Here is a 72089-nt window from a genome sequence, read left to right as displayed (position 1 = left end):
TTCTCCAACGACTGTCCTTATGAGAAGAGAGAAGACAAACCAAGGTTTCCAAAGACCTTCGTAAAGAAGAAGTTACCAAACCCCATGAACTCCAAGTCCAAAAGGACAGATGGAAGAGCAATGGTTGCTCAAGAAGAATCAGATCCAGAAGATGTTGGTGGAGTTGCCGGAGTAGCTCAAGATACACAGAGTACTTTGAGGCTAGTCAACAAAAGTGGTGATGTTGTTCACTACAACTATATGAAGGACTACAAGGGCAACGCTCACAAGTGTGTGATGGCAAAGACTGCCATGGGAGATGGGGAATACCAAAGCTCCCATGATAAGGTTAAGGTAACCCCACGGCTAAACTCCTTCAGTCTAGCTTCTACCCCTTCTGATGAGTATCTTGATGCGGAAGATCATTATGAGGATAACGATTTAGATCATCCCATGTTTGCTAAAATGAACAAATTTATGGGCCCTCTCAAAGGAAAGAAGCTCACTATGTTTCGTATACTTATGGAAATGGTGAGTAAGCACACCAATACCATCAAGGAACTCGAAACCCTCGTCACTGAGGAGAAGGAGAGAAATGAACTCCTTAAGCAGAAAGTCCTTTATGAGGAAGCACAAAATGATGCATTATGTTCAAAAGTAGGTGAAAACCTTGATAAACATGCTAATGATCTTGCCTCCTTGAAAAAGTCTGAAAATGTGTGCAGAGAATTACTAAATGATAAAGACCGACTTGTGAACTCTCATGCTTCTCTTTCTAAGGATTGTGAGCGTCTATCCTTGTCTCTCAAAGACAAGGAAGAAAAACTCACTGCTCTTACAAAGAGCTTTGAGGCACTTAAGGTCACTTATCTTGACACTCTAGCTAAGGCCTACTCCTCACCTATTATCAATGTTGATACCTGCACTACTAACCCTAGTAGTGAACTGACATCTATCCGTGAGGAAAACTGTTCATTAAGGGCACAACTAGACAGAGGTCTCATGACATGTGCACAAGGACAAAAGACTCTCAATGAGATCTTAAGTCGACACAATGGAGGTGTCGCAAAGGAAGGGCTTGGGTTCAACCCAAGTACTGCCAAGAAAAGTGCATCTCCTCTGAAGTGTACCACTCCTCTTAAGGAAATATTTGTACCAGAGGGACACACGAAGAAAGGTAAGGTTGTGAGTGGATCGGCCACTAGGGGTCCGTCTGCTCACAGCAAGACAACCGAATTCATGCCGCCATCCTATGTACTACGCAAATCAAAGGAAGGAGAGGTCTATGCTAAATTCGTTGGTCCCCGTAATGCATTTCGATTCTATGCTATTTGGGTCCCTAAGACTCTTGTAACTAATGTGAAAGGCCCCATGACAAAATGGGTACCTCAAACCAAGTCTTAATTCTTTACAGGCTATTTTCTCCGGTGGAGCAAAATGGGTGATCGACAGTGGATGCACCAATCATATGACCGGAGATAGTAACTTGCTCTATGACTTCATGCAAGCCATTCGACCATACATGAGCATTGTATTTGGTGGAGGGTCGAAAGGGCAGGTAATTGGGTTGGGCAAGGTGGCAATCACTAATGACATGTCTATTGCAAATGTCATGCTTGTTCAATCTCTTCAATATCATTTACTTTCAGTTTGCCAATTGGCTTCCGTCGGTTATGACACACTATTTGGACTAACGGATGTGAAAGTCTTTTAAGAGAGACACTCTTGAAGTGGATTTTGTTGGAGAGTTGGATGGCAACCTTTACACGGTTGATTTCTCGAAAGAGAGCACTTTCCATACAACTTGTCTAATGGCCAAGGCCGACATGGGATGGCTGTGGCATCGCCGGCTCGCCCATGTTGGCATGAAAAATCTTCAAAATCTCTTAAACGGTAATCACATCCTTGGACTAACAAATGTATCTTTTAAGAAAGATCGTGTGTGCAGTGCATGCATAGCTCGGAAGCAACATCAATCAAGACATCCACCCAAGAACGTTGTATCCACTTCGAGGCCGTTAGAGCTCCTTCATGTGGATCTATTCGGGCCTCCTTCATGGGCAAGTCTTGGAGGGAAAAAGTATGGCCTAGTCATTGTTGATGATTACTCAAGATATACATGGGTCTTCTTTCTCAAGTCCAAGGACAAGACAAAGGCCACTTTCATTGATTTTGCCAAACAAGCCCAGCGGAAGTTTGACAAGCACATTAAGGCAGTAAGAAGTGATAATGGCTCTGAGTTCAAGAACTACACCCTAGAAGAATTTCTGAGTGATGAGGGGATTGAACATCAGTACTCCACACCCTACACTCCCCAACAAAATGGTGTGGCAGAAAGGAAGAACCGGACACTTGTGGAAATGGCAAGGTCCATGTTAGATGAATACAAGTCACCACATAGCTTTTGGGCTGAGGCCGTCAACACAGCATGTCATGCATCAAACCGGCTCTTCCTCCAATCAATATTGGAGAAAACTCCGTATGAGCTCCTAACTGGGAACAAGCCCAATGTTAAGTACTTTCGTGTGTTTGAATGCAAATGCTTCATCCTCAACAAACGGGAACGGTTAGGAAAATTTCAATCCAAAACAACAGAGGGGATTTTTGTTGGCTATGGATCAAACTCTCACGCCTACAGAGTCTACAACAAATCCACTGGATGTGTTATAGAAACCTGTGACGTGACGTTTGATGAATTTAACCGCTCCCATGGGGAGCAAGTTGATCTAAATGATGCAGGTGAAGAAGACTCCCCACAAGATATCTTAAACATGGGTGTAGGTGCACTTTTGCCTATGGAACAAAGACCCCATGATGATGATGAAGATGATGAGAACATCTCGCATCCTCAAGACGGTTCACTACCCGTACCTCCACAAGATACTAGCACACCCATCATGCCAGTTGTTGAGGATCAAGTAGGAGATGACACTCAAGAACAAGTTGATCCTCAAGAGATAGACCAAAGTATGGGCATGCTTGATGATGAACCTCAACAGGTGCAACGCGAAGAGGAATATCTTCCTCCGCACATAAATGATCCATATGTTGAGGACATTGATGATGGAAACAAAGTAGAACCTCGTGAAACCTTGACCTCCATCATGCCATGTGTGGCCGGTCGTGTTGATATTGATCAAATCCTCACAGGCGTATCGGAAGGTAGAGTGACTCGTAAACAATTAACAAACTTTTGTGCTCACTTTTCGTTTGTCTCTAGTACCGTGCCACACAGGGTTCAGGATGCACTATGTGACAACGACTGGCTACTTGCTATGCAAGAAGAGCTAAACAGTTTCACACGCAATGAAGTATGGTGATTGGTAGAACGACCAACTGAAGAACATAATGTTATTGGAACTAAATGGATCTTCAAGAACAAGGAAGATGAGAACGGGACTGTTCTACGCAACAAGGCAAGGTTAGTAGCACAGGGGTACTCCCAAGTTGAAGGTTTGGACTTTGGTGAAACTTTCGCCCCTGTTGCTCGTCTTGAGTCCATTCGCATTTTATTGGCCTATGCTGCTTTCAATGGTTTTACCTTGCATCAAATGGATGTGAAAAGTGCTTTTTTAACGGTCCTCTACAAGAAGAGGTATATGTATCACAACCACCTGGGTTTGTTGACCCTCATCACAAAGACCATGTATATAAACTTCACAAGGCACTTTATGGTCTTAAACAAGCACCCCGTGCTTGGTACGATCATCTTAAGAAGTTCCTACTAGATGATGGCTTTGTGGTGGGGGTGATTGATCCCACTCTTTTTACTAAGAGGGAAAATGGTGATTTGATCTTATGCCAAATCTATGTATATGACATCATTTTTGGTTCTCCTAACATCCATTTGTGCAAGAAGTTTGCGGCCTCCATGACCAAGACCTTTGAGATGTCACTCAACACGGACTTGAAGTTCTTTCTTGGTTTTCAAATACAACAATTTCAAGAAGGGATTTTCGTGTCTCAAACTAAGTACCTCAAGGACATTCTTGAGAAATTTGATATGACAAATGCTAAACCAATGAAGACACCCACGGCCACTGATGTAGTTCTAAATGAAGACTCAAACGGTATTCCTTTTGACCCATCTACTTATCGCTCCATGATTGGTTCGCTGCTTTACCTTTGCGCATCTAGACCGGACATCATGTTAAGTGTAGGAATATGTGCTAGATTTCAAGCTTCCCCTATGGAAAGCCATCACACGGCGGTTAAGCACATTTTTAGATACCTTGTTCACACCCCAAAGTTAGGCTTATGGTACCTAAGGATGCAAAGTTTGATCTTATTGGGTATTCTGATGCGGATTGGGCCGGTGATAAAGTGGGACGGAAATCCACTTCCGGTGCATGTCAGTTTCTTGGACGCTCGTTGGTAAGTTGGTCCTCGAAGAAGCAGAACTGTGTTTTTCTCTCCACGCCCGAGGCCGAATATATTGCAGCCGCAAGCTGTGCTACTCAATTGCTATGGATGAGGCAAACACTGAAGGATTATGGTATCATGTATCGACACGTTCCTCTTCTCTGTGATAATGAAAGTGCCATAAAGATCTCCGTAAACCCCATTGATCACCCTCGCACAAAACATATTGATATTAGGTATCATTTCTTGAGAGACCATGTGCAAAAGGGTGACATTGATATTACCCATGTGGGTACCGACATGCAGTTAGCCGACATTTTCACCAAGCCACTTAGCGTAGCTAGGTTCTGTCAACTTAGGCGTGAACTTGGTATCTTGGAGCTTGACAACATATGTTGAAATCTTGCACACATACATACACTCACATTATGGTTGTGTCTTGATGTGCGCATATATTTAGGGGGAGTGCGTCGTAATTCTATGTGTTTTTAAGCTTACAACGTACGCACAGATCATTTCATGCATGTAATGCTTCTAGAAAACCAGTGCTCATAGTTTGTTATATATATATATATACCATGAAAGTCATCATCATCACAACAAAATTACCAGAACTGCCCCCCCTCTCTATCTCGGACGTCCGGCTCACTCCGGACGTCCGGCGCCAGAAAACCTTCCGGACGTCCGACGCCTCTCGGACGTCCGGCGCCAGAACATCCTCCGGCCGTCCGACACCTCTCGGACGTCCGAGGCCTCTCGGACGTCCGACGCCTCGGGGACCCTATATAAAGCTGGGCGTGGGGCTGGGTTTTTTACCCTAATCCCCTGCGCCCCACTTTCCCCAGCCGCCGCCGCCAGCCCTGGGAGCAGCTCGAGGAGCTCCTCCCCAACGCCGCCCTCCTCGCGATCGACCGATCTCCTCCGCGGATCCCCTTCTCCTCCGTCCGTACCCTTCACGGGATCCCTCTCAGGTTGCTCCTCCGTCCTTTCTCGCGTGGATTTGATTTATCCCTTGTCTTTCCTTGTTCGTTCCTCATTTGGGGATTCTTCATCCGCGTAGGGCTCCATGGGCAAGACCAAGCACACCGCTCGGAAGAACGTGGCCGGCTCATCCTCTCGCATCCCTATGAACACGGGGTCGGAATCGGATGAGCCACACCGTCCCTTCAAACGGGCTGCCCGGCGTTCTCCGCCCCGGCGGTCGCCGTCTCCATCACCGTCTGATGATGCTGACCTCGACTTCGAGGAGGAGCTTGCAGCCGAGGGACTTCCTCAACCCGTCGCTCGCAGGTCCAAGCTCGGGTCTCGCTGGGCCTCCTACATGCCACAACCGCCTCCTGCCCAGCGTGAAGGTGAAGCTCGCCGCATCTCTTTAGAGCCCCCTGCCACGTTAGGTCGTGATATCACCAACTTTACCACTCTTGGGGCTGCTTCCTATTTTACTTTCCGCCGCGACGTAAATCAATACGAGGTCATCAGTGATTCTACGGATTCACGTTTTCGCACACACGTCCAAGCTGACGTCTTTTCCATGGTCATAGTTCCTAAGGGCTTATCCAATCATCTTTACATTGACATTGAGCATATTCGCAAGCATCCGACGAAATATCCGGGTGCCTTTGAGCTTATTGAGTCTTCGGGGCTTGCCGCCCCGTTTGCTTTTCATTGCGATTATAATGCTACTGCCATTCACCAGTTCTATGCCACGTGTCATTTTGGCACCGACAACACTGTCACTTGGATGACCTCTGATGTTCGCCTCAAAGCCACTTATGCTACTTTTGTTGCCGCTCTGGGTTTTCCCCATTCCGGTCATAAAATACATAAGGATGATCCTAATCATGCACCTAAGAACATTGAAGTGTGTGGGCACCTCCTCAAACCACTAAGTGAGCTTGATGAGGATGAGCACCAGAAGGACCTTAACCAGGTATCCATCTGGCGCTCACCTTTCTTCATTATATTTCACTGTGTCATCCGCACCATCTATCCCAAGATGGGTGATAAGGGTTCTTGCAGTGGCTATTGCATCGATATCATGTACCACTTGTTCGAGAACCCCAAGACCAAAATCAATGTGCCCCATTTCCTATGGCATGAGATTCGGCTTGCTAGCTTTCAGTACAAGCGAGCCTTTCCTCATGCTCCTTTTACCCAGGCACTTATTAACCACGTTGCTGATTTCTCTGTGGCTACCACTCACATCGCAAGTGGACCATTCCCGCTCACATGGCGAATGATTTTGCTCCCAAGCACGCCCCTTCTTCCTCTACTACCACTCGCCGCACTGCTGCACGTGCCGCCACCCCTTCATCTAGCTCCGCGTCTCTCGGTCGCATTGCCAAATTCCTTGGCAAAGCTCACTCTGCTTTGATGAAGGTTGTCTCCTTTCAGTGTGGTCAAACCCATGATGTGGTTTCCCGCTTAGTTTCCTCTCAGAATGCCCTCAAGGCTCGTCTGAGAGCCTCGGGCGATCTTACTGTGAGTGATGATGAGGCCCCTCCTGCTGCTCCTTCCATTGATTTTGGCTTCCCTTCTGGTCCTGAGTGGTCTGAGTTCTTTAACGAGGTTGGGGGCAGTGGTTTGGCTGATGATGCTGATGATGATGATGAGCTCTAAGCTTGGTTGGTGTTATTGATGGCTCCCTTTTTGGTCCTTGGTGAAAAAGGGGGAGTAACGTATCATAGTTAAAATTTTATTCTCGTCATTTTTAGTCTTTGGAGATTTAATGTAATGGATACAATTCATGTATGGCTACTTATGAATGGTTGTGATTTGCTATGATATCATCATAGACTATTATGTCTTGCTCTTTTACTTCTATGATGATCTATTATTCTTCCATGATTGATCCATTTGGAGCTTCGATTTCCCTATCATGCATATCCTAAGGGGGAGCTCCGTACTAAAATATCTCCTAGACTATAATGTATGGTTCATATTTTTGAGACCTATGTATATGTTGTCATCAACTACCAAAAAGGGGGAGATTGAAAGTGCATGCTATGCCCCTAATTGTCTTTTGGTGTTAATGACATCACATACATAGGAAACTAATCCTATTTGTTGAGTGTATCTCAGGACGGCAAGTACTTTAGTAGATTAAGATTTCTGTGCCAAAGGCTGCCTGAAAAGATTGGTGAGTTATATTTCGAGAAGACTCGGGATTAAGAAGAGATGTTGTAGAATAGTCTTTTGAGTTTACTGATATTGAGTATAGGGATCCCGCACTATTAAGAGGGGATCACAGGCTTTGCGAGAAACTTTCTCATACCACATCTTTACAATCATATCAAACATCACATAATATCCACTCTCTACAATTCAACATATGTCCAATCTCCTCGGACATCCGGCTCCCTCCGGACGTCCGAGGGCCGGACGTCCGGCTGGCTTCGGAAATCCGCAACCAGACACCAGTAGTTTGTACACACTATAACTCGGAAATCCGGCTCCCTCCGGACGTCCGAGGGCCGGACATCCGGACAAGCTCCGGAAATCCGTAGCCAGACACCAGTAGTTTGTACACACTATAACTCAGAAATCCGGCTCCCTCCGGACGTCCGAGGGCCGGACATCCGGCCGAGCTCCGTAAATCCGGAGGCCAACACCAGTAGTTTGTGTGCACTATATCTCGGACATCCGGCCTCCTCCGGACGTTGTATAATACAGACTTCCGGGCCACTTCCGGACGTCCGGCTGCTGATGTATTCGAATAGGTTCAGGCTCACCTACAGGCCTCGGACGTCCGACCCCTGTCGGACGTCCGGCCGTTGATAAATTCAGTTGAGCTCTAGTCATGCCTACAGGTCTCGGACGTCCGGTCCCTCACGGACGCCCGGACTTCCGACAAGTGTCGGACGTCCGGACCCTGTGTGACTTATTGCACCTCGAACGGCTGGATTTCACTCCACACTATATATACTCTTCTCCCACCTCGTGAAAGGGTGTTCAACACAGCCAAGATACATCCAAGAACACCTTTCCTCTCACTCACTCTTGTCTACACTAAATCCTAGATCCCAAGAGCATTTGTGAGTCCTTTAGAGTGTTGTTCCAATCAAAAGAAAGATCGTCTCCCTCTCCTCCTTCCCACCAAAGTGATTTGTGATTTGAGCAAGTTTTGAGCAATCCCCGTGATCTTGTTACTCTTGGAGGTTGGAGACTCCTAGGCGGTAGGAGTCTTCGGAGAGGAATCAAATCATTGCGATATCCCCCGGAAAGTTTGTGAAGGTTTGGAAGCCACCTCAAGGCTTACCACTAGTGGTTGAGAAACGCCTTCGTGGAGTTATCTCAAAGGGAGAATAGGGTGAGCCTTCGTGGCGTTGGTGTGCCTTCGTGGTAACATCCGCCCCTCTAACGGTGACGTAGCTTCCCTCCAAGGAAGTGAACATCAGGATACATCCTTGTCTCTCTCGGTGTTTCGGTTATTCCTAACCCTAACTCTCTACTTGTGTTAATCCTTATTACATACTTGTATTTGCTTATTGTTTACCGCTTGCCTTGCTTCACTCCTAATAGCTTACTCTTTGTCATAGAAATTATTAGGCTTACACTTATATTCCGCACTTTAGCCTAAAATTGCTAAGTAATTGTTAAAATTTGGATTTGTACCTATTCACCCCCCTCTAGGTCCATCTCGATCCTTTTCACCTAGATTTGTCACGGTTTGACCTTGGCCGACAGGTGGCGTGAGGAGGATCGGTGAGGGGCGTCTCGAGGCCCCTTGTCGGCGTGTCGACAATCGCCCTCATCTACACGGTGAACCCCCTTCGGTTCCACCTAGTTGCGAGATTGGAGGGACGTGACTTCTCGTGAAACCGCGCCGACTTCGGTCATGGCGGACGATGGAGGCATCTAGGACGCCGTTACCTTCTCGAGGCATTGTTGTTGCGGGTCGTGGCACCTCACTCGTGATGTTTCGGGGGAAATCCTAGATCTGGATCTACCGGATCGGACGACGATGGCACCTTCGATGTCGCGTCCCTCCTGAGGGCATCGTTTTGGAGCAAGTGTTGGTTGGACGGGACAAGAGGAGGAGCGGTGTTACATCTACCGCAAGCCTGACGATGGATCCCGGTAGCATGGCGCTGCATTGGTTCAGCGACTGTCGCGTGTGGATGCAGGGCCGGCCCCGGGGGGGGGGGGGGGGGGTCTGCGGGGGCGGCCGCACGGGGCCCAAAATTTTTGGGGGCCCCCCTTATATATACGTATACTAAGTATTGTAATTAATATAAAAAAATAAATGGAAACCAGTGCCTATTTCGTGTCAGGTTACTACATGGACATGGGCCAAGAAGCATTTTATCAACCAGGTTACTACATGGGCCAATTAATATAGCAACCATATATGGATCGATCGTGAGTGTCTTTTGGTTAATACTCAATCGCTATTGCCAGGATCCATCTGTATGTTTGCTGCACGGCCGCCGGAAATTGCTGCCTGGTTGTTGCACGCACGCACGAAGCCAAACACGAATCCTTTCTGGCTCTCTCGTCTTCCTGCACGCACGCCGCCGTGACGGACTGACGGCCTGCTGCCGTGCCACGCACACCGACGCTGGCCTCCTGATTCGCGATCTCATCTTTAGAGTCATCCAACTGTCCAAGACCAAGATTCGCCGGGCTGGGCATGCCGTCATACTGGTAGTTTATGCCCTAATTTTGATTACTTTTAGTGATTCATTTTTAATTTATAGGTAGTTTATGCCCTAATTCTGATTCGTATTTATTTATTTTCAGAATTATTATGAAGCCTAAAGCAGGTGCTGCTAAAAGAAAAAAGAGGAAAGCAGATAAAAAATTGGTAGATTCACAAAGAGGATCTCTTCCTAAGTTTTTTAAGAGTAACCCGTCCACTTCAAAAAATCCAAATGAGTTTGCGTTAGTTCTTCTGGGAGAACCAAGTAATGTGAATCTAGAAGATGATATCTATACAGAAGACAATGTTGACATCGACGCAGACGATAACAATGTGAGTGATCATGACCATAATTCATCTCCCACGGAATCTGTTACTGTTGATGAAGAACCAGTTCATGTGGATATTTATGATCGAGCAAATTGGGCTAGTCTTGATAACAAAGCAAGTGATACAATAGTTGAGAAGGGGCCTAGAGAAGATGATATTACTTTTCCTTTAAATGGCAAGAGAAGACATTTTTCATATGCCCATTACTCTAGAACAATGAGCAACAGAGAGGTATGTGATCGAAAATGGTTAGTTTATTCAAAACAGGCTGACAAAGTGTTTTGTTTTTCGTGTAAGTTGTTTAATCCTATCAACTGCAAAAGTAGTTTGGTGCATGATGGGTATAAAGATTGGCAGCATATTAGTGTTAGTCTAAAAGAACATGAAGCAAGTGTGGAGCATATTACAAGCATGATCTCTTGGAACGAACTTAAAAATAGATTGAGCAAACATGAAACAATTGATAAGGAGTTGCAACATTAGATCACAAAAGAGAAGGAGCTCTTAAGGCGAGTAATGCTAAGAATAGTTGCTATTGTGAAATTTCTTGGTAAACGAAATTTAGCTTTTAGAGGATCCAATGAGCAGCTTTGCAATGATCTTAATGGTAATTTCTTAGCTTGTGTTGAGATGGTTGCAGAATTTGACTTGGTAATGCAGGACCATATTAGACGGTTTCAAAATAAAGAGATTCAGTATCATTATCTAAGTCATAAAATTCAGAATGAGTTGATTTCTCTTATGGCTTCTAGCATTACAGGAACTATTTTGAAGGAAGTTAAAGAGGCCAAATATTTCTCGGTTATTCTCGATTGTACCCCTGATGTGAGTCACCAAGAGCAAATGAGTTTGTTGGTTCGATGTGTTCATATAGCTGGTGCTCAAATAAAAATTGAGGAATACTTTCTTGGTTTCTTGGTGGTGAATGACACATCCGGCGAAGGGCTTTTCAATGTATTGGTTGAATCCATCAAATCATATGGTCTTCTTATTGATGACATTCAAGGTCAAGGTTATGATAATGGCTCTAATATGAAAGGAAAGCACAGGGGCGTGCAAAGTAGGTTGCTTAAAATAAATCCAAGGGCTTTGTATATGCCATGTGCTTGTCATAGTCTTAATCGCACCCTTTGTGACATGGCTAAATCATGTGATAAGGTTGTTTCTTTTTTTGGAATAGTGCAACGGATCTATGTTTTATTTGCTGGGTCTACCAAAAGATGGAAAGTTTTGCTAGATCATGTGGAAGGTTTAACTGTGAAGTCCTTGTCCAATACTCGCTGGGAGAGTCGAATTAAAAGTGTCAAAGGAATTAGGTATCAAGCTCCCCAGCTCAGGTCCGCTCTTCTAGATTTAAGTGAAGATGGTGATACCGAACCCAAGGATCGAAGTGATGCAAAAAAATTATATAAAGTGCTTGGTAAATTTGAATTTATATTTGGTATGGTTATTTGGCATTCAATTTTATTTGCAGTTAATGCAACGAGCAAGAAGTTGCAGTGACCATCCATGTGCATTGAGTCGACAATACAACAAGTAGAAGGTATACGCGATTACTTCCGCACCTATAGAAATGAAGGGTTTGCTTCTAGTTTGGATAGTGCCAAGGAAATTGCAACTGAATTGGGTGTAGAGCCATCATTTCCAGTAAAACGCCATGCTTCTAGGAAAAAGCAATTTGATGAAACTGAATGCCAAGAAGAAATCTTGCAAGGCGAGGAGGATTTTAAAGTGAACTACCTTTTGGTTATGGTTGATATGGCAATCACATCATTGACGAGTAGATTTGAGGAGCTCCAATCATTCAAAAAAGTATTTGGATTTTTAATGAGTTCAACATATTTGAAGTCGTTGGATGGTTCTCAATTGAAAGAAAGGTGCACTGAATTTGCAAATACTTTCACATAAGGTAAATGTGATGTCAAGCTAAATGATATGATTTCTGAGTTGAGTGTCATGCAGTTTACTTTACCAGATAGAACAATGTTTGCTATGGAGATTTTTCATTTTGTGAGGGAAGCGGATTGTTATCCTAATACTTCTATTGCTTATCGGATTTTATGTACTATGCCCGTGACTGTTGCATCAGCTAAAAGAAGCTTTTCTAAGTTGAAGCTATTGAAAAACTATTTGAGATCTCTAATATCACAAGAGAGGCTAAATGGTTTGGCAACTCTATGCATCGAGAAGCAGTTATTGGACGAGATTGATATTGATTCCATCATCGACAATTTTGCATGCAGGAATGCAAGAAGGAAAATTTAGGGTGTGTTAGAATTGTAAAACTTATATACCATAATGAAATTACGCCTTTGTGCGCCCTGGTTTTTTCCCATGAGGGTTTTCCACGTAAAAAAAATGTGTCTCATTTTTTTGCTAATCTATACTATTCATTTATACTAAGGGGCCCTAAATTTTAGTTTCGCCCTGGCCCCCCGAAATCTCAGGACCGGCCCTGTGTGGATGGATACGTGCGGGATGATGGCGTTGTCTGGCGCCATGGTGGCGTCGACGGCAGGCCTCGCCAGGTCGATGCGCATGTTCTGGCTTTGGAGATGGACCGGTGGAAGATGATGACGGCAGCCTTTGGGAGTGCCCCTGACCGGTGTGGGACCCAGTCCTGGTGTGTGGCTGGGCTGGGGGATTCGGCTATAGATGTTAGGATTTAGTGCGATGTTTGTTTGGTATTTGATCCGGATATTTGACACGCCTTCATCAAGGGATAGGAGTAGCAACATATGTTGTCTAGATGATGGTTTCAGGCTGATCAATGTATTACTTTCTATGATATTTATGAATAATTAATAAAATGTCTCATGCATCCTTCAGATGCAGAGGCCGGAGGTATATCCTCCTTTTCTAAAAAAAACAGGTTGATATGACTTCAAGAAGTTTGTCTTCAAGATGATTTTAACACCGCTTCATATCTACGGTAAAATTTCATGTTCTGCCCTTGATTGGTTGGCCTCATCAGCAACGAATTTGCATCGTTATCTGGCAACTGCTATTGCCTACTTATTGATGTGCTGGCCCTTGGTGGTTAGTTTCCGAATCAGGATGATAATAATTGTCTTGGCCAACTTTGGATGGACATATCAAGGGTGGTGGGATGGTGCTTATTTCTTGTTGAAGGTGTTGCTGCAGAAAATGTGTTTATTTTGTATTCCCTTCGTTTTTAAATATAACGTGTATAGTTTTTGACATAGAAAATAAAGAACGCATGTGGAGGAAAAAAATTATAAGTTTTGAGTGAGATTGCACCTGACTAATTGACATAAGAAAATAGAGCTTGCCTGATATAAAAAAATGTAATAAAAAATCCCTAAAACAAATATCCAAACGAATGGTGCAACGCAATACACCTTATATTTTATATATTTTTTATCAAAAATCTATACACCTTATATCAAGGAATGAAGGGAGTATCTTTTGTAATTTTTCTACCTTGTGCACATCACAATAATGCAAATCCCTAGGTTTAATGTCCTTTATTTAAAAAAAACACATAACAACGTCGCCGAAACTTCACAATTCTCCTCAAATACCACTCATTTCCCTACGCGTCACTCACCCTCACCCCCATCTGTTACCTGCTTTTTTCCTCGGTCGGTGCAGTTCTTTCCTGTGATCTGAACGGTGCCACAGTGCCACTACTAATAATCAGATGGTTTGTAAGTGTTCCTAATCATAGGCCAAACTATAGAAGTACGTACACTTGGGGTAAAGAAAGGATGGACAGAAATTTTAAGCAACTCAAAGGGGCAGAGTTAATCGATATCATGCATAAACTGCACAGGTAAATGGTTCAAAACATTCATAATCCAAAACATGGAACTGATAGAGCACATCAGATAGGAGTAATAGCTAGGACGACGATTGCAACATGCATGGTCATGTACCGAACAACAAGAGTGATAATATGGCAATATATGATAATCTCTTCTTCGCATCTACTGGCTCCAGACCAGGGTACTCCAGAAATCCTGCCACGGTTCAACTGATGCTGCTACTTAGGCAAGAGGACGCTGCTGAGAGCGCCACGAGTCAGCATTGCAGCTTTCAGTAGCTTCAAAACCTGTTAACCAGCAAACCCACATCAGTGAGCAACAACATAGAAACTGAAATAGTAGAATGGGCTAGTTGTCTCGAGTCAGAATGTTCAACTTCATGTTGGAAATCATTTGATCAAATAATATGATAGGTATTTACCTGTGTTTTGTCAAGAGTGAGCTCTTTCTCCACAAGTTTCTCCTTCGGAATCTTGGCTGCGCGAATGGCTTTGAGACTATTGGCCAAGGAGAAATTGGAGATATGGAGATCATCAGTCACCATAAAGGTTGTCGAACCTTCCTTGATGTATGCCCTGCGAGTACCGCCTCCTCTAACTGGTTCTTTTGGATTCACCTCGTGACGATAGCTTGCGACACTTCTAGGTAGTTCCTCTTCCACTTGGAGTACATTGCTACTGCAGCCAAAGAAAGGGGGCAGCTTTGGGGATAGAAGCAAGCTTCGGCATTCTTGTTTTACACATCCTTCCTCATTCACACTCTTGTAAAGATTATACAAGGACCCATTTGGTGACCATTCACCATAAGCGTTGATTATGGATCCAAGTGGAATGCAAAGCAGGCAAAAGAATATATCAACGAAGTCATGCCCAACTTCAGCATACAACACCGAGGTATCATCTTTTGACTGAATAAGCCTCATCTTTATTGATTTGAACGTGGGCTCAGTCTCATCTTTTTGTTCTGCCAATAAATTCTGAGGAAGCTGGAAAACATTTGTGGCGGCATCAGGCGTGATGGTAACATCAAAATAGAGGCCAGTTAAAGGTTGCTTCGACAGCAGTGCTCTGGCAAGCAAGCTAAACATCTGGAGGAAATGCAGTATGAAAATTATTAATAAGAAGTCAGATTTGTACTCATAATTTTTTATATTAGAGACACATACCTTGCTGGAGTTGAGTTGTAGCACCACTTCCTCGATATTCGCTTGTTCCTGGAGGCCAAGCTTGTCCATAAGGGAAAACATGAGAGCTGTGGAAGAAGGAGCAACTTGGAGGTCATCCGTGATGATGAACTTTGTGCGGCTCTTCGCAAAAATCTCATCCAGAGTGTCTTTCTCTGAATATTCCCTAATTGTTATATCCATGGTACCGCAAAACGGGCAACCAACGTCAGGGACTGAGCTGAAGTATCCCATGTGACGCTTGCAAGCATAAAACCGTGTTTGATCTATGTCGTGAACTTCGACTTTAAGCCGATCCAAGTGAGCTGCTGCAGCATTGCGGGGACTAAGAAGCATGGTCTTGCAAGCCTTCGTTTGGAAGTGATCTTCCCCGAGATTCTCCACGCTCTTGTACAGCTCGTCGAGGCACCCCACCTGAGACTGTTTACCGAGGCGGCGAACGATGGTGCCGAGGGGCAGAGTGAGGAAACTGAAGAGGACGTCGACGAAGTCCTGGTCAGATTCTGCAAAGAGCACCATCTTCTTATCCTTGGCGATGAACAGCTTGACAGCAACAGTTGATTCGCCATCGCTCGACATGGTGGCTGAAGTAGTATGTTCAACCGGTGGTGAGAAAGATGACTTGAGGTGTTGCTGATGCGATCCTTTGAACATGGCATTGGCAACAGAAGAGTTAAATGGTTGGATGGAATCTGAAAGGTGCATAAGGCTTCACACGAAGAGTTTCCCATTGAAAGGCTAATCAATATGCAGATATTTACATTTCCCAACAGGAAGACGTGGTGCTCTTTTTCAATTAATTCTCCTCGGAAGTTGTTATCCACGATGGAAGGCGTATGGCCATGCTAGTTTACCCAGATAATTTGAAGTGGCCCGCTCTATGAACTTGAGATTTTCTTTCGGGATTCTATGAACTTGACGCGCTAGAGTGATATTTTCTTTATGAATCATCTTGGAGAACAGTGGGTCGCTGGTAAATTTTTTTTATGAACCACCTTTAAAATAATAATAATTTTGTTTGCCGATGAAATCATATATATGAGGCAGGTCATAGTGGGAAGTAACTTAGATAAGTAACATGCATATGTTACTCGGAAATTGCTTTTGGAGCTCGGTCTCCATGGTGGCCTTTAAATTTGAAATCCAAAATTCATGAAAATTCATATTTTTACAATTCAAAAAATTCTGAAAAATACAGAGATAAGTGAGGGTGTAACACACATGTGTGTAAATTTTCAGAAAAAATACGTTGAAATGAGATGTGTACAGAAAAGACAAATCTGAGATTTTTTAACCCATGATACTATTCATCGCTCGGGGCCATGAATTTGTCTTTTTTGTGCAGATTGTATTCTAAGGTACTTCATCCTAAAAATTTACACACATATACATAACATCCTTCTTTACTTGCATATTTTTTTAAGATTTTTTGAAACCGAAAAGTTTGAAATTTGAAATTTTCAAAAATTTCGAGCTCCATGGAGCTCGGCCTTCAAACTTCCGTTCTCATATGTTACTAGTCTATGTTACTATCTTCATAGTAAAGACTGTCATATGTGTGATAAGATAGGCATCATCATTTATTACTTTTATATAGTCATTTTGCATTGAAAAATATGTGCTCAGGCTGGTTGTATTGGAGAGCACTCATAGGATACTAGTGTATGATACTATATTCATAGTGCATAGTATCATAAGTTAGTATCATAGGATGATTCATTTATTGTCATGCATGACACATAGTAGCACATCATTTAGAGGGTGCTTGGATCCAAGAGACTAAAACTAGTCTCTTTAAGAGGCTAAACTTCCAAGCACCCCTGACTAAAGAGAGGCTAAAACTAGTCTTGAGGCTAAAATCTTTTAGTCAGGGTACCCCTACTAAAATGTGCATTAGTCCCCTCTCTCTCCCCATTTAACTCCTCATGCAAGTTCTGGATTGGAGTGTTTGAAGGATAATAAATGCTCATTAACTTGATTTTAGTCTCTTTAGTACTTGAATTCAAGCATGGGTGAGGCTAGCAAGTTTTAGTCTCATTACTTTTAGTCATGGGACTAAAACGTATCCAAGCACCCTTAATATGATACGATGTCATAATTTGATACTCAACCATATCTTTCTTTATTTAATTCTATGTCACCTCATCAAAGTTGTTTAGTTGACATGCATGGTACTACTTATGATAACACCATTACGGACAGTCTGATACTCCCTCCAAAGGGCAGATCCAGAGTACAAGCCATGGCGCAGCTGCCCCTAACTCAATTTTCAATGTCTTTCTAATATGCCAAGCTAAATGGTGATGTGCCCCACTTTGCAAATAGTTTCCCATTTAACACATATTTGCCCCCTGCAAAATTCGATCTTGGGTTCGCCCCTGCTCCCTCCTTTCCGGTTTATAGGGCTCGAATTTGAAATCTCATCAACTAAGGCATACGATGAGCGGAGGATTGTATCTCGTACTTTACAAAACTATCCAAATTAAATTGATGCATTAAGTGCATGCATGTTTGGCCACTACATCAGTAGGTACATTACATGCATTTGTGTGTTTCTTTTCAATTCTTGCATGCAAAGATTTAATGCACCTAGCAATATTAAAATGAGATGGAGATGAGCCCTTTAAATTGGGAAAAAACGAAAAAATTGGGATAAGCCCTATAAAGCAAAAAAGGAGGGAGTACAATATCATGTTACTCTATTTGCCTCTCTCTTCATTAATTAGTTGCCACATGACATTTTTTGCCTATGTGACATCTATATTACTCCCACTATGATCATCCTCACAATTCCTTGTTGATGGCATTAACTTGAGAAAGCCCGGACTACTTTGACTACCCCATAATGGGAGTAACATAGGCAGTAACATAGATGCCATCTAAGCAAAAAAAACATGATGTGACAACTAATTATTGAGAAGAGAGAGAAACTGAGTAACATATCAAGTTACTTATACTATGAGTAACATCACACATACCAAGACAAGATGAGTCTATAAGCTAATAAATGAAAGGCTCAATTTAATATGGCAACGGGGACGGGGATGACTCCACCATCCCCACCCTGATCCCCGCCAATCGCCATACCCGCGATCCCCGTGAAGCTTCGCGGGGAAAAAACACCCCATCCCTGTCAATAACGGGTACCCGATACCCGTCGGGTATCCATGGGGATCTCAAAACTTATAGGATAGGTGAGATTGGAGAGTGCATGGTTGTTCGGAGAGGTGGAAAAAATAATTATGTGAAATATCTAGGTATTAATCTATATATTATGCATTTGTAATACATATGACATAGTTTTTTCGGGTATCCATGGAGTCCCCATGGGGGGAGTTTCATCCCCATCCCTGCCCCGCCGGACTAACGGGTACCCGCCAAACAATACCCATGGGGCGAATTTGTCCCCCATCCCCTCTCCATGATGGGTAAATCCCCACGGGTACCCGTTCCCACGGGGATTGCCACCTTGAGGCTCAATGTTATCACCCTTATGTTACTACCCACCGTGGAGGTAGTAACTTAGACTACTCCCTCTGTTTCGGTTTATAAGTCATCTTAGCTTGTGTACCACGACCAAGACGAAGAGGAAAACGAGAGAAATTAATGTTAATTTGCTAATTAATACCATTGCATGCAATGAATTGACCAATGCATGTCGTGCTAGTTAGTCTCAAGTCATTAAAAACATACACGTCCCATGTATCTTATTGGTTGATTCCTTTATTCATGTCAAAAAACAAGAAATGAGGTGGAAGTTAATGCATCGCGCCTAAGTGTTTTGAGATTATTTTGTTTTCTTAAGATGACTTATAAACCGAGACGTATGCATGTTACTACTCTATGTTACTTTCCCTATGTTACTACTCCCTCCGTCTGGGTGAATAAGTCATCTTACGAAAACCAAATAATCCCAAAACACTTAGACATGATGCATTAACTTTCACCTCGTTTCTTGTTTTTTGACATGAATAAAGGAATCAACCAATAAGAGACGTGGGGCATGTATGGCTTTAATGACTTGAGACTAACTATCACAATATGCATTGGTGAATTCATTGCATGCAATGGTATTAATTAGCAAATTAGCATTGATTTCTCTCGTTTTCCTCTCCGTCTTGGTCACGGTGCACAACCTAAGATGACTTATACACCAAGACGGAGGGAGTACCCACTTTGGAGGTACTAACTTAGACTAGTAACATATGCATGCTACTACTCTATGTTACTTTCCATTGTGGGTAGTCTCTAGCAGATGCTGTTAAATATGTCATGCAAAATCATTATATGGCTTGCCCTAATGATTTTGCTTGTAGTTATGCTCCAGCGCAGAACAAATCTTGCAAAAGTATACGTGAAATTTAGAAAACTTAAGATAAGTTGCGTTCCCGCTACGTAGTTCATTCGAAACACACCAGAGATTATGTACATTAAAAGTATGGATATGAAAAACTTGCTTGACGTCGGCGGCGGCGGTTCACGTCTTGTCGTTCAGGTAGTACTCGGTCGCCGACCAGTAGAGAATGTTGGTGAGATCATATTCCTCCTTCACTACCTTGAGCCGTTCGGTGGCGCCATCTTGACCGGCCGCCACCGCATCCTTTGCAACTCTTGAATAAGAAAAGCATGCTCTCATATGGCTTAACCGCCATAGAGCAAAATGTCCAGAGACGGGAAGGAAATTTTACCCAACCACACGGAGCTAAGTGATCCAGTGGTAGATACTACATCGAAAGATGAGAAGATTTATAGCTTTGTGAATATAACTAGAATATTAGGCTAACAATCAATCAACATCCAAGCTATAGTTGATAAAGTGGTGGTAGATAAAATGGCATTAGGAAACCTCGATGGTTCTTCTACAATTAGTTCAATAGTGGCTCCATCATGAGCGGTCATGCCCCATTCCTCGCCATCTATCGTCCTACCTTGAGGAAGCAATCCCGTGAGTTTGGTTGGAATTACCCAAAACCACCACCAGCTAGAGAATCCAAATTCAACTTTCAAGGCACAACATTTTGTATGATGCAAAAGGAAAGTTCTCAACATGGAAAATTGATATGGAGGATCATATGAAGAGTACCTCCAATGATTAGTGGGAGATCATGGAAAGTGGTTTTCAATCCTGCCAAACCCAATGATCTAACTCCACAAGAAGCCTACACCAAACAAGGTTTGTACGTAAGTGAAAGGCAACCATATATCCTTGTCAACTCCGCCAAACAACTATAGGATACTTTTGTGTTGACAAAAACTGGTACCTCCACTCTTGAACTATTATGATATGAAAAGCGGAGAATGATATGCACTACTTTGTGATGGAAAAGGCCGAGACACCTCAAGAGGTTCATGAACGTCTCAAGGCTCTTGCTACAAAAATCGGGATCTTTGAATGTGACAAGGCCTATGATGGATTTACCATGACCAGCCACTTCCTTGTTGACAAGGTGTTAACTTCTCTTGCGCCTCACTATAAAAACATGGTTTGGTCCATAACGTGTGGTCATGGTTTCACAAAGGTGACCTACGATGTGGTTGCTACCTTCTTGCAACATGAAGAATTCATGAAGAAAGGGAAGAGACAAATTTCCATGCAAGGGTTTGGACACAAAACAAACCTTCCATTCAAGGCCAAACACGTCCAAGTTAGTTAATGAAGTGATGTAGAAGGTGAAGATATGGGGAATAAGTTGAATCCAATGAATTCCCCTCACATGATCAAATGACACTCTTTGTGAAAATATTTAGCCTAGGTGCCTACATGATAAAGGGAGATTTCTCATTGAAGAAGAAAGTGAGGTCTTGCTACAATTGTGAGTCTCCACATCAGTTTGTTGATGAGTCCATGCGAGAAGAGGTAAGACAAGCAAAGATTTCCATGGAAGAACTTCGTCAAAAAACAGTTTCCCAATCCCATGAATGTGAGACTCAAAAAGAAGGAATGGAAGGCCATGGTTTCTCAAGAAGAGTCCAACGCCGATGATGTTACTGGAGTTGCCGGTGTATCCCAAGTGAAGCCTTCCAAGCTTGTCAACAAAAATGGTGATTTGTCAAATACGACTACATGGTGACTACAAGAGAAACTCTCACAAGTGCTTAATGGCCAAGGTGGCCAATGACGATGATCAAAATGCCTATCCAAGCAAGTCTAAGGTATCTTCCACTCCTAAGAGCATCTCTAGTAGACCCCGTAAAAAGGCCGAACCTACAAAATAACCGCCAAAATACAGGTCGTGGCGGGAAACGCTGCCAGACCAGACCACGTAACCGCGTCTGATCTGTTTGAAATATGCCCTAGAGGAAATAATAAATAGTTATTATTATATTTCCTTGTTCAAGATAATCGTTTATTATCCATGCTAGAATTGTATTGAATGCAAACTCAGATACATGTGTGGATACATAGACAACGCATTGCCCCTAGTAAGCCTCTAGTTGACTAGCTCGTTGATCAAAGATGGTCAAGGTTTCCTGGCCATAGACAAGTGTTGTCACTTGATAATGAGATCACATCATTAAGATAATGATGTGATGGACAAGAGCCAAACTATGAATGTAGAATGTGATAGTGTCATTTTATTGCTACTATTTTCTGCATGTCAACTATATATTCCTATGACCATGAGATCATGTAACTCACTGACGCCGGAGGAATACCTTGTGTGTATCAAACGTCACAACATAATTGAGGGACTATAAAGGTGCTCTACAGGTATCTCCGAAGGTATCCATTGAGTTTGCATGAATCAAGACTGGGCTTTGTCACTCCGTATGACAGAGAGATGTCTCGGGCCCACTCGGTAATACAACATCACATCAAGCCTTGCAAGCATTTGACTAAAGAATTAGCCATCGGATTTTGTATTACGGAACGAGTAAAGAGACTTGCTGATAACGAGATTCAAATAGGTATAGAGATACCGATGATCGAATTTCGGGCAAGTAATATACTGATACGTCCCAAACATATCTATAATTTATGCTTGCTCCATGCAAGTTTTGGGTGATATTGCTATGTGTTTTGTACACTTTCATACCTTTTTCAACATATTTGGACTAACCTACTAACTCAGTGCACCCAGTGTCAGTTTCTGTCTGCTGATGTCTGTGAATTGTAGGTTTATACCAATATTTACAATGCCCAAAAAATTCCACAAAGAATATATAAAAAATCAACATTCTAGAAGACTCCAGACGGCCGAAGGAGGGCCAGAGGGGGCCCCCAGGCGCCCTGGTGGCGCGGTCTGCCCCCTTGCCGTGCAGGGAGGCCGCTTGGGTGGGGGCCACGCCCTCTGGTGCCCTACCTTGGCTCCTATTTTTACCCCCATGGAGGAAACCCTGATTCCGGAACCCTTTTCTCCAGAAGCAATTCCGATCTCCGCCGCCATCGCCAACAAATTTCGGGGGACCAGAATTCCTGTGCCAGCACCCTGTCGGGACGGGGAAGTGCCCCTGGATTCATCTCCATCGACGTTGCTTCCTCCCTCCATGAAGCGGGAGTAGTTCCTCCTTGGGGCTAAGGTCTTCTACAGTAGTTATGTGGTGAATTCTCTCTCCCATGATGTGATCTTGATTGTGATCATAGGCTATGTTAATCTAGGGTGATCCCATGATGTTTCCCCTTCTTCTATGTATTGGATTGATGTACTCACTTGATCTTATCTAGTATAATCTCCAAGACCATGGTGACAGCGGTCTATTGGACATGGATTAGAAGAATATTTTCATGAATGATTTCCTATTTTGTGAATTGATGGAAGATTGAGAGTCTCCTGGTGCTTGTCTTTGACTATCCTTGAGATATGTTGTGGTGATTGTGGTACTCTCTTTGGATGGCCGCGGTGACATTGGGAAATCCATAGATGAGAAGCACGAACTCTGAGGTGTGCTTTTGTAGCCCTACATAATTCTCGTCCTCTCTTGATCACAAAGGGGTGACCTCCGAGTACGTCTCCATTGCATGTTTTAGTGGAAATTTCATGTGATTAGACTATGTTAATGTTGTTGGGAGTTGCCACTAGTGAAAGTATGAAGCCTAGGCCTTGTTTATCACCATTGTTACACCATTTATGCTCACTTTTATCACTTGCTACCTTGTTGTAATTTTTATTACAGATTTATATTACCTTGCTTCGCCACACCTATCACCCATATTTTACCTTCTCTTCGTTGAACTAGTGCACCTTTACAATTTACCATTGTATTAGGTGTGTTCGGGATACAAGAGACTTCTTGTTTCTTAATTGCAGGGTTGCTTGAGAGAGACCATCTTCAACCTCTACTTCCCTGAGTTCGATAAACCTTAGGTCATTCACTTGAGGGAAATTGCAGCTGTCCTACAAATGTAACGACTAAGATGTTGTCCTTTCGGATTTAGGGAACGAGGCCCCAAAATGGAAAGAAGCACATCTAAGCGTTTCGCAAGCACGATAACATAGCACTTACATAATAATAGAATGAAAAATACGGATTCATCTGCCATCTCATATATAATATCAGAGTTTACATCACGCATTTATTCAAAAAAGGTAGTTCCGCTATGGACTACATAACATGAGAAAAGGCTATCACTACTACAAATACTAGCATTAACGACCGTGCCTAAAAACTCTTGGTCGTTGAACACCCGAGGGGAATCCCGCGTGGTGGAAACCAAGTATACGTACTACTTTCAACAACCACCGCTTTGACCCGTCGCTAGCTGAGCGGTCGTTGTTGTTATTGATGTCTAGCATGCACGTATAGCTCTAACAAACTCTCCTTCTCCTTGTGTTTAAAAAGAAAAAAAAAGTCTCCTCTGTTTATCTCTCCCCCGCAGACCTCCCAACAAATCTTGGCGGGTTCTCCAAATATTGGCGCTAAATCCTCCAATCCCAACAAATCTAATCTCTTCCTAATCCTATAAGTTAGTCCTCCCGATCCTCAGTTTTGCACAACCTCTCGATGGAAGCTTCCATGGCCGTCGTCCAGAGGACTGCTCCACCCAGTGCCTCTGATGAACCACATAATTCCACCGGCCACTGCGACTCCGACCCATTGGCTGTAGATTTTTGTCCGGGTGAGTATTTACTCTTTCCATTGTGATGTTAATTACACTAATTAGTTTCCTTGATGGTTGATTATGTTCCATTATTCTGTAGGCTGCAAAGATGGCATTGGTGTAGGCTCAGTACAGATACACTTGATGGAGCAGGTGGATTCCATGGTTGAGGTTGTTTCCCATACTTTGGATGGAGAGGTACATGATTTATCTTACATTCTCCTTCAGATTCAATATAACCTGAGGTAAAAGTGGACTTGTTGGTTAATTCTGCTACTCATTAGATGCAGAAGAAGGTGGAAGGAGCCGCCATGGTTCAGTTTGTTCCAGATACAATTAATCAGGAGGCAGAAGAATCTTCAGATGAAGAACGGAGCAGCGATGTGTCGATAATTGATGTGGATGAAGACTCTATTGAGTACCTACGACGGCAAGTTGTCGAAGATTCCGAGGAGGAAAACAACCAAGGTGAAATATACCAGAAGATGAGGAAGGAATTTGATGAAAGAAGCACTAGCGATGCTGCATTGAGGAGGGAAACAAGATCCAGGAATGCACCCAGGCATAAGAGGAATCTGAACAAAATACGTAGAGACTTCATACAAATTTATATCCCTGACTATTACAAGATCATGGAAAAATAAATATTGTATGCTAAGGAACAATATTATTGTTTGTTTTCAGTTAGGGTCATTATCAGCACAATTCAAGATTAGTGCCTTTATTTGTTACATTTGTTATTGTTATTCCTATGTCAGCCTATGAACAAGTGATTGACTTTCAGATATTTTCCTTTTATCCGTAACTGGATCTTCATATCCCCCGACTTGTATTATAAGATATACGAATGGGCTTGGAAATAGGCATTGTATTTTGACGATGTCATGAACATGTGCTTCACCGATGAATTTTATCTGCACAAGTACCTTCAGATCACAAGTCATTTTGGATGGCAAAGCATTAGAATGTTAGCTTAAACCTGATTGTGGTGAAATAATTGTTATTGCAATGTCAAGTGATTGTGAAAGATCGTTGCAACTTACTGCAGGTTCAGTGCAGGTGTGTCATCAGTGTACGTGTTGGCTAAGCTAAGTTCAGTCTTTTGTGTGCATTTGTTGCAGCAAAGGCAAGTCGGTTGCTTGCAATGCTAAGAAACTTGTAGAAATAGGAGTTGTACCATTCATTGCTTGGATCAGTCAATGTATTAATATTAATGTCATAAAGTGATTGTTCAATGTAATGTTATACTAAAAGAATATTGGTATTTATATTAATAAAAGATCATATGGTCCTTTTGATTTAGAATCTTTTGTTTCTGTATTAATGTGGATGCTAATACTGGAATGTTGGTTGCTGCATAAAGTGATTGTTCAATGTAATGTTATACTAAATATAACTGGTTTGGAAGGACACCAAAGTGTGAAGAGAGTGGTCGTTAATGATACTTCCGCTAGCATGATAACATTATTAACAATGACAAGAGTGGTCGTTAATACTACAATTGTGGTCGTTATTGCCTTAGGATCAACTACGACACACCACGCCGTCGTTAGAAGAATAACGACCACAAAAGGTATGTGGTCGTTATACTTTTAACGACGGAGCCTGCTACGACCAGCAGATTGTGGTCGTTAATGACCTTTAACGACCACAATCTGACTTTTAACGACCACATACACCGTCGTTAAAACAGTTTTCCTAGTAGTGTATGCTACCCTGCATGCTTGCCCACGATCCCGGCCATGCCTCAGTCTTCTGGATAGTTCACGTACAGGCGGTCGTTTTCCTCATCATACTACCACGCCAGCTGCGTGTCCTCGGGATCACCTGTGTCGGGCATACGTGTACCTGTTGGTGTGTTGAAGTAATCTGTGAGCCACGGGGACTCAGCAATCTATGACCTCGGTGCCAGAACTAGTCAAGTTATTAGGTAAGGAAGGTTCAGTGTATAGGTTGCAGCATCCTATAAGCTTTATGGTGGCTAACTTACGTAGAACAAGATATTGAAGGTGGTCTATACTAGCGGGTGAAATCTAGTTGATCACTAAGTGATCCTGAACACCTACTTACATCAATCATAACCCCGCCGTGTTCCCGACCGAAGAGAGATCTTCGAAGGGGACAATCACGGTTACGCACACGTTCGGCAATTTTATTAGAATATGTTCAAGTTATCTAGAACCGGATGTTAAGAAATATTCCAAGTTGCCACATAACCGCGGGCTCGACTTTCCAAAAGATTAAACCCTGCAGGGGTGCTCCAACTAGTCCATCACAAACCGTCACGTGCCGCAAAGTAATCCTCTATCACGAATCTCGTGATCTCGTCGGATTCCTTAGAGGAAAACCTCAACTCTGGAGAGAACCAAAGCTTCACCGGGATTCCTATACGCAAGATACATCGCTAAGGTAAGACAACTCTAGCAGGACCTCCCGTCGTGTCGACGACCCCGATAAGAGCCACGTGTCTCAGTCTCAGGACACGACAGATGGAAAAGCCTACAGGAACCAAACCTCAAGTTTCCCTGTGGTGGCCCTGCAGTCTGTCCATTTTGGACCAACACTCATGAGGAGCACTGGCCCGGGTTGTTGATTAATTCCTCGGGGTAGCTATTCCCTATGAAGATTATTATTAAGTGATTAGCAAATTAACACCAATGTTGGGTCCTGCCGGACAAGCCTTAACACTACACGATTTATCAAGGGGGTCCCCATAACAACCCCGAACGTGTTAGGAGCGATCAGTTATGGAATCAAACACCGGTAGCCGAAAACTATGGCGGCAATAACGGAACAAAACACGTGGCATGAGGCTAGGCCTTCTGTTATTTACCAAGTATATAGGTGCATTAATTAAATAACAGATTTAACATAATGATATCAAACTCATGTTATCACATGAGACAATTGCACCTACAGCTAGCAACGCTAACATTAGTAGCTGAGCAAGCCTACTTAGCCATTCAATATTTGCTAGGAAGGGATAAGTGTTTGCGTTTCATGGCAATATCAGGAGACAATTATTTCAATGGTAGGCAGCGAGCATATGACGAAGGAAACGTGAATCTAGCATAACAAGTCTAGAGATGGAATCAAGGTCATATCATCTTGCCTGTGATGTCCTCAGCTTGGAACTGCTCTTGTTCGCCCTGCACGTAGTCTCCCAGATCCACGTACCCGTGGCTACCCAACATAAAAATAGCATCCAATGAACAACAACACGACAAGATGCAACAAGCACATGATGCATGAGATGAAAATGAACATGCACCTCTATTCTAGTCACTAGCACAACCATGAGAAGAAAATGCAAGCTTCTAGACAGAACTACACTCTATGCTATCTTGACATGCATGAGGATGACATGAACGGATGCGTAACGCGAAAACGATGCAAAAAACATATAAAGAACGTTACGAACGGAGCTACGGATCAACCGGAAACAATGAAACAAGAATTGGAGTCCTACGGATCAAAACCAACACAACACACTCCAATGGCATACTTCTGGTATTCCTAGGTTGCCAAATCACAAAACAAACAAGTATGGATGGGGTGGTGCGAGGAATATCAAAAGCATCAAAACATCATAACGATGCACTCACAAGCATCAAACATCAAAACATCAAAACTATACAACTATGCACTCACAAGCATCAAAACATCAAAACCATCAACTATGCACTCACAAGCATCAAAACATCAAAACCATACAATCTGCCATAAACAGCATCATAGCAGTTTGAGAGCTACATGCAAAGCACCTACAACCACCCAAATGTGCCAAATAGGATATGTGGCAGAAGCTATTCAAAAGCTCTACAAGCATGAGAGAAAATATAATACAAAGGAGTTTCTCATAGAAAGTTCTACAGCTTCTAACTTGGACAAAAATATCAGTTTTCAGGGACTTAGTGAAAATCTCAGATTCTCACTAGCTGTTTATGCTCTGAAGCATTTTGACAGCTCCCAAAACAATATCTACTGGAATCCAAATGGAATGAAAATTGACAGAGAGCTAGACAAACACAAAAGCTACAACTTTCCAGTTGATTGCAGGGGCTGATTCCCAACACATAAACTTCTACAAGCACAACTACAAGGGAAGAAAATAACAACAGTTTCCTAGACTTAGTGAAAATCACAGATTTTCACTAAGCTGGAATTTTCAGCCACATGCCTACTTTGACTAGGCACAACTTGCACATATAAACTCCTAAGCATGAAACAAAACCAACATGTTGTAGAGGGGTTCACCCTCTACTGCCACAACAAGGAATCAATCTCTTGAGCTCATCACATCACATGGAACGAAGCTCTAAACATTGAACAAAACAGAAATAAGACATTCCCAGAAAGTGTTCCAAAGTGGAATCTGAACCCACCATTGGATTCCTCGGATGATTCTACCACAAATACATATATAATACCTATGCACTTGCATAGAACAAATGGGCACAAAGCTAAGAAGAAGATATACATGGAATCACATAGAGGTGAATAGTGCATCATCACATGTACTTCCACTAGATTATCTCCTACACATCCACTTGCACACTCTCAAGTCCAATGGTGACATGAGGTTTTAGACCTCATGCATGTGTCTTAGCCCATCACCACACCATCACAACAACAAGCACTCTTATAGCAAGTCCTACACATGCTAGTTAGAACACTCCACTAACTACACACACATCATGCATCTCTACACCTACACATATACTTGCACTTGTGCTTATCAAGGCACAACATGTCTTGGGCATGTGTGTGACACACACACACACATACACCCACACACACACATGCACACACAAACATCACATGATCAACTATACACACACATAAGAAAGTGGAGGGAAAACCCACACACACACACAAGCACAGACACACACCCTTGGGTGATGCTCCACACACATGCACATCATGAAACTTGCACATACACAAATGCATCACCACCCTAGTGCATATACACATGCTAACACACTCACATACATGAGCTAGCTCAACATACACTAGAATACAAATACCTACACATGCACCACACAAAGATATATATACACATGCTCTCTAGCATCATAAAAAGGTGTTGCATACTGGTGGTGAGGTAGAAATAAATTTCACACATGCTGTAGAGCATACCATAGCCAATATCATAGCAAACAAATGCCAAACAGCAAAAAGGAATGCAAAAAAATAAAAGGGCTAGCCTAGGATTCGAACCCCAAACCAGCAGGTATAACCTACTGAACCAACACCAGTGCGCTACTGATCGGTACTAGACAGGTCAGTGGGAGTCATACAAGGTAAGCCATCCCCCTGCGCTACTATGCCGAAACAAATTACAAAAAAGGGGGTGGCGTCGCGGGGTTTCGATCCCTCGACCGCCTGATCAACACACACACATCCTACCACTACACTGCGCTACGAAACTTGACACACAGGAGGAATCCTACTAGGTAACACAAGAAATGTCGCCCTGCTCTGCTCTGCACAGAGAGACGACGGCAGCAACGCCACCGGAGAGTTCTCCTATTACTGCTGCTGTGCCGCGGGGTTCATCTACTCTACCACTACTTCTCTGTGTGGGACGTGCTTGCCCTGAGGAACGACGAGCCGAGCACACAACACAAAGAACACACAGGCACTACCGTCCTCATCTCCGATCAGAGAGGCTTGGCCACGAGCTCCTACACATGCATCTAACGACGGAGAAGTGAGGAAGGAGCTAGGCTCACCGAGAGGAGGGAGAAGACTGGGTTCCGATCGGAGGGGGTCGCCTGAAGATGAACCGGAGACGGCCTGAAGCAGAGTCAAAGCAGAACCGACGCAGGGGAACGAGTCCGCTGGGAACAGGCTGGAGACGATGTCCTGCCCGTCGTTGTGGTCGCTCCCCGACCTCAAAGACGACGGGAATGGAACGCTGAGGCCTTCCCTGAGCTCCCTGACATGCTAGCTGGCGCCGGAGGCGATGGATGCGAGGTGGACGACGGCGGCGCGCTACTGCTACTCCCTGCTAGCCCGATCTACAACAAGCTTACCTGGGGGAGGAAGAAGGAGATGGAGGGGAAGTGGCGGCGCTAGGAGGGGGGACACAGAACCCTAGGCACTCGGGCACGCACACCGAGGCTATATGGGCCGCGGATGGGACAACGTCGTCAACTTCTCTCGCTCTCTCTTTGAAGTTCCTGACTGAAAGCAAACGCAGGGACGACGGCGTCAGGAGGAAGGGGATGGAGCGCACTTGAGCTCTCGCTGGGGAAACAGAGAGAGAGATGGGCCTCAGGAGGGGGAAAGAGGCCCATGTTGGCGAAAGGCAAGAGAAAAGAAACCCACTGGGGTTTCTTATTTAAAACCAACACTAGCAAAAGAAAAAAATACACAGGCTAAACTGTTGATGCTAAAAATAAAGCAAAAATACCCTTGGTCATAAGGAATTATGACCTATTTAAATAAAATATAAAAGGAATATTTGGAGCAACTAAATATTTACAAAACATAATTTAATCCTCTGTTTTGTGAATATTTGCACCTCTCAAACAAAGTTTCAAATAACTAAAACCTTAGCCTCACATCCATCACAAATCATACTAAAACATGGACATTTTTAAAACAGGGAAGGAGCAAGTGAATATTGGGCTTGAGACAAATGAGAGGAAGAAGGTTTTAAATCCTATTGCAAACTAACATAGAGCTTCCTACTTTCAAACAACACTACTCCACATCATCTCACTTATCAACATCACATCACAACACATATCCTACATCACATGGGCTCACAAGGCAACAAACACAAACACAAGGAAAGAAATAGATGCATGCATGCAAAAGGAAACATGACAAGGTGACACATGAAATAACACATGCAAATAACTCTCATGGCACTGACATGATGGACCCACATACAGAAGGTTCCAATAAAGGCAAGTTACACTCTTGGGGCATTACAAACTCTCCCACACTACAAAAAGATCTCGCCCCGAGATCTAAGACGGAAAGAACTGTGGGAATTCAGAACGGAGGTTATCCTCGCGTTCCCAAGTAGCCTCTTTATCGGAATGGTGTGACTTGTGCACTTTGAGAAATTTGACAGTCTTGTTGAGGGTCTTGCGCTCAGTCGCCTCGAGAACCGCAACTAGATGCTCACGATAGGATAGGCCAGGTTGAAGGTCGATGTCTTGAAGATGAACAGTGCGCTCGGGAGTCTTGAAGCATCTCCGGAGCTGAGAGTCATGGAACACATCATGCACATTTGCAAATTTTGACGAGAGCTCGAGCTGGTACGCAAGGTCGCCTCTCTTGCCAACAACTCTGAAAGGACCAACGAAACGAGGCGCAAGCTTGCCTTTGATGCCAAAGCGCTGTGTACCCTTCATAGGGGACACCTTGAGATAGACGAAGTCATCAAGCTCATAAGACATGTCACGATGCTTGCTATCATAATAGCTCTTCTGACGGGACTGGGCTGCTCTGAGATTATCCTGAATGACCCGTCACATCTCTTCAGCTTCTTCTATCAAGTCATTCCCAAGAATCTGACGCTCGCCGGTCTCGGACCAGTTGAGCGGGGTACGACACTTCCTGCCATAGAGAATCTCAAACGGAGCTTTGCCTGAACTAGCTTGATAACTGTTGTTATACGAGAACTCAGGGAAAGGCAGGCAGTCTTCCCACTTCATGCCAAAAGAGATAACACAGGCTCTCAGCATATCCTCAAGGACCTGATTGACTCGCTCCACTTGACCACTAGTCTAAGGATGAAAAGTTGTGTTGAATCGTATCTTCGTGCCCATCACAGACTGAAAAGAATCCCGGAACTAGGAAGTGAAGATACTTCCGCGATTCAAAGAAATCATCATAGGCACGCCGTGCAAAGACACTATCCTGGAAGTGTACAGCTCTGCAAGCTGAGCTGCAGAGATGGATTCCTTGATTGGAAGAAAATGAGCCACTTTACTCAACTTGTCGATGACGACGAAGATGGCATCATTACCCTTCTTGGACTTCGGAAACCCGGTGAAGAAATGCATCTAATTATGGTCGAACTTCCACTCGGGAATGGGAAAAGGATGCAAAAGACCTGCTGGACGTTGATAACCCACAAGTATAGGGGATCGCAACAATTTTCGAGGGTAGAGGATTCAACCCAAATTTGTTGGTTGACCAAAAGGGAAGCGGAAGAATATTCTCAAGTATTAGCAGCCGAGTTTATCAGATTCAACCACACCTAAAAGATTAGTGTTTGCAAGCAAAGTATCAGTAGCAAAGTAGTATGATAACAAAGGTGCCAGAAACGATCTGTTGACAAGGCAGACTATTCCTAACTGTTGTATCAATGGCGCCAAAAAAAGGTACGTGGGTGAGTAACTATTCTTCCCTGACAACAGTGTCGGAAAAGGATGTTGCAACAAGTAACAGCAAAGTAGCAAGGAACATCAGTAGTAGCAGAAGCAAAGTAACACCAGAGTAACAACAGTGGTAGCAAAGTGGCCCAATCCCTTTTGTAGCAAGGGACAAGCCTAGACAAAGTAACGTAGCAAGGACCAGTAGTAAAAGACTCGTAGGTAGTGGATCGGTGATGGATGAGTATGACGGATGTGATTCATCATGTAACAGCTATAACACGGAGAGATATGAACTAGCTCTCGTTCGTCAATCTAATGTAGGCATGTATTCCGTATGTAGTCATACGTGCTTAGGGAAAAGAACTTGCATGACATCTATTGTCCATCCCTCCCGTGGCAGCGGGGTCCTAATGGAAACTACGGGATATTAAAGTTCTCCTTTTAATAAAGAGCCGGACCAACGCATTAACACGCGGTGAATACATGAACTCCTCATACTATGGTCATCTCCGTGAGTGGTTCCGGCTATTGTCACTCGGGGGTTGACGAATCATAACACATAGTAGGTGACTATAAAACTTGCAAGATAGGATCTAAAACACACATATATTAGCGACAACATAATAGGTTCAGATCTGAAATCATGGCACTCGGGCCCTAGTGACAAGCATTAAGCATAGCCAAGTAGTAGCAACATCAATCTATAACATAATGGATACTAGGGATCAATCCCCGTCAAAAACTAACTCGATTACATGATAGATCTCATCCAACTCATCACCGTCCAGCAAGCCTACGATGAGATTACTCACGAACGATGAAGAGCATCATGGAATTCTCGATGGAGGAAGGTTGATGATGACGATGGCGACAATTTCCCCTCTACGGAGCCCGAGACGGACTCCAGATCTGCCCTCCAGATGGAGAACAGGATGTGGCGGCGCCTCCGTATCGCAAAACGCGATGAAACCTTCTCTCTGATTTTTTTCCGAGTGAGACGGAAGATAAAGAGCTCAGTTTGGGGGCGGTGCAGCCACGTGGGCCCCACAAGCCCTCACGGCGCGGTCAGGGGGGTGGCCACGGCCTGTGGGCTTGTGACCCACTGGTCCACCTCCTCCGGTGGATCTTTGCGCAGGTATTTTTCTTTTATTCCAGAAAAAATCTCCGTAAATTTTCAGGACATTCTGAGAACTTTTATTTCTCCACAAAAACAACACCATGGCAATTCTGCTGAAAACAGCGTCTGTCCGGGTTAGTTCCATTCAAATCATGCAAATTAGAGTCCAAAACTAGGGCAAAAGAGTTTGGAAAAGTAGATACGACGGAGACTTATCAACTCCCCCAAGCTTAAAGCCTTGCTTGTCCTCAAGCAATTTAGTTGACAAACTGAAAGAGACAAAAGAAAACTTTGACGAACTCTGTTTGATCTTGTTGTTGCAACTATGTCTAACTCATATCCACAGTTTCTGCAAGATCACAAGAAAACCACATAAGCAAATGACATCTAGGTCTCACGGTAAACTCATATCAATGGCATAATCAACTAGCGAGCAAATAATAGTAAGCCTCAAATGTCAACACTTCAATCAAAACAACATGAAGCAGTACGAATAGTTGGTATCTCGCTAGCTCTTTCTGAGACCGCAAAACATAAATGCAGAGCACCTTTAAAGACCAAGGACTGACTAAACATTGTAATTCATGGCAATGAAGATCCAGTCACAGTCGTACTCAACACAGTTAAAAGCAAAGCATAAAATGACAGAGGTGCTCTCTAATTGGTGCTTTTGTAAGAGGAGGATGACTCAACAGGAACATAAATAGACAGGCCCTTCGCAGAGGGAAGCATTGATTTGCAGAGGTGCCAGAGCTCAAGCTTTGAAAACAGAGATAATAATTTTGGGTGGCATACTTTCATTGTCAATGCAATGACTAAGAGTTCTCAATCTTCCATGCTACACATGCTATAGGCGGTTCCCAAACAGAAAAGTAAAGTTTTGACTCCCCCACCACCAATCAATCACACTCCACGGCTAGCCGAATCCTCGGGTACCGTCCAAACCAACATCAATCCTGGGGGAGTTTTGTTTGCAATTATCTTTTCGATTTGAGCATGGAACCGGGATTCCAATTAACGTCCCCTTTCTCGCGAATGATAGTGAATAAACACATATCGAGGATAACACGCCTAGCATGGAAGATACCAATAGCCCCGTGTCACCACATGAGCAGTTCGGGCATGCAAAACAGATTATTTCTTGAAGGTTTAGAGAGTGGCACATGCAAATTTACTTGGAACGGCAGGTAGATACCGCACATAGGTAGGTATGGTGGACTCATCTGGAACAACTTTGGGTTTATGGAAGTGGATGCACAAGCAGTATTCCCGCTTAGTACAAGTGAAGGCTAGCAAAAGACTGGGAAGCGACCAACTAGAGAGCGACAACAGTCATCAAAATGCATTGAGATTAAGTTATATTGAGTGCAATCAAGAGTAGGACATAAATCACCATGAAGATGAACATCATAGAGGCTATGTTGATTTTGTTTCAACTACATGCGTGAACATGCGCCAAGTCAAGCCACTTGAAACATTCAAAGGAGGATACCATCCTATCATACTACATCACAGTCATCTCAACATTCATGTTGGCAACCAAGACAAACCATTATAAGCTCCTAGCTAAGTAAGCATGGCATAAGCAACTACAATCTCTAAGTTGTCGTTGCAAACATGTTTCTCTCACAACAAAGGTGAACTAGGAACAGTGAGCTAGTCATATTTACAAAAACAAAATAGATCGAGTTCATACCAGCTTTTCCAGGCTCAGTCACTTCATCATATATCGTCATTATTGCCTTTCACTTGCACGACCGAACGATGTGAACAATAATAAGAGTGCTCGTGCATTGGACTAAAGCTGGAATCTGCAGGCAAACACAAAGGAGAAGACAAAGTAATATGGCTCTTTGAAAGCTAAACAGGTTTGCATGCAAGAGCCACTAAACATTGTAACCATGGTCTTCTACCTTGAATCAAAGAAAAAGAAAACTATCTACACGGGAAAGCTCCCAACAAGCAAAGTGTGAACACCGACGAACAAAGTGAAAGCATAAGCAAGAATGTAAGTCGGTGAGAAACACGTACTCCCCCAAGCTTAGAATTTTGGCCTAAGTTGGTCTACTCCCAAGGAGGGAAATAACCAGCTCTGGGGTACTCCGGAGTGGACTGAGGATGCCACTACTGTGTGAGCTCCTCTGGCTCCCACTGATAAATTGGCGTCTTGTACTCGACTGGAGGCTCGGGCACGGGCACCTGTGGCTGGGCCAAGCCCCAATATGCGTAGATGTCCGAGGGCATAATAATGTACCTGCCTGCATGAAGATTGAACAAAGAAGGACCAGGCAAAGTAATAGTCTCACGAGTACCTTGACTAAATACCAGGTTATAAATCATCCTTCTATTTATATCTCTATCAAGAAAGTCATGGCGAACCATGCTATCGTAATCTAGATATCTCTCGGGAAGAAGAACCCCTTCTTCCTCCTCCAGTCTAATAGGTACCTCAAAGTGTTTAGCAAGACGAGTAGCATAGATACCTCCATAGACAACACCTTTAGAACAGTTCAGGTTCAACCGTTGAGCTACTATAGCGCCCAAGTATAAGTTTTATCGCTATAAAGGGCTTCGTGCAAGACCGCAAGATCTTGGGAACTAAGTGACACAGCTTTCCCTCGTCCAATCAAACATTTTCCCACAAATAATGAGAAGTACCGAAGCACGGGAAAATGAATGCTACCAGCTGTAGCGCAAGACACTCTTCTCTCCTCTCCTACGGCAATTGTATCGATGAAAGCTTCCAAGTCCTGTGGACAAGGTTCATGAATATCGCCAATAAAAGGCAATTTGCAAATATTGCAAAAATCCTGGAGTGCCTTGCGCTGGGGGATATCATAAAGTTTAAACTCAACCATAGGAGGATTCTTCCTCGGATAGAAGTTAAATCTTTGTACGAAGATATTAGTGAGGAGGAGGTATTGCGGACACTTATCTTCAACGAAGACGGTAAGGCCTGCGTTCTCCACCAAGTGATAAAAGTCCTCATAAATTCCAGCGGCGCGTAAGAACACGTCGCTTGGCCACTCGCACGCTCGAACTTCCGCGACTCGAGGGACCGGATGCTTGGCTTCTTCTCACTCCCATCATCCTTGGGGTCACGGTTTGACGAGCCTCTTAAGAACCTCCTCATCTTTTCCCTTTTCTATCTGTGAAAATTTCTGAAATTTTTAGTGATTCTAAGGAAAAGTGAATAAGGCTCAACAAAACTCGTAGCAACTACTCCAACAAGTGCCTAGAGGCCATATTACGCATCAAAACTACTTGGGACCAACTAAAATCAGCATGCAAAGCTCAAGAACATGGTCACCAAGGCAGCAAAAATACGCGGAGTATAAGGCACTAGAGCAAAAACTAATTGGACCAATGGAGGAGTCACTTACCAAGGAGTAATTTCCCCAAAACAGTTCGGAGAATGGTGATTTGAGCAAAGAGATCGAAAATCCCAGCAAGAGGAGGAAGAACGCGGGTTTGAGCTGCGAAATGATTTTTTCTCAAGGTAGGAGAACCAGATGAGAGCAAGAATGAGTGGAGGGGGTGCCTGTGGGCCCCACAAGCCTGTGTGGCGCGGCCAGGGGGTGCCCGCGCCCCAAGGGCTTGTGGCCGACTGGTACAGCCCCCAGACAAGCTCTTTGTCTCATAATTTTTCAAAAATTCCAGAAAAAATCATACTTGATTTTCAGGGTGTTCGGAGAACTTTCATTTTCGGGGTACTTTTCTACCGGACGCTAAAATAGAAAACAGGGAATACTAAACTAAATCTATCATTTTTCTTCTAAGCAACCTAAAGTGAAAACTTGGAACAGAGGTTTGTGACTCCTCGATTCATCCAGCTCATGGTCATCGAAAGAAATCCGTTAATGGGGTTGATCAAATCCCCTTGACAAAACTTCTCGAATCACAAAAGAGAACGGAGAATTTCCGAATAGTCACTAGGTCACCTCAATGGGGATGTTTATCTCCAACAAGCAAGTCATACTTCATCTTGACACGAGGACAGTGGGTGTCAACTTATCGAGTTCAAGTCTACGATAAAGAGAGAGAGGCATAACGCTAACACCGACTTGAAGGTCGCATAACGCAGTTCTAACGTAGTTGCCTTTAATGGAGCAAGGTATAGTGGGCACACCGGGATCACCTAGTTTCTTAGGAGTTCCACCCTTCAAAGTGTAATTAGTGAGCATGGCGGAGATCTCAAGATCAGGTATCCTCCTCTTATTAGTCACAATATGTAGCGACCCGACTCAACGAGTCAAGCCTCTGGTGTTTCTGTACCATCCCAAGATCATGCTGGTACACACACAGTACATAATGTATATATTCAAGAGTGCAATCACACAGCTTTATTAATCGAAATCTCATAAAGAGTACTTTATTACAATAAAGGAGTACAATAAAGTGGCTGAAGGCCAACTCATGAGATTATCTAACGAAGACTAAGCGGAAGCATCAGGTAGACGAGTCCATCCGACTCCAAGGGCATGTCACTGAGCGTAGAATCGTAGCCTCACTCCTGGTCGGAAAAGTACTCTGCAACATGATACGTTGCAGCCGTGTAGGTCAGCATATTGAATATGCTGGCAAATCATCAAGAGAGGGGGTAAAATAATAATCAACTATCTCTACATGCATATTTGGCTGGTGGAGCTAAGTTTTTGCATAAAGCCAGTTTTATCCTACAACAAAAGGGGTCGCAAGCAAAATATTACTACATAGTTTGTTGTTAACGAGATGGTTCCGCCAACCAGTTCTCGTACCCGAATAGTTGTTAACACCCACATCATTATTAAGTTGTGTCGAGAGTTCAGGGGAAATTCAATGCCTTCGGCTCAAGTTGTCCATGACCGTGGACACGGCTAATCGATTAGGTTGAGTACTCTGCAGAGTTTTGCACACGTTCCCCACAAGATTTGATCGCCTCCGGATTTGTCCTCGCACTTCAGGGTGTTTGAAGACCGGATGATCAAAACATGGTCTTTCAATGGGTCCCTCTGAATCCCTGTCGGTGCCCATCCATTCCTACCGTTCGTCTACATCTGCTAGCACCGCCTGTCCAGAGTCGCCGCATTGTCCAACCAAGCCAGAGCCCATAATGACTTGTGGCTGTGCAGCTAAGCCTTGAGTCTTGAAGTCTCCGTCCGTCCCTTTGAGCCTGGGTGAAGCTTTCCGCAGGATGACATGGCCTCTCCAGCATCCCGGGCATCCACTGGGTTTTCCAGGGAGCCGATCAACCGTCCTTCACCCAGTGTTGCATTGCGTCCGAGGTCTTGAAAATCTTGTCTTAGTCCGGTCTTGATTAGTATATCAATCGCGCATCACTCGTGGTATACACTCAACCGATAACCCGTCTACTTAAGCATAGCGAATATAACATTGTCGTCCCGAGGCCAAGTATCGGGGTGTTGGTGTTCCTACCACATGATACTACAACTAGGATTAAAGTTTCCAAGTACCTAGGCAGCATGCAAATTGGGCAAAGAAGGTGATCTACTATGCATTGAAAACATAGGTAAAAATAACATGATCAAAGATGACTTGCCTTGATGATAGTTGTCCTGCTCGAGCGTCTCTAAGTAACACGCTTCGCACTCCGGATGATCTACCGATACAAACACAAAGCACACCATAAGCAATTCAATCATGCCACGAGTAAAAATAACATCACATGCAATGATTGGCAAACGACTACGCAAAAGAATTTTATCGCGCGTCGGTAGGACAGAAACTTGTTTCTGTTGAAAACACTAGTAAAAATACTTGGAAAATTCTGAAAATTCTACTACAGTAAGGTTTTATCACTAGAAAACAGTAGCAAAAAGAATCAACTCAATATCATTTTTCAAACTCCTGGAATAGGCAAAACAGTGTTTAAACGAAATCTGCTCTAACTTATATTTCAAAATTCCAAACACAGAACAATTATATATTTTTAACAACTAAAGGAAATTTGTGAGCTACTGGAAAAAGAATCAATGTCATTGGACGTAGGGATAAAAACTTGTGATCAAAACAAGATTGAAAGTTTCTGTTTTCGAAATCTGGACAGAAAAATTACAAAACTGCTAGTGCTAAAGAGAGGCACACGTGGCAAGTTCTATTGGCTGTAGTGGCTGTGTGTTTTCTTGGTTTGGAGCAAACGTCCCATGGCTTGCAAAACCACTGGCTAAATCTTAAGTGACCAAAAGAACCGTTGGTTCTCTGGACTAAACCGAAGGGGTGTAGGTGATCTAATCCTAGCCATTGCATGGTGTTGCATGGGGTCTAAGGGCCGAGATTGAGTGCATGCAAATAGAGAGAGAGAGATGGATAGCTACCTGCTGGCTGTAGCTTGCACCGGCAAGAAAGGAGATGACCGGCGAGGAAGGAGGGAGTAGAAAATTTGCAAAACCAAAATGGTGACTTTAACTCACAAGGGAGAAGTCATATTATCTCTACTCCGATAAATTGCCCGCAGTCACATAACGATAATTTTTTTTCAGAGGAACGCAATGATGCATAAAATATGGAATGCAAATGAATGATCTATTAACATCCGAATTTACGAAAATTGGGATGTTACAAACCTACCCACCTTAAGATGAATCTCGCCCTCGAGATTTGGGTTGGCTAGAAAATAGGTGCGGGTGGTCTCGACGAAGGTCCTCTTCTCGTTCCCAGGTGGCTTCTTCCTCGTTGTGGTGGCTCCACAACACCTTGCAGAACTTGATGATCTTGCTGCGGGTAACTCTGTTGGCGGTCTCGAGAATCCGGACGGGTTTCTCCTCATATGTCAGATCGCTGTCAAGCTGTATGGCCTCTAGGGGCACTGTGTCTCTCAACGGAACATCGGCCATCTCAGCATGGCATTTCTTCAACTGGGAAACATGGAAGACATCATGAACTCCGGACAATCCTTCCGGCAGTTCCACTTTGTATGCAACTTCGCCTCTACGTTCAAGAATTTTGTAGGGGCCAATGAAACGTGGTGCTAGTTTTCCTTTCACACCGAATCTCTTGATTCCTCGAAGTGGAGACACCCGAAGATATGCTCGATCTCCCACTTCGTACATTACTTCCTTGCGTTTGCTGTCGGCATAACTCTTCTGCCTGGACTGAGCTATCTTGAGTCGGTCACGAATAAGCTTGACCTTCTCTTCAGAATCTCGGATGAGGTCGGGACCAAAAAGTTGTCGGTCTCCAACTCCATCCCACATCAACGGTGTTCTGCACCTCCTTCCGTATAGAGCTTCGAAAGGGGCCATCTTCAGACTGGTCTGGTAGCTGTTGTTGTATGAGAACTCGGCATACGGTAAATTGTCATCCCAACTAGACCCATAGTCTAGTGCGCAAGCTCTCAACATGTCTTCCAGAATCTGATTAACTCTCTCGGTCTGTCCATCTGTCTGCGGGTGAAATGCTGTGCTGAACTCCAATCTTGTTCCCAAGGTTTCGTGCAGTTGGTGCCAAAATTTTGATGTGAACTGAGTCCCTCTATCGGACACAATGCTCTTCGGTACTCCGTGCAGACATACGATCCTCGTCATATAAATCTTGGCCAGCTTGGCACTCGTGTAGGTAGTCTTCAACGGAATGAAGTGAGCTAACTTGGTCAAACGATCGACCACAACCCAAATAGAATCATAGCCTGAACGGGTCCGAGGTAATCCTGTGATGAAGTCCATACCAAGCTTTTCCCATTTCCATTCGGGTATCGGCAGAGGTTGGAGCAAACCTGCTGACTTCTGATGCTCGGCTTTTACTCGCTGACAAACATCGCATATAGCTACGAACTCGACAATGTCTTTCTTCAATCCTGTCCACCAGAAACTTTCTTTCAGATCCAGATACATCTTGGTGTTACCAGGGTGTATCGAGTATGGGGAATCATGAGCTTCCTGAAGTATCAACTTCCTGAGTTCGGGATCATTGGGCACATAGATGCGATCCTCAAACCATAAAGTTCCGTGTTCATCCTCACGAAACCTTTAGCTTTCCCGTCTTCCATTTTCTGCTTAATCTCGACTATCTCTTTGTCAGCTTTCTGTGCTTCACGGATCTTTTCCGTCAAAGTAGACTGAATTTCCAAAGTGGCAACAAATCCTCTTGGAACTATCTCCAATTTGAGCTCTCGGAGATCATCGACTAACTCCTGGGGTAATCCTCCCGCTGTGAGCGTGTTCACATAACTCTTGCGGCTCAACGCATCGGCTACAACATTTGCCTTGCCTGGGTGATAATGCAATCTCATGTCGTAGTCCTTGATCAACTCTAGCCATCGCCTCTGTCTGAGGTTCAACTCCTTCTGCGTGAAGATATATTTCAGGCTCTTGTGATCAGTGTAAACATCACAACTATTTCCGATCAGGAAATGTCTCCACGTCTCGAGAGCGTGCACTACGGCTGCTAGTTCCAAGTCATGTGTGGCATAATTCAACTCATGAGGTCTGAGCTGTCTGGATGCATAGGCTACAACTTTGCCTTCTTGCATGAGCACTCCTCCAAGTCCTTGACGAGAAGCGTCACAATAAACCTGGAAATCCTTCTGAATGTTCGGCAATATCAGCACCGGGGCTGTCACAAGACGTTTCTTCAACTCTTGAAAACTGGTTTCACATTCCTCAGTCCAAACATACTTGGATTCCTTCTTCAATAACTCTGTCATGGGCTTGGCAATCTTTGAGAAATTCTCAATGAACCTCCGGTAATATCCGGCAAGTCCGAGGAAACTGCGGATCTCCTTGACTGAACTGGGTGCTACCCATTCGGTGACTGCTGCGACCTTGGCAGGGTCCACTGCTATTCCTTCTCCGGAGATGACGTGTCCGAGAAATCCGACTTCCTTCAACCAAAACTCACATTTGCTGAACTTTGCATATAGCTTATGCTCTCGAAGCTTCTCCAGAACTAGACGCAGATGTTCCTTGTGTTCCTCTTCGTTCTTGGAGAATATCAGTATGTCATCGATGAACACCACGACAAACTTGTCCAAGTATTCCATAAATACCTTGTTCATCAGATTCATAAAATATAACGGAGCATTAGTCAGTCCAAATGACATGACCGTGTACTCATACAAGCCGTACCGAGTGGTAAAGGCTGTCTTGGGTATATCCTGTTCACGAATCTTCAACTGATGATACCCGAATCGAAGATCGATCTTTGAGAATATGCGAGCTCCAACTAACTGATCAAACAGATCATTGATCATCGGCAAGGGGTACTTGTTCTTGATGGTCACATCGTTCAATGCACGATAATCGACAACCATTCTCAGGGACTTGTCCTTCTTTTCAACCAAGAGCACTGGGGCTCCCCAAGGTGAAGAACTTGGGCGAATATACCCTTTGTCCAATAACTCTTTAATTTGCTTCTTGATTTCTATCAAGTCGTTAGCGGGCATCCGATAAGGTCTCTTGGATATCGGGGCTGTTCCGGGTAATAGCTCAATCAAGAACTCAATCTCTCTATCGGGTGGCATGCCCGGCAATTCCTCCGGAAATACATCTGGATACTCCTGTACGATCGGTACCTCCTCCTGGACTACTCCCGTGAGAGAGTTTACTCGCTTACTCCGGGTCGGGCGCTGAGACACGTACTTAATCCGCTTCTGCTCGGGGGTGGTGAGAAAAATAGACTTAAGGGCACAATCGATATTCCCTTCATACTTGGCCATCCAATCCATGCCTAGGATTACATCCAATCCCTGGGACTCTAATACGATGAGGTCGGTGGGGAAATTATGGTTCCCGATGTTGAGACTCAAAGCATGGCATCCTATCCCGGCTGTCATCATGCCTCCTGGGGAACTGACCTTAATAGGTTGGCCGAGGGTTCTAGTTGGCAAGCTATACTTTTCCACAACTACCCTTGATATGAATGAATGTGTTGCACCAGAATCAAAAAGTACCAATACTGGATGTGAATTTAGCAAAAACTTACCAACCACAGTATCGGGGTGATCATAGACCTCTTCCACATCAATGTGGTTCACCTGAGCTCGAGGAAAAGGATTGGGCTTCTTTGCTGCAGAGTTGCCGTTGAAGTTGCCGTTGCCGTTTCCATTTCCCTGCTTGTTCTGGGGACAATCAGTGGCATAGTGTCCCTTCTTCTGACACTTGAAGCAAGTGATGTGAGTCAGATCCTTCTGAGCTGGAGCTGACTGCTGCTGAGTGCCAGTACCGCCATTCTTGAAGTTGCTGTTGTTGCGGTGATTCCCATTTCCTCCATGGTTGTGGCCTCCATGGTTGTGCACAGGGTGGTTATGCTGAACATGTCCACCAAACTTACCGGATCCAGTCCCGGCATTCCCTGGATAAGGGGTGTAGCGAGGCTTCTGCTGAGTGCCGGAGTTGAACTTTCCAACCCCATACTTTCGCTTGCGGTTCTCCATCTGCTGATGTTTCCCCTCCAAGATGAGGGCCTTATCAACCAGCTCCTGATAGTTGTTGAAGGTGGCTACCGTCAACTGAATGCTCAGCTCATCATTCAGTCCTTCCAAGAACTTCTCCTGCTTGGCCGCATCATCGGCCACATCTCCAGGTGCATAACGGGCGAGCATGCTGAAATCATCAACGTACTGGGCCACAGTGCGACTCCCCTGGCGTAAGTTGCGAAACTCACGCTTCTTCAGACTCATTGCACCAGCTAAGACATGCGCGATGCGGAAAGCTTGCTTGAATTGCTCCCAAGTGACTCCAGCAATGGGATAAGTGGTGGTGTAGTTCTCCCACCAAGCAGCTGCAGGGCCTTCAAGTTGATGCGCGGCAAAACGCACCTTCTCAGCTTCAGAACAACCAGCGGTGGTGAGTTCACGCTCCATCTTGTGAAGCCAATCATCTGCCACAATGGGCTCAATGCTGCTGGAGAAAGTTGGAGGGTTCAACCTCAGAAAACGGGTAAGGTTGTCGGCCTGGGGTGGATGATGGTTGTTGTTGTTCTGGTTCTGGATGATCAGCTGCATCAGGGTGTTTTGTTGCTGGATCAACTGGGTGAGTTCCGGCAGAAAGTTGGAGGTAGGGGCGCGTCTCGGAGGCATCTAATGTTTGTAGAGGGGTGAGATTAGCATAGAACAATGGTCTAAGAGGAATTACACTACCCATATGAATGTAACACACAAGTATCACACCACACATTTTATTCAATCATCACAAAGGTTCACACAAGGATACAAAATTCGATAATCCTAAACATCGGCCTAACACGTAAAACGATAAAGTAAATTTGGTGGTCTAGTCTAAGTGTCCTCCTCAGAATAGCATGGTGTCGGGTCCTTCGGTGGAGCTTTCTTCATAGTCCTCGTCGTTGCTGATCACGGGGGCTACGTCTCCTTCGGGATGAAGGTTCTCGCCCATGTCCAGTTCCTCCTCCAGGTATGCAACTCGAGTCTTCAGCTTCTTGATCCGCTCCAGAAAATCCTTCACTTCCAGCTCATGCTCATAGTGGGCTTCCCGGGCTGCATCTTCAAGTTCAAGCTCGCGGAGTGACAGTTGCTTGATATTCTTGGCATCCTTGATCGCGTGATACTCCAGAGTTCCGCTGTGCTTCTCCAAGGTCTGGGCATAAGACAAGAGAGCGTCATTGGTCTTGTTTGAGATGATGTCTCCGTCTTCATTTCTCCGGGATACAGCGAACAGGTCTGGAGAAATAGGGCAGCCTTTGTATTCATCCTTGATACGTCCGAGTGCACAATGAATCGCCATGTCCCTTCCGAGAATCCACTTGGGTGCGATGAACTTGAAATCCATCGGTTCAGTGCGCGGCTGGAATGTCCTTCCGGGAATATGCACCTCGATCTTGTAGCGTGAATCCTCCGGGTAAGACGAAGTTGGCTTCCCTGTGATAGACGGCAGAGCAATTCTCAAATCCTTGGTGATCTGCACCAGCTCTTTTCCGAACGGCATAGTGGTGTCGGGCTGGCAAAACTCCGTGAACTTAACAGGGATGAAGGTGGCCATCTAAACATTGGAAAATCGGAGAGAAGTCAGAAATGATCAGAAGAGGAAATAGAAGATATAAGAGAAACTAGTTTTCTTCCTAAGGCTTTTCCAATCCTAGAGGTTACGTCCTAAGGTCAGCGTGTGCTCTGATACCATTTCTGTAGTGACCCGACTCAACGAGTCAAGCCTCTGGTGTTTCTGTACCATCCCAAGATCATGCTGGTACACACACAGTACATAATGTATATATTCAAGAGTGCAATCACACAGCTTTATTAATCGAAATCTCATAAAGAGTACTTTATTACAATAAAGGAGTACAATAAAGTGGCTGAAGGCCAACTCATGAGATTATCTAACGAAGACTAAGCGGAAGCATCAGGTAGACGAGTCCATCCGACTCCAAGGGCATGTCACTGAGCGTAGAATCGTAGCCTCACTCCTGGTCGGAAAAGTACTCTGCAACATGATACGTTGCAGCCGTGTAGGTCAGCATATTGAATATGCTGGCAAATCATCAAGAGAGGGGGTAAAATAATAATCAACTATCTCTACATGCATATTTGGCCGGTGGAGCTAAGTTTTTGCATAAAGCCAGTTTTATCCTACAACAAAAGGGGTCGCAAGCAAAATATTACTACATAGTTTGTTGTTAACGAGATGGTTCCGCCAACCAGTTCTCGTACCCGAATAGTTGTTAACACCCACATCATTATTAAGTTGTGTCGAGAGTTCAGGGGAAATTCAATGCCTTCGGCTCAAGTTGTCCATGACCGTGGACACGGCTAATCGATTAGGTTGAGTACTCTGCAGAGTTTTGCACACGTTCCCCACAAGATTTGATCGCCTCCGGATTTGTCCTCGCACTTCAGGGTGTTTTAAGACCGGATGATCAAAACATGGTCTTTCAACGGGTCCCTCTGAATCCCTCTCGGTGCCCATCCATTCCTACCGTTCGTCTACATCTGCTAGCACCGCCTGTCCAGAGTCGCCACATTGTCCAACCAAGCCAGAGCCCACAATGACTTGTGGCTGTGCAGGTAAGCCTTGAGTCTTGAAGTCTCCGTCCGTCCCTTTGAGCCTGGGTGAAGCTTTCCGCAGGATGACATGGCCTCTCCAGCATCCCGGGCATCCACTGGGTTTTCTAGGGAGCCAATCAACCGTCCTTCACCCAGTGTTGCATTGCGTCCGAGGTCTTGAAAATCTTGTCTTAGTCCGGTCTTGATTAGTATATCAATCTCGCATCACTCGTGGTATACACTCAACCGATAACCCGTCTACTTAAGCATAGCGAATATAACATTGTCGTCCCGGGGCCAAGTATCGGGGTGTTGGTGTTCCTACCACATGATACTACAACTAGGATTAAAGTTTCCAAGTACCTAGGCAGCATGCAAATTGGGCAAAGAAGGTGATCTACTATGCATTGAAAACATAGGTAAAAATAACATGATCAAAGATGACTTGCCTTGATGATAGTTGTCCTGCTCGAGCGTCTCTAAGTAACACGCTTTGCACTCCGGATGATCTACCGATACAAACACAAAGCACACCATAAGCAATTCAATAATGCCACGAGTAAAAATAACATCACATGCAATGATTGGCAAACGACTACGCAAAAGAATTTTATCGCGCGTCGGTAGGACAGAAACTTGTTTCTGTTGAAAACACTAGTAAACATACTTGGAAAATTCTGAAAATTCTACTACAGTAAGGTTTTATCACTAGAAAACAGTAGCAAAAAGAATCAACTCAATATCATTTTTCAAACTCCTGGAATAGGCAAAACAGTATTTAAACTAAATCTGCTCTAACTTATATTTAAAAATTCCAAACACAGAACAATTATATATTTTTAACAACTACAGGAAATTTTTGAGCTACTGGAAAAAGAATCAATGTCATTGGACGTAGGGATAAAAAGTTGTGATCAAAACAAGATTGAAAGTTTCTGTTTTCGAAATCTGGACAGAAAAATTACAAAACAGCTAGTGCTAAAGAGAGGCACACGTGGCAAGTTCTATTGGCTGTAGTGGCTGTGTGTTTTCTTGGTTTGGAGCAAACGTCCCATGGCTTGCAAAACCACTGGCTAAATCTTAAGTGACCAAAAGAATCGTTGGTTTTCTGGACTAAACCGAAGGGGTATAGGTGATCTAATCCTAGCCATTGCATGGTGTTGCATGGGGTCTAAGGGCCGAGATTGAGTGCATGCAAATAGAGAGAGAGAGATGGATAGCTACCTGCTGGCTGTAGCTTGCACCGGCAAGAAAGGAGATGACCGGCGAGGAAGGAGGGAGTAGCTCCGGGCGGTGGGGCGTCGGGCGGCGGCGGTGAGGTTCCTCCTCCGCGGGGAAGAGGCGGCGGTGGAGAGAGAGTTCGGGGAGGTCTCCTCCTCCGCGGCGAGGCCGAGGTGCAGCAGCTTTCGGGCTGCTTCCGCTGCTCGCGGCGGCGGCTAGGGCGGCGGTGAGGTGAGGCGCCGGCGGCGGCTTGTGGAGGCGGCAGTGGATGAGACGGCGGCTAGGGTTGGGGAGAGGTGACGGTGGGGGGGGTTATATAGGCTTAGGGGAGGAGAGTAAAAGGAAGGAGAGGGAGAACTTTGGGAAGGAGATCATGGGAGAGAAAATAGGAAAGAGAGGGAGAGGTGGCGGTGGAGACAAAAGGAAAAGGAGGGAGTAGAAATAGGAAAGAGAGAAATAAGGAAAGGGAGGGAGTACTCACGTGTGGGAAGAGAAGAGAGAGAACTTAGGAAAGAGAGGGAAACGTCGGGAGGGAGAGGGAGGTTGGGACGTGGGGGAGGGGGCTGCATGCATGCATGCATGGGGGCTGGGCTGAGCCCTTGTGGCTCGGCCTGGCAGTTCTATTTTTTTTAAAACAAACTAACAGCAGCAAAAAAGAAAAGAAAGAAAAACCAAAACAGTAAAAATATATATATATATATTCCTAGCTAACAAAAAGTAGGAACTAATATACATATATGCACTAGAACTTAGGAGAATACAAAATAACATATACAACTAATATATATATATAATATATATAGGAATCCTAGTTCCACCTAATGCAACTTTAAAAAAAAAAGTATTATGCAATAGGTCACACAACTCAATCGAAAAACTCAACAAAAAAAATACTTCGGAGTTTAGAAAATTTGCAAAACCAAAATGGTGACTTTAACTCACAAGGGAGAAGTCATATTATCTCCACTCCGATAAATTGCCCGCAGTCACATAACGATAATTTTTTTTCAGAGGAACGCAATGATGCATAAAATATGGAATGCAAATGAATGATCTATTAACATCCGAATTTACGAAAATTGGGATGTTACAAACCTACCCACCTTAAGATGAATCTCGCCCTCGAGATTTGGGTTGGCTAGAAAATAGGTGCGGGTGGTCTCGACGAAGGTCCTCTTCTCGTTCCCAGGTGGCTTCTTCCTCGTTGTGGTGGCTCCACAACACCTTGCAGAACTTGATGATCTTGCTGCGGGTAACTCTGTTGGCGGTCTCGAGAATCCGGACGGGTTTCTCCTCATATGTCAGATCGCTGTCAAGCTGTATGGCCTCTAGGGGCACTGTGTCTCTCAACGGAACATCGGCCATCTCAGCATGGCATTTCTTCAACTGGGAAACATGGAAGACATCATGAACTCCGGACAATCCTTCCGGCAGTTCCACTTTGTATGCAACTTCGCCTCTACGTTCAAGAATTTTGTAGGGGCCAATGAAACGTGGTGCTAGTTTTCCTTTCACACCGAATCTCTTGATTCCTCGAAGTGGAGACACCCGAAGATATGCTCGATCTCCCACTTCGTACATTACTTCCTTGCGTTTGCTGTCGGCATAACTCTTCTGCCTGGACTGAGCTATCTTGAGTCGGTCACGAATAAGCTTGACCTTCTCTTCAGAATCTCGGATGAGGTCGGGACCAAAAAGTTGTCGGTCTCCAACTCCATCCCACATCAACGGTGTTCTGCACCTCCTTCCGTATAGAGCTTCGAAAGGGGCCATCTTCAGACTGGTCTGGTAGCTGTTGTTGTATGAGAACTCGGCATACGGTAAATTGTCATCCCAACTAGACCCATAGTCTAGTGCGCAAGCTCTCAACATGTCTTCCAGAATCTGATTAACTCTCTCGGTCTGTCCATCTGTCTGCGGGTGAAATGCTGTGCTGAACTCCAATCTTGTTCCCAAGGTTTCGTGCAGTTGGTGCCAAAATTTTGATGTGAACTGAGTCCCTCTATCGGACACAATGCTCTTCGGTACTCCGTGCAGACATACGATCCTCGTCATATAAATCTTGGCCAGCTTGGCACTCGTGTAGGTAGTCTTCACCGGAATGAAGTGAGCTACCTTGGTCAAACGATCGACCACAACCCAAATAGAATCATAGCCAGAACGGGTCCGAGGTAATCCTGTGATGAAGTCCATACCAAGCTTTTCCCATTTCCATTCGGGTATCGGCAGAGGTTGGAGCAAACCTGCTGGCTTCTGATGCTCGGCTTTTACTCGCTGACAAACATCGCATATAGCTACGAACTCGACAATGTCTTTCTTCAATCCTGTCCACCAGAAACTTTCTTTCAGATCCAGATACATCTTGGTGTTACCGGGGTGTATCGAGTACGGGGAATCATGAGCTTCCTGAAGTATCAACTTCCTGAGTTCGGGATCATTGGGCACATAGATGCGATCCTCAAACCATAAAGTTCCGTGTTCATCCTCACGAAACCTTTAGCTTTCCCGTCTTCCATTTTCTGCTTAATCTCGACTATCTCTTTGTCAGCTTTCTGTGCTTCACGGATCTTTTCCGTCAAAGTAGACTGAATTTCCAAAGTGGCAACAAATCCTCTTGGAACTATCTCCAATTTGAGCTCTCGGAGATCATCGACTAACTCCTGGGGTAATCCTCCCGCTGTGAGCGTGTTCACATAACTCTTGCGGCTCAACGCATCGGCTACAACATTTGCCTTGCCTGGGTGATAATGCAATCTCATGTCGTAGTCCTTGATCAACTCTAGCCATCGCCTCTGTCTGAGGTTCAACTCCTTCTGCGTGAAGATATATTTCAGGCTCTTGTGATCAGTGTAAACATCACAACTATTTCCGATCAGGAAATGTCTCCACGTCTCGAGAGCGTGCACTACGGCTGCTAGTTCCAAGTCATGTGTGGCATAATTCAACTCATGAGGTCTGAGCTGTCTGGATGCATAGGCTACAACTTTGCCTTCTTGCATGAGCACTCCTCCAAGTCCTTGACGAGAAGCGTCACAATAAACCTGGAAATCCTTCTGAATGTTCGGCAATATCAGCACCGGGGCTGTCACAAGACGTTTCTTCAACTCTTGAAAACTGGTTTCACATTCCTCAGTCCAAACATACTTGAATTCCTTCTTCAATAACTCTGTCATGGGCTTGGCAATCTTTGAGAAATTCTCAATGAACCTCCGGTAATATCCGGCAAATCCGAGGAAACTGCGGATCTCCTTGACTGAAGTGGGTGCTACCCATTCGGTGACTGCTGCGACCTTGGCAGGGTCCACTGCTATTCCTTCTCCGGAGATGACGTGTCCGAGAAATCCGACTTCCTTCAACCAAAACTCACATTTGCTGAACTTTGCATATATCTTATGCTCTCGAAGCTTCTCCAGAACTAGACGCAGATGTTCCTTGTGTTCCTCTTCGTTCTTGGAGAATATCAGTATGTCATCGATGAACACCACGACAAACTTGTCCAAGTATTCCATAAATACCTTGTTCATCAGATTCATAAAATATGCCGGAGCATTAGTCAGTCCAAATGACATGACCGTGTACTCATACAAGCCGTACCGAGTGGTAAAGGCTGTCTTGGGTATATCCTGTTCATGAATATTTTTTTTAAAAACAAACTAACAACACCAAAAAAGAAAAGAAAGAAAAACCAAAAGAGTAAAAAAAGTATATATTCCTAGGTAACGAAAAGTAGGAACTAATATACATATATGCACTAGAACTTAGGAGAAAACAAAATAACATATACAACTAATATATATATAATATATATATAGGAATCCTAGTTCCACCTAATGCAACTTTTTAAAAAAAAAGTTTTATGCAATAGGTCACACAACTCAATCGAAAAACTCAACAAAAAAAATACTTCGGAGTTTAGAAAATTTGCAAAACCAAAATGGTGACTTTAAATCACAGGGGAGAAGTCATATTATCTCCACTCCGATAAATTGCCCGCAGTCACATAACGATAAATTTTTTTTCAGAGGAACGCAATGATGCATAAAATATGGAATGCAAATGAATGATCTATTAACATCCGAATTTACGAAAATTGGGATGTTACACAATATCTTTCATGTACTTAGCATACGGAGACATCTTGAGCATATCCGTCAAACGCATTTGCAGAAAGACAGGTCTGATCATTTCAATGAATCGCTCAAAATCCTCATCATCCTTTTTCTTGGATGGTTTGGGAGGAAAGGGCATGGGTTTCTGAACCCATGGTTCCCTTTCTTTACCATGCTTCCTGATACGTCTCAAACGTATCTATAATTTTTGATGGTTTCATGCTGTTATCTTGTCATCTTTGGATCTTTTATGTACCTTTTATATCTTTTTTGGGATTAACTTATTAATTCAGTGCCAAGTGCCACTTCCTGTTTTTTCTGTGTTTTTGGCTCTTTTCAGATCTGATTTTGGAACGGAGTCCAAATGGAATAAAATCCCCGAAATAAATTTTTCCTGAACGGAAGAAGATCAGGGGCTTAAGGGCCAAGCCACGAGGGCTACAGGGGGCCCACAAGCCCCCTATCCGCCACCATGGGGGCGGCAGCCAGCAGGCTTGTGGCCTCCCTGGTGCCCCCTGACCTAGCTCCTTCGCCTATATATTCCCTAAAATACAGAAAAAAAATCAAGGGATCCACGAAAATACTTTTCCGCGCCGCAAGCTTCCATTTCCGCGAGATCTCATCTGGAGACCCTTCCCGGTGCCCTGCCGGAGGGGACTTTGGAGTTGGAGGGCTTCTATATCAACATCATCGCCCCTCCAATGACTCGTGAGTAGTTCACTTCAGACCTACGGGTCCGTAGTTAGTAGCTAGATGGCTTCTTCTCTCTCTTGGATCTTCAATACAAAGTTCTCCATGATCTTCATGGAGATCTATCTGATGTAATCCTGTTTGGCGGTGTGTTTGTCGAGATCCGATGAATTGTGGATTTGTGATCAGATTATCTATGATATATATTTAAGTCTTTGCTGATTTCTTATATGCATGATTTAATATCCTTGTACGTCTCTCCGAGTCTTGGGTTTTGTTTGGCCAACTAGATCTATGATTCTTGCAATGGGAGAAGTGCTTGGTTTTGGGTTGTTACCGTGTGGTGACCTTTCCCAGTGAGAGTAGGGGCAGCAAGGCACACATCGTGTAGTTGCCATCAAGGGTAACAAGGTGGGCTTTGTCGTAGATATGAGATTGTCCATCTACATCATGTCATCTTGCTTAAGGTGTTACTGTGTTCTTTTGGACTTAATACACTAGATGCATGCTGGACAGCGGTCGACGTGTGGAGTAATAGTAGTAGATGCAAAAAGTATCGGTCTACTTGTTTTGGACGTGATGCCTATAGATATAATCATTGCTATAGATGACGTCATGACTTTGCGCGGTTCTATCAATGGCTCAAGAGTAATTTGTTCACCCACCATCTACTTGATTTCATGAGAGAAGCCACTAGTAAACACTATGGCCCCCGGGTCTATTCCACCTATCGTTTCCACTTTCGCTTTTACTTTTCTTTGTTACCTTGTTGCTTTCAGTTCTCACTTGGCGAACAATCTATAAGGGATTGACAACCCCTTCATAGCGTTGGGAGCAAGCTTTTTGTGTTTGTGCACGCACTTGTGATACTCCTTCACTGGATCGATACCTTGGTTCTCAAACTGAGGGAAATACTTACCACCGCTGCGCTACATCACCCTTTACGCTTCGAGGGAACACCAACGCAAGGCTCCAAGGCCACGGGGGAAATCATTTGCATATTTGCATAGGAAGTCCCTTAAGGCGTAGCCGTAGCAGAAGGATTCCTGGTGCCGTAGCACGTTTCTGGCGCCGTTGGAAGGTCTTTTGTTGCAGTAGCAGAAGTATTTCTGGCGCCGTTGCCGGGGAAGGAGAGATCTACCCAAGTAGGTCTCACAAACTCATCTCTTGCATTTACCTTTTTGCCAGTTGCCTCTCGTTTTCCTCTCCCCCACTTCACATTTGCCGTTTCCATTTGCCTTTTTCCTTTGTCGGTTTTCTTGCTTGCTTGTGTGCTTGTTTGTTTGTTGAAGTCATCATGGCTGAAAACACCAAACTTTGCGACTTCTCAAGCACTAATAATAATGATTTTATTAGTACTCCGATTGCTCCCGCCACTAATGCGGAATCATATGAAATCAACGCAGCTTTGCTGAATCTTGTTATGAAAGAGCAATTCTCTCGCCTTCCTAGTGAAGATGCCGCATCCCATCTCAATACCTTTATTGAGATTTGCGATGTGCAAAAGAAAAGAGATGTGGATAATGACATGATTAAGTTGAAGCTTTTTCCTTTCTCGGTGCGAGATCGCGCTAAAACTTGGTTTTCTTCTTTGCCTAAAAATAGTATCGATTCTTGGGATAAGTGCAAAGATGCTTACATATCCAAGTATTTTCCGCCGGCTAAGATCATCTCCTTACGTAACGATATCATGAATTTCAAGCAACTTGATCATGAACACGTTGCACAATCTTGGGAGAGGATGAAGCTTATGATTAGAAATTGTCCCGCTCATGGCTTGAGTTTGTGGATGATTATACAAATCTTTTATGCTGGCTTGAATTTCGCTTCTCGCAATATCTTGGACTCCGCCTCAGGTGGAACGTTCATGGAAATCACGTTAGGAGACGCTACAAAACTCCTAGACAATATCATGACCAACTACTCTCAGTGGCACAATGAAAGGTCACCTGCTAGCATAAAGGTACACGCTATAGAAGAAATTAACTCGCTTAGTGCTAAGATGGACGAGTTGATGAATTTGGTTTCTAGTAGAAACGCTACTGTAGATCCTAATGACGTGCCACTATCTTCTTTGATTGAGAGTAGCAACGCTATTTTGGACGTGAATTTTGTTGGTAGGAACAATTTTGGCAACAACAATGCTTTTAGAGGAAACTATGTTCCTAGGCCTTTTCCTAGTAACTCCTCTAACAACTATGGCAATTCCTACAACAACACTTATGGAAATCACAACAAATTACCCTCTGATTTAGAGAGTAATATCAAAGAGTTCATCAACTCTCAAAAGATTTTCAATGCGTCCATACAGGAAAAACTACTCAAAATAGACGATTTGGCTAAGAGCGTTGATAGGATGTCTTGTGATATTGATGCTTTGAAAGTTAGATGTGCTCCTCCCAAGGTCAACTTGGATGAAACTTTGAAAGCTATGCGTGTCTCCATGAATGAGAGCAAAGAAAGAACCGCCCAAATTCGCGCTAGGCATGAATGGTTTAAAAGGGTGCGTTCTAGTGATGCAAATCACGAAGATCTTAAAGTGCTTGGTGTGTCTCCTCTTGAATCTCTGTTTTCGCGTGTCAAACCTATTGATGAAGGGGCTGGATATGAATCCACTTTGGTTGTAAAACGCCCCAATGATTCGGAGTCCACCCATCTTGATGATAAAGGTGTGGAGAGTGTAGTAGAAGAAATCAAAATTTTGGGTAGTAATGAAACTCCCACTTTGGATTTCAAGGAATTCAATTATGATAATCTCTCCTTGTTTGAATGGATTTCTTTGATGCAATCCATTGCAAACTCTCCACATGCTTATAGCCAAAGCAAAGCCTTTACCGCGCATATCGTAGATACTATGATGAAATCTCTTCAAGAGAAGCTCGAACTAGAAGTCTCTATACCTAGAAAACTTCATGATGAGTGGGAACCTACTATCAAAATCAAGATCAAAAACTATGAGTGCAATGCTTTGTGTGATTTGGGTGCTGGTGTTTCCGTGATTCCAAAGTCTTTATGTGATATTCTTGGTTTTCATGAGATTGGATAGTGTTCTCTTAATTTGCATCTTGCGTATTCTACTGTCAAGAAACCCATGGGAAGGATCGATGATGTTCTTATTGTTGCAAATAAGAACTATGTACGTGTGGATTTCATTGTACTTGACATAGATTGCAATCCTTCATGTCCCATTATTCTTGGTAGACCTTTCCTAAGGACTATTGGTGCTATAATCGATATGAAGCAAGGGAATATTAGATTTCATTTTCCCTTAGAGAAGGGCATGGAGCACTTTCCTAGAAAGAAAATAAGATTGCCTTATGAATCTATGATGAGGGCTACTTATGGTTTGAGCACCAAAGATAACTATACGTGATTCCATCACCTTTCGCGTAGCTAAGGGCGTTAAACAAAAGCGCTTGTTGGGAGGCAACCCAACGAATCTATCTTTTTTCTTTCTGTTTTGTGTTTTCCACACTTTCATAATTCTGTTATGATCGTGTTTTTTGTGTTTCTTTTTGCGTTTGTGCCAAGCAAAACCGTTATGATTAGTCTTGGGGATGATCGTTTGGTCATGCTGGAAAAGACAGAAACTTTCTGCTCACGAATAGAATTTTCATATTTTTTCTGTAAGGGCTTTCGAGTTGATTCTTTTTGCTGATGGTTTCTACGCAAATTCTTCAGACTTTCGTAAGTTTTTAGAATTTTTTGAAGTAGCAGAAGTATACGAAATATACAGATTGCTACAGACTAGTCTGCTGTTAAGATATTCTGTTTTTGTTGTGTTGGTTGCTTATTTTGATGAAACTATGGATTGTATTGGGGGGTATTAGCCATGGAAGATTGAAGATACAGTAACCCAACATCAGCATAAGTAGAATTTAAGTTTTCTACGGTACCTAAGGAAGTGGTGGTTTGCTTTCTTATACTAATGTTATCACGAGTTTCTGTTTAAGTTTCGTGTTGTGAAGTTTTCAAGTTTTGGGTGAAGTTCTTATGGACAAAAAGATAAAGAGTGGCAAGATCTCAAGCTTGGGGATGCCCAAGGCACCCCAAGAGATTCAAGGATGTCGTAAAAGCCTAAGCTTGGGGATGCCCCGGGAAGGCATCCCCTCTCTCGTCTTCAATCCATCGGTAACGTTACTTGGGGCTATATTTTTATTCACCACATGTTATGTGTTTTTGCTTGGAGCGTCTTGTATCATAGGAGTCTTTTATTTTTGTTGTGTCACAATCTTCCTTGCTGCACACCTAGAGAGAGAGACATGCACTCACCGTGATTTTGTCGAGCTTCACTTATATCCTTTGGTAGACAATTCAGCTCACTTGTGCTTCACTTATATCTTTTGAGCTTGATACTTTTGCTCTATGTGCTTCACTTATATATTTTAGAGAATAGCGGTGCATGGCTTGGTAGTTGATCTATGCTTTGAAAGTAGTCTCAAAAGGGGTAGTTATCCAAAGGGATACGAAAACTTCCACCTTCATGTGCATTGAATAGTTAGAGAAGTTTGATTCATCTCAATTAGTTTTGAGTTGTGGTTGTGGTAATATTGAAGTTATGCTAGTAAGGTGTTGTGGATCTAGAAATACTTGTGTTGAAGATACTGATTCCCGTAGCATGCACGTATGGTGAACCGCTATGTGATGAAATCTGAGCATGATTAGTCTTTTGATTGTCATCCTTTGCGTGGCGGTCGGGATCGCGCGATGGTTTATACCTACCAACCCTTCCCCTAGGAGTATGCGTTAAATGCTTTGTTTCGATTACTAATAAAACTTTTGCAACAAGTATATGAGTTCTTCGTGACTATTGTTGAGTCCATGGTTTAGATGCACTTTCACCTTCCACCATCACTACCTTCTTTGTGCCGTGCAACTTTCGCCGGTGCACAAAACCCACCATTAGCCTCCCTCAAAACAGCCACCATACCTACCTACTATGGCTTTTTCAAAGTCATTCCGAGATATATTTCCATGCAACTACCACCATGACATGTGGCACCACGTCTACATTGCCATTGCATGATCGTAAGATAGCTAGCATGATGTTTCCATTAATGTCTATGCCATGCTAGATCATTGTCACAGTACACTACCGAAGGCATTCCATATAGAGTCATCATTGCTCTATGTTTTGAGTTGAAAGTGTGATGATCATCATTGATGGAGCATTGTCCCATGTGAGGAAATAAAAGAGGCCAAAGATGACCACCAAAATAATAATAATAATAATAAGAGGCCAAAGAGCCCACCAAAAAATGAGAGAAAAAGAGAGAAGGGACAATGCTACCACCTTTCCACACTTGTGCATATTAAGCACCATGATCTTCATGATTGAGAGTCTCTCGTTTTGTCACCACCATATAGCTAGTGGGAATTTTTCATTATATAACTTGGCTTTGTATATTCCAATGATAGGCTTCTCAAAATTGCCTTAGGTCTTCGTGAGCAAGCAAGTTGGATGCACACCCACTAGTTTTCTTTAAGAGCTTTCACATACTCTTAGCTCTAGTGCATCATTTGTATGGCAATCCCTACTCATTCACATTGATATCTATTGATGAGCATCTCCAAAGCTCATTGATATGCCTAGTTAATGTGACCATCTTCTCCTTTTTTGTCTTGCAACCTCCACCACACTCCACACCACTTATAGTGCTAAAACCATGGCTCACGCTCATGTATTGCGTGAGAGTTGAATAGGTTTGAGAAAGTAAAGGTGTGAAACAATTACTTGGCCAATACCGGTGTTGTGCATGATTTAAATTCGATGTGGAATGATGATAGAGCATAGCCAGACTATTTGCTTTTGTAGGGATAACTTTCTTTTGGCCTTGTTATTTTGAAAGTTCATGATTACCTTGCTAGTTTGCTTGAATTATTATTGTTTCCACGTCAATAGCAAACTATTGTTTTGAATCTAATGGATCTAAACATTCACGTCACATAAGAGGAGTTACAAAGGACATCTATGCCAGGTAGCACGAAAGCATCAAAAATTCATTCTTTATCACTTCCCTACTCGAGGACGAGCAGGAGTTAAGCTTGGGGATGCTTGATACGTCTCAAACGTATCTATAATTTTTGATGGTTTCATGCTGTTATCTTGTCATCTTTGGATGTTTTATGTACCTTTTATATCTTTTTTGGGACTAATTATTAATTCAGTGCCAAGTGCCAGTTCCTGTTTTTTCTGTGTTTTTGGCTCTTTTCAGATCTGATTTTGGAACGGAGTCCAAGCGTAATAAAATCCCCAAAAGAAACTTTTCCTGAATAGAAGAAGATCAGGGGGCTTGAGGGCCAAGCCAGGAGGGCTACAGGGGCCCACAAGCCCCCTATCCGCCACCAGAGGGCGGCGGCCAACAGGCTTGTGGCCTCCCTGGCGCCCCCTGACCTAGCTCCTTCGCCTATATATTCCCTAAAATACAGAAAAAATCAAGGGATCCACGAAAATACTTTTCTGCCGCCGCAAGCTTCCGTTTCTGCGAGATCTCATCTGGAGACCCTTCCTGGTGCCCTGCCGGAGGGGACTTTGGAGTTGGAGGGCTTCTACATCAACATCATCGCCCCTCCAATGACTCGTGAGTAGTTCACTTCAGACCTACGGGTCCGTAGTTAGTAGCTAGATGGCTTCTTCTCTCTCTTGGATCTTGAATACAAAGTTCTCCATGATCTTCATGGAGATCTATCCGATGTAATCCTCTTTGGCGGTGTGTTTGTCGAGATCCGATGAATTGTGGATTTTTGATCTGATTATCTATGATATATATTTGAGTCTTTGTTGATTTTTTTTATATGCATGATTTGATATCCTTGTAAGTCTCTCCAAGTCTTGGGTTTTGTTTGGCCAACTAGATCTATGATTCTTGCAATGGGAGAAGTTCTTGGTTTTGGGTTCTTACCGTGTGGTGACCTTTCCCAGTGACAGTAGGGGCAGCAAGGCACACATCGTGTAGTTGCCACAAAGGGTAACAAGGTGGGCTTTGTCGTAGATATGAGATTGTCCATCTACATCATGTCATCTTGCTTAAGGCGTTACTCTGTTCTTTTGGACATAATACACTAGATGCATGTTGGATAGCGGTCGACGTGTGAAGTAATAGTAGTAGATGCAGAAAGTATCGGTCTACTTGTTTTGGACATGATGCCTATAGATATAATCATTTCCATAGATGACGTCACGACTTTTCGCGGTTCTGTCAATTGCTCGACAGTAATTTGTTCACCCACCGTCTACTTGCTTTCATGAGAGAAGCCACTAGTAAACACTACAGCCCCCGGGTTTATTCACACCTATCGTTTCCACTTTCGCTTTTACTTTGCTTTGTTACTTTGTTGCTTTCAGTTCTCACTTGGCGAACAATCTATAAGGGATTGACAACCCCTTCGTAGCACTTGTGATACTCCTTCACTGGATCGATACCTTGGTTCTCAAACTGAGGGAAATACTTACCACCGCTGCGCTGCATCACCCTTTCCGCTTCGAGGAAACACCAACGCAAGGCTCCCAGGCAACAGGGGAAATCCTTTTCATATTTGCCTAGGAAGTCCCTTAAGGCGTAACCGTAGCAAAAGGATTCCTGGTGCCGTAGCACGTTTCTGGCGCCGTTGCAAGGTCTTTTGTTGCAGTAGCACTTCCTAGCAGTGAAGTCATTCTTATCGTATCTTCTATTCTTAGGCTGTGGGTTATCAAGATCAACAGGTTCAATCTCCACATCCTTTTCATTGCTAGGTTGAGCATCATCATGAACATCACTTTTGATATTATCATTAGGCTCATGTTCATCACCAAATTGTGTTTCAGCATCAGAGACAGAGGCATCGTTTGGACTCTCACGTGTAGCAGCAACAGGGTTGCTAGCATGCAGGTTCCTATCATCTTTTTCCTTCTTTCTAGGATGACTAGGTGCATCAATGCTAACTCCTTGAGAATCTTGTTCAATTCTCTTCGGATGTAACATCCCAAAATTTTAAATTTTGGAATGTTAATATAATTATTATTAGATTGTTTGTTTGTTTGCCTGAGTGATTGAAACTTGTGTGAAATTTGAAACTTTTCGAAACTTTTGAAAGAGAGGGAATAAAATGACTTTCCCCTTCTCCGGTGAATTCAAATTCAATCTTTTAGAAGCAAAGAGAGAAGATGACATGACTTCTTCAACTATAAAGAATTTGAACGGAGATATTTGCATTGAATTATTTTGCATTTCCATTCGTTTTCTTCGTGCAACAAAATGCCGGGAAATACATTCTAGAGAGGAGGAACATGACCCTCGAACCCACGGGCATTTTGAAAGTTATTTGAACCCTCAAACTTAGAGGGTCATTTGAAAATTATTTGCAAAAGAAAATAAACCTTTTAGGCAATTTTGTGAAAATAATTTTTTCTGAAGTTTTTATTTTTGCCGTGGAAAAATGCCCATCATTTATATTTTATTTTTCTGATAATTTTAGTATATAAAAACTCTTTATTTCGAATTGATTTGATTTCCTTTTTATCGTTTTAGTTTCCTAGATTTAAAAATAGGAAGGAAATCACTTTTATTAGGAAATACTTGCTGGCCCATTAAGACTTTCCTATTTTTGGCCCAACAGGAGATCTTCTTCTTCCTCCTCTCTCCCTCACGTCACAGAAAACCTTCCTTGCCATGGAGAGAAGAATCCCCACCTCCGGGATTCGCGAAGCTCTTCCCTTCCCAGCGCCTCCCGACGCCTCTATAAGAACCCCCTGCACCTCCTCGTTCCATTCCCGTTGAAAACTACCCCTCTCCTCGCCTCTAACTCGCGCCCCACCTCGCCGGAGTCGTCACCGGAAACTCGCCAGAAAACATCCCGTCGCCCCCACCTGCAGGCTCCTCCACCTCGCTGCACCCACCGCCACCCCTGCCACCCCACCTCCCCCACTTCGGCCCCCACCTCGCTGCACCCCCCCTACTCCTCTCCATCACCAGCGACCAGGAGTTTTCTCCCAGAAAGTCCACCTCGCCACCAACAACTCCTCCACTTCGCTCCCCCTGCAGCCCCTGCACCTCGCCTCCCTCCCCTCCCAGGAGCGCCCCACCCCTTCGGCCCCCCTCCACCGGATCCCCTCCCCACCGGCGACCCCACCACAACAGAACTCCACCACCTCGGCCACCATTGCATCACGGGAGCCCCAACCACGGTAAGGCTTCATCCCCCTCCTGTTTCTTTTTTGTTTTTATGTAGTAGCCCTTAGATCCATAATCAACGGTATAGATTACATAGGTACTTACCCCTTTGGTTTTCTAAAAAGAACCGGCGGTTGTTTTATTTAATTAGTTAGCCAAACAGTTTTCTTCTATTGTGCGGACGTTTGTTAGTTTAGCACCGCAGCGCACACCCCCTAGCCAACCAGAGATCGCCACGTGGCCCGTTCATTAGTTAGCTTTTATCCTTTTTTTTGCTGTTTAGTTCAAAAACAGAATAGTTTCAATCTTGTTCTGCCTATAACTTTTGATCCCGAAGTCCAATAGAGTTGATTCTTTTTCCAGTAGCTCACAAATTTCCTGTAGTTTACAAAACATATAATTTGTCTATGTTTGAAATTTGCAAATATAAGCTAGATCAGATTTAGTTTAAACCTTGTTTTGCTTATTCCAGGTGTTTACAAATAGCTTTTAATTTGATTCCTTTTGGTACTGATCACTAGTGATCTTATTTATCAGTGGTAAACATTTCAGATTTGTTTGAGTATTTTAGCTCACTGTTTCTTGTGAAACAATTTCTGTTTCACCTCTTTTAGGATTGCGGCTAATTCATTTTCTATAATTGTTTTTAAAATATTTTATTTATTATTTCAGAAAGATTATGTTTTGTTTCTGTTAGTTAAACAGTAGTTTTGCAACAAGTTTTCGTTTTATTTTTATTTGTTTTCATGAAATCAATTCTAGTTCCTTAGTAACTTGCAATTGGTTGCCGCACTGTTTCAAATCCCGTTTGGGAATACTTTCAAAAAGTTTTGTGAAAAATACTTTATTTTATCTTAGTTAGATTTATATCTTAGTTCCTTGTTATTATTTTCTGTTAGACAAAAACTATTTAGTTTTTGACGTAGTAGAAGACTCCCTAGTCTTATTTGAAGTTTCTATCGGATTCTATTTCGCTCTCTCTTTTGTTTTGATTGCTAGAATGATTGCTAGTATGAGTGCTTATGTGAATGATATGTTTGTTATATAGATTTCATCGGAGAGTGACGAGTAGTCTATCAAGTTATTTTCTCGAGAAATTCTTCTTCGTCAACATCACCAGGAAAGTCATTTGATCATGTATCACCTATGTTTTATAATTCTACCATCCTATGCCCAATTGCATGCTGACTAGGTACTTGGAAATTATGGTTACATATTGTAGTATCACGTGGTAGGCACCCAACAACCCCGTTACTAGGCCCGGGACGACAAATTTCATATTGCTATGCTTGAGTAGACGGGATTCGGTTGAGTGCATAACATGAGTGATGCGAGGTTGATTAAATAATCAAGACCGGTTAAGACAAGATTTTCAAGACCTCGGACGCAATGCAACTCTGGGTGAAGGACGGTTGATCGGCTCCCTGGAGAACCAAGTGGATGACCCGGGATGCTGGAGAGGCCATGACATCCTGCGGAAAGCTTCACCCAGGCTCAAAGAGACGGACGGATATTTTCAAGACCCAAGGCTTACCTGCACAACCACAAGTCATTATGGGCTCTGGCTTGGTTGGACAACGCGGCGACTCTGGATAGGCGGTGCTAGCAGATGTAGAAGAACGGTACGAATGGATGGGCACCGACAGGGATTCAGAGGGACCCGTTGAAAGACCATGTTTTGATCATCCAGTCTTCAAACACCCTAAAGTGCGAGGACATACACGGAGGCGATCAAATCTTGTGGTGAACGTGTGCAAAACTCTGCAGAGTACTCAAACCTAATCGATTAGCCGTGTCCACGGTCATGGACGACTTGAGCCAAAGGAACTGAAGTTATCTGGATTTCTCAACACCATTAAATATATTTGATGAGGGTAATTATTGACAACATGGGTACGAGAATTGGTTGGTGGAACCATCTCGTTAACAACCAACAATGTAGTAACATTTTGCTTTTAGCCCTCTCTTGATGTAGGAGAAAACTTGCTTTTCGCTAAAAACTTATAGTCCCACCCGCCATATATGCATATAGTATAGATGATTACTTTTCACCCCTCTCTTATGTGACTCGCCAGCATATTCAATATGCTGACCTACACGGCTGCAACGTCTTATGTTGCAGATATTTTTCTTCGACGAGTAAGAGTACGATTCAGGGTTACGGTCTACACTCAACTTGGTATTGGTGTTTATTGGGACTCCACTCCCTTGACTGCTTCCGCTGAAATAATTAAGGTATATATCAGTTTTACGCTATTTACATGTGATTGCACTTTGATATATACATTGATGTACTGTGTGTGCCAGCATACTGATCCAGGGATGGCACAGAAACACAGAGGCTTGACTCGTCTTGAGTCGGGTCGCTACAGAAATGGTATCAGAGCACATGTTGACTGTAGGACGTGACCCTAGAAACTGGAAAATTCTTAGGATAGGATCTCTCAAAAATCTTATTTTCAAGAACATCCTTCACTTATCATCTCTTCTGATTTCATCAAATGTTCTCTCTCACCTCAAATAGTTATACAATCCCCTTACCCCTTCGACCTCATGAAGAATCAACGGAGTTCTACTTCAAAGTAAAGAGGATTTCACCACGCTTTTGAAGAATTGAAGCTACACCAACAGTAGACTCTCAAGACCCGAAGAATTCGAAGACCCTGAAGCATTCCAATATTTATATGACCATTAGAAGTCCAAACCCCTGTTATATACCCACGTTAGATACGATGATTTGTGAGCCGTCTTTGGTGTGTGTTTTCCGACGGCCACAAGTAAAACCTATCTCAAAAAAATATTGTTGTATTGTGTGTATCTCCCTCCCTCTCTTGCCCGTCTCATCCCCAAAACCTCAACCCTACCAGATGGAGTATGAAGCTGGACTTGTAATCTCTGGACCAATGACCCAGCTGGAGCCTGATATATGGATTCAAAACATGGAGAACCACTTCGGGAGCAACTTGATCTCAAGGAAGTATGAAGTGGAACACGCTCTCCAGTACTTTACCCAAAGTGCTGCTATCTGGTGGAAAATGCACCATGCCATACAAGGATTCAGTGGAGCAGAAACCTGGGATGAATTCAAGAAGACTTTGTTAAGATCCCGTCTTATTCAGAAGTGCTATGATAATCCGAAGGAGAAGACTTGTGCATGCAAGATCTGTGGAGAAATAGGACACACCCAGGAAGAACACAAGGAGGGATGCACTCATTGTGAAGAAAATCACCCAGCTGAGGAGTGCCCAAGCAGTCAGGTGACTTGTTTCCTTTGTGAGGGAACTACCCACTACCCAGCTCAGTGTCATATTTACCCCAAGGTGCAACAAGTTGTCAAGCAGCAGAAAGATGTAGTGAAGGAAACACTCAAGAAGAAGATTCTAGAAGAACCGGTGATGAACGAAAATATTGAAGACCCTAATGGACAAGGTCTGACCAGATTTTTCTCCAATGCATGCTACTCATGTGGAGAAGAAGGACATTATTCACAGGACTGCACGAAGAGAAGCCAAGAGTATCTGGGAAACTTCCCGACGGAAGAAATGGAGTTTGATCCACTTGAAATAGAAGAACTGGCCAAAATAAAGGAGTCCGGAAAGAAGAAAAAGTACCATCGGAAGAACCAAATCTCTGCAGACATAGACCTGAGTCATGTCAGATGTTACAAGTGTATGAAATTTGGCCACCACAAATACATGTGCTCAGGAAGGAAGCCGGAAATCCAAGGAGCAAAAGCAAAAGCTAAGAAGCCTCGAGACTTGTCAGAACTCATTTGCTTTCGTTGCAAGGAAGCAGGACATTTTGCTAGCGATTGTCCGCAAAGGAAGAAAGCTAGAATGGAGTAGTTAAGTTTTGACCATGGCAATAAGTGTAATCCGAAGCACTCCTGTTTTTCATAAGATCATGGAGTGAAATTTTTGTAACAGAAGTCCCTGAGATTGTAATAACATCATGAATAAATGGAATTTATTGTCCCATGATTGTCTATGTTGAACTGTATGCGTTGTTTCTCTTCGAGCAAAGCTCTCTGAACAATTATGAGGATATGAGAAAATATGGTCTATGCAGGCATGAGTATAATTCATTTAAGTGTGGTAGTAATCGGTAAACCCCACAGGATCCACTGAGTAGGAATGTACCATGATTACCAAGGAGACACATACATTCCTCTGAGTACCTATTTACTGACACCTGCAGATGACAACTCTCTACGAGTCATTCCTCAAGGGCCCAGAAACGATCATGACCCTGACCAGTGATCATGATTACCCGAAAATCCTGAAGGACATGATGAAGCAAAAGATGTATGATTTCAAGGAGCACCTCGGAAAGTTCTAGTGGAACTAAAGTACCTCCAAGAGAGGCAGATGAATAAAGTTGGCAGAAATGCTCGACCATACCGAACAATGTGGATGGCAGCATTTGTAATAAAGTACTTTTGAGTTGGAGTTTTTGAGGATAAATTAAGGATGAAATAAAGGATTGATTGTGAAATGAATATGATTTATGGAAGAAGCTATGATGGATCAGCAAACGTTTTCTTAGGAGCATACGAAAACCTGAGAGTTGTGAAGATACGATAGATGTTTCGTTCAGCTTGCAGAACCAATGGATTATCCGAACTTCGTTCGTGGACAAGAGAAATTCTGCAACGCTTGTGAGGATGCCCAAGTGTTAGAATGCGAGATTCTCTAAACCTTATACAGAAAAATGATTTGGGTGCGGAATGGATTGATCACCATGACGACTTATTCTTTTCATTTATCTTGCTATTCGGAATGGTAAATCTGAGAGACTTCCCATAGAGAGAGACGACGTTCTTTGAAGCTTTTCTTTAAAGCCTTAGAATGGTATGATGAACGCCCCAAGTACATGGCATTTGTTGTCACGCGTAGGAAATTTTACGGTGAGAATGAAACCAAGACCCCTCTCTGTGCAGGATAACCACAAATGGTAGACCACCATGAGAACCATCGATATGTTATTTAGAATTGACCTCGAGACTGTCAGTTAAGAAGACCCAGTGACGGAAGAAGCTTATATCAACGGGAGAGCATCACCAAAGAATTTAATATGAAGACTGTGCGATGTCAGTTGCCAAAACCCCAGAGGATCGTTAAAGCATTTTGAGGGACCAATATCTCTAATTTTAAGTGTGGTAGCATCCCACCTTGCCGGAGATTGGAATTGTTAGAAGACCCCCAAACCCTAACCTTTATTTCTAGCCTCTTCGAATCTCGAGGACGAGATTCATTTTAAGTGTGGTAGTTTGTAACATCCCAAAATTTTAAATTTTGGAATGTTAATATAATTATTATTAGATTGTTTGTTTGTTTGCCTGAGTGATTGAAACTTGTGTGAAATTTGAAACTTTTCGAAACTTTTGAAAGAGAGGGAATAAAATGACTTTCCCCTTCTCCGGTGAATTCAAATTCAATCTTTTAGAAGCAAAGAGAGAAGATGACATGACTTCTTCAACTATAAAGAATTTGAACGGAGATATTTGCATTGAATTCTTTTGCATTTCCATTCGTTTTCTTCGTGCAACAAAATGCCGGGAAATACATTCTAGAGAGGAGGAACATGACCCTCGAACCCACGGGCATTTTGAAAGTTATTTGAACCCTCAAAACTTAGAGGGTCATTTGAAAATTATTTGCAAAAGAAAATAAACCTTTTAGGCAATTTTGTGAAAATAATTTTTTCTGAAGTTTTTATTTTTGCCGTGGAAAAATGCCCATCATTTATATTTTATTTTTCTGATAATTTTAGTATATAAGAACTCTTTATGTCGAATTGATTTGATTTCGTTTTTATCGTTTTAGTTTGCTAGTTTTAAAAATAGGAAGGAAATCACTTTTATTAGGAAATACCTGCTGGCCCATTAAGACTTTCCTATTTTTGGCCCAACAGGAGATCTTCTTCTTCCTCCTCTCTCCCTCACGTCACAGAAAACCTTCCTTGCCATGGAGAGAAGAATCCCCACCTCCGGGATTCGCGAAGCTCTTCCCTTCCCAGCGCCTCCCAACGCCTCTATAAGAACCCCCTGCACCTCCTCGTTCCATTCCGTTGAAAACTACCCCTCTCCTCGCCTCTAACTCGCGCCCCACCTCGCCGGAGTCATCACCAGAAACTCGCCAGAAAACTTCCCGTCGCCCCCACCTGCAGGCTCCTCCACCTCGCTGCACCCACCGCCACCCCTGCCACCCCACCTCCCCCACTTCGGCCCCCACCTCGCTGCACCCCCCTGCTCCTCTCCATCACCATCGACCAGGAGTTTTCTCCCAGAAACTCCACCTTGCCACCAGCAACTCCTCCACCTCGCTCCCCCTGCAGCCCCCCCTCCACCTCGCCTCCCTCCCCTCCCAGGAGCGCCCCACCCCTTCGCCCCCCCTCCGTCGGATCCCCTCCCCACCGGCGACCCGACCCCACCAGAACTCCACCACCTCGGCCACCATTGCAGCACGGGAGCCCCAGCCACGGTAAGGCTCCATCCCCCTCCTGTTTCTTTTTTGTTTTTATGTAGTAGCCCTTAGATCTATAATCAACGGTATAGATTACATAGGTACTTACCCCTTCGGTTTTCTAAAAAGAACCGGCGGTTATTTTATTTAATTAGTTAGCCAAACAGTTTTCTTCTATTGTGCGGACGTTTGTTAGTTTAGCACCGCAGCGCACACCCCCTAGCCAACCAGAGATCGCCACGTGGCCCGTTCATTAGTTAGCTTTTATCCTTTTTTTGCTGTTTAGTTCAAAAACAGAATAGTTTCAATCTTGTTCTGCCCATAACTTTTGGTACCGAAGTCCAGTAGAGTTGATTCTTTTTCCAGTAGCTCACAAATTTCCTGTAGTTTTTAAAAACATATAATTTGTCTATGTTTGAAGTTTTCAAATATAAGCTAGATCATATTTAGTTTAAACCTTGTTTTGCTTATTCCAGGAGTTTAAAAATAGCTTTTAATTTGATTCCTTTTGGTACTGATCACGAGTGATCTTATTTATCAGTGGTAAAAATTTCAGATTTGTTTGAGTATTTTAGCTCACTGTTTCTTGTGAAACAATGCCTGTTTCACCTCTTTTAGGATTGCGGCTAATTCATTTTCTATAATTGTTTTTAAAATATTTTATTTATTATTTCAGAAAGATTATGTTTTGTTTCTGTTAGTTAAACAGTAGTTTTGCAACAAGTTTTTATTTTATTTTTATTTGTTTTCATGAAATCAATTCTAGTTCCTTAGTAACTTGCAATTGGTTTCCGCACTGTTTCAAATCCCGTTTGGGAATACTTTCAAAACATTTTGTGGAAAATACTTTATTTTATCTTAGTTAGATTTATATCTTAGTTCCTTGTTATTATTTTGTTTTAGACAAAAACTATTTAGTGTTTGACGTAGTAGAAGACTCCCTAGTCTTATTTGAAGTTTCTATCGGATTCTATTTTGCTCTCTCTTTTGTTTTGATTGCTAGAATGATTGCTAGTATGAGTGCTTATGTGAATGATATGTTTGTTATATAGATTTCATCGGAGAGTGAAAAGTAGTCTATCAAGTTATTTTCTTGAGAAATTTTTCTTCGTCAACATCACCAGGCAAGTCATTTGATCATGTATCACCTATGTTTTATAGTTCTACCATCCTATGCCCAATTGCATGCTGACTAGGTACTTGGAAATTATGGTTACATAGTGTAGTATCACGTGGTAGGCACCCAACAACCCCGTTACTAGGCCCGGGACGACAAATTTCATATTGCTATGCTTGAGTAGACGGGATTCGGTTGAGTGCATAACACGAGTGATGCGAGGTTTATTAAATAATCAAGACCGGTTAAGACAAGATTTTCAAGACCTCGGACGCAATGCAACTCTGGGTGAAGGACGGTTGATCGGCTCCCTGGAGAACCGAGTGGATGACCCGGGATGCTGGAGAGGCCATGACATCCCGCGGAAAGCTTCACCCAGGCTCAAAGAGACGGACGGATATTTTCAAGACCCAAGGCTTACCTGCACAGCCACAAGTCATTATGGGCTCTGGCTTGGTTGGACAACGCGGCGACTCTGGACAGGCGGTGCTAGCAGATGTAGAAGAACGGTACGAATGGATGGGCACCAACAGGGATTCAGAGGGACCCGTTGAAAGACCATGTTTTGATCATCCGGTCTTCAAACACCCTGAAGTGCGAGGACATACACGGAGGCGATCAAATCTTGTGGTGAACGTGTGCAAAACTCTGCAGAGTACTCAAACCTAATCGATTAGTTGTGTCCACAGTCATGGACGACTTGAGCCAAAGGAACTGAAGTTATCTGGATTTCTCAACACCATTAAATATATTTGATGAGGGTAATTATTGACAACATGGGTACGAGAATTGGTTGGTGGAACCATCTCGTTAACAACCAACAATGTAGTAACATTTTGCTTTTAGCCCTCTCTTGATGTAGGAGAAAACTTGCTTTTCGCTAAAAACTTATAGTCCCACCCGCCATATATGCATATAGTATAGATGATTACTTTTCACCCCTCTCTTATGTGACTTGCCGACATATTCAATATGCTGACCTACACGGCTGCAACGTCTTATGTTGCAGATATTTTTCTTCGACGAGTAAGAGTACGATTCAGGGTTACGGTCTACACTCAACTTGCCGTTGGTGTTTATTGGGACTCCACTCCCTTGACTGCTTCCGCTGAAATAATTAAGGTATATATCAGTTTTACGCTATTTACATGTGATTGCACTTTGATATATACATTGATGTACTGTGTGTACCAGCATACTGATCCAGGGATGGCACAGAAACACAGAGGCTTGACTCGTCTTGAGTCGGGTCGCTACATCGGATGACCCTCAGGATACAAAGGTTCCTGGGTCATTCTACTGCCTCTAGTAACGACTCTCACGGAATTTTCATTCAACTCATTGAGCAAGTCATTTTGAACTTTAAGTACTTGTTCTACCTGAATAGTAACTGATACGTCCCTTTTGCATCATGCTTTCATGTTGATATTTATTACTTTTTGGTCTGTTAAATTACTTGCCGTACCATATTTATGCCTTTTCTCTCTTATTTTGCAAGGATTATTTGAAGAGGAAGAATTCAGGCAGCTGGAATTCTGGACTGGAAAAGGAGCAAATCCTAGTCCACTATTCTGCACATCTCCAAATGCCCTGAAAATTTACGTGGATTTTTTCTGGAATATATTAAAAATACTGGGCGAAAGAACTACCGGAGGGGGGCCACCAGGGCCCCACAAGCCCCCACTCCGCCACCACCCCCCTGGTGGCGGTGGGCAAGCCTGTGGGCTGCCTGAAGGCCCACTAGCCCCCCTCTTTTGCTATATGAAGCGTCCTGGTCTGGAAAAAATCAAGAGGGAGCTTTTTCGTGGTTTCGCCGCCGCCACGAGGCGGAACTTGAGCAGATCCAATCTAGAGCTCCGGCAGGACGATCCTGCTGGGGAAACTTCCCTCCCGGAGGGGGAAATCGTCGCCATCATCATCACCAACACTCCTCTCGTCGGAGGGGAGGCATCTTCATCAGCACCATCTCCTCTCCAATCCCTAGTTCATCTCTTGTAACCAATCTTCATCTTGCAACTCCGATTGGTACTTGTAAGGTTGGTAGTAGTGTTGATTACTCTTTGTAGTTGATGCTAGTTGGATTACTTGGTGGAAGAGTTTATGTTCAGATCCTTGATGCTATTCATTACAGCTCTGGTCATGATTATGATTATGTCTCGTGAGTAGTTACTTTTGTTCCTAAGGACATGGGATAAGTCATGTTAATAATAGTCATGTGAATTTGATATTCGTTCGGTATTTTGATATGTTGTATGTTGTTTTTCCTATAGTGGTGTTATGTGAACGTCGACTACATAACACTTCACCATATCTGGGCCTAGAGGAAGGCATTGAGAAGTAGTAAGTAGATGATGGGTTGCTGGAGTGACAGAAGCGTAAACCCCAGTCTATGCGTTGCTTCGTGAGGGGCTGATTTGGATCCACTAGTTTAATGATATGGTTAGACTTTGTCTTAATTCTTCTTTTGTAGGTGGGGATGCTTGCGAGAGAGGTTAATCATAAGTGGGATGCTTGTCGAAGTAAGGGCAGTACCCAAGCGCCGGTCCACCCACATGTCAAACTATCAAAGTAACGAACGCGAATCATATGAACATGATGAAACTAGCATGACAGAAATTCCCGT

The sequence above is a fragment of the Hordeum vulgare genome, chromosome 2H, assembly GCF_904849725.1.
Source record: "Hordeum vulgare subsp. vulgare chromosome 2H, MorexV3_pseudomolecules_assembly, whole genome shotgun sequence".
NCBI classification, from domain to species: Eukaryota; Viridiplantae; Streptophyta; class Magnoliopsida; order Poales; family Poaceae; genus Hordeum; species Hordeum vulgare.
This window is presented reverse-complemented; position numbering follows the sequence as displayed.